Genomic DNA, 72,089 nt, shown 5'->3' on the forward strand with positions numbered 1-72,089 from the left:
CAGGAGCCCCTATAGTCTTATATTTTTATAAATACATTATCTTAGTATAATTTCTCATATCTACTATTTGAGTGGCTAATAATGTCCCATTCCTAGTTAATTTATGCAGGATTTCCAAATAAACTTAATTATACATAAGTATTTAAGGGCTATATATTTTTGTGAGACCTGGTTTCTCCACTCATAATGAATAATTCCACAGAAACATGTTTCTCCTTACTAACACTACTCATTACCTAAATCATTTAGATACCAGGGATTGTATTTCACTTACAAAACCAGTCTCCTGTATGTTTGTTTTTTGTTTTTTGTGTTTGTTTGTTTGTTTTTGGATTTTATTTTCAAGTAATCTCCACACCCAACGTGGGACTTGAACTCACAACTCCAAGATCAAGCTTCACATGGTCTACTAACTGGGTGAGCGAGGCACTCCCCAGTTTCCTGTATGTTGCATCTTGTTTTATCCAAGCCCCTCGGGAGACATGAATTGTCTGAGAGAATTCTAGCTAATTTAATAATATAAGTCTGCTATACCAACAAGAACGTACATTTATAAGCAGAAAGAAGTCCGAGTTCTTTAAGTTGGCTAAAAAAAAAAAAATTGGGGTGCCTGGGTGGCTCAGTCGTTAGGCATCTGCCTTCGGCTCAGGTCATGATCTCAGGGTCCTGGGATCGAGCCCCGCATCAGGCTCCCTGCTCCGCGGGAAGCCTGCTTCTCCCTCTCCCACTCCCCCTGCTGGTGTTCCCTCTCTCTCTGTGTATCTCTCTGTCAAATAAATAAATAAAATCTTTAAAAAAAAAAATTAATCAAAGCAAGTTAGAATCTTCAATAGTCTTAAGTTAAAAGCCCAGGTACAATCTAGATAGCTTCTAATTTTGTACTCTGTTACTCCAAAGAAATGTGAAGGCTAAATAAGAGGAAGAGGAAGGAGCAATGATATGTCATCATGTGTTCATTTGCATTTTCCCCCACAGATCAGCATCCCGCAATGGCGAACACTAAGGATTTTTGAATAGTGGGCTGATGCATTTCTTATCCTTCTACCACAAAATACATATATTCAGGAAATAGGGCCAACATAATGAAAAGTTTGATGTAACTTTTACAAATACTCAGGCAACCAAGTATGTAAATTCATTTAGACTTTAACCATGTAATTTTTCTTTATTGAGGAAGATGGTGACTGAGCAAGGGAGGATGGTCTTTTTGGTCACTTATAACCAAAGGACATGACTGAGAGACGGCTGTGATGGCCTCTTTGTTTTTCCCTTCGCTAAGCAAATAGTTTTTAAATCCTGGGTGCAGAACACTGGTATTCCAGGTGCTTTGGAAAATAAAATAATCTTTCTAAAGTATAAACCCTGTTGGCAAAGTATTTTGAAACTAGAATGTCCTAAAGAGTTAGAAATATCATCTGTTGCTGGGGCAAAGAGCCAAGCCAACCAGTCGCTAAGGGACAGGAATCCAACCAAATATCTTGGCTGGGGCACTGCTGTCCTCTGCCAGATGAACCAAGTGGTTTGTGTGGTGGCAGGAATGGTAACACATGGGTTATAACATAAGCAAAATAATCAAAGTGGATCTCTAGATAAAGGTAAAATATATGGTACCACAAAGTTAAGCAAGAAAGGAAACATAATCATACAAAACCCCAGGCTGTTTAGTGTGCAAAATACTACAAGCTATTTTCTTTTGCTTCAATTAAACAAGTAGCTCTTCCAAAAACAAAGGCCTCAGATTAAGGAAGACTTATCTGCCGTATATTGTATTGTTATTGTTTCTTACGTTAGGTTTTGTATTTATATACCTCTTCTAACTAGTTATTTCCAGGGTTGTTTTTTTTTTTTTTTTTTCCATTCAGCAGGCTAGAATGGTGATGATTTAAGGGTCTGTAAAACACTGCATTCCCGGGATGACATGTTTTTCCGCCGTGTTTATTTTACGTAGAAAAAAATTAATGTGCCAAGGGGAGGCAGAGAAGTTATTTTAACCGTGCTTTGTGAATCCCTTTGGGCACACCTCATGTACGTTCCTCTCATTCAGCGCCTGGGTGAACAGCAGGAGCCTCCTTTTCTTCTTCAGAAATGTCAAAAGGGGGAGGGGCAGGCTGGATATTGTGACACTATTTTACAATGATGTAATATTGAGTCCCTAAGCTTCATGTTTCTGGAAGCTCCATAACAATGTGGAATGTTATGCTGTGTTTGTCTCTGCCTGTAACTCTGAAGTCTGCGTGTGTGAGCACACGTGTTGTGTGGTGACACGGATCACTGTTTGGATAGGTCTTGAAGCTAAAACCCTCACTTTACATTCTCAGTATCACTAATCTGCAGCTACTTCTCTTCCTTGCGGAAGAAAATTGTGCTTTATGTAAAGACACCATCAAGACCGTGTAGTAGACCGCAGTTTACATCTTCTGACCAAAATGACAAGACTCAACACTAAGGCGGAATACGGGATTCGTGCCTTAAAAAATGCAGCAGGTGGGGCGCCCGGGTGGCTCAGTTGTTAAGCGTCTGCCTTCGGCTCAGGTCATGATCCCAGGGTCCTGGGATCGAGCCCCACATCGGGCTCCCTGCTCGGTGGGAAGCCTGCTTCTCCCTCTCCCACTCCCCCTGCTTGTGTTCCCTCTCTCGCTGTGTCTCTGTCAAATAAATAAATAAAATCTTTAAAAAAAAAAAAAATGCAGCAGGCAAGAGCCTGGTGTAACCTACCTCGAGGTAAAAGCCAAAACTGGGACAGTATATTTTTTAGTGTAGGAAGCTGATTGGAGATGTCTATATGTAATGTGGAATTCAGCATTGATCCCAGGACAGAGTAATAAATACCATAGCTCTGTTAAGGCCACAAAATGTCTTTTAGTAAAAGTCACTAAAGCCTTCACTAAGCCTCCCTTTCCTCCAAATCGTTAATAGGCAATGCTTCGTGGGAGCGCTTAGGCAAAACATTTGTCCTGAACACTTGTCCCCAGCCAGGCACAAAGCCCTTGGCGGCAATGATGTCATGATGTTGAAGCCACCTAGCACTTTCTTTTGGAGATCCCTACTTAGGCCTTAGGAAATGCTGTGCTTCAGGCCCTTCTTACCCAACCTCCAGGGACAAAAACCCTATACACGGGCGTCCATTTGCCTCTAATGCGCAAGAAGCAAATTCACGCCACCATAAGAATAACTATTATTACTATTCTAATAACCGCTGACACTATATAGCTGCTTATTACATGCCAGACACTGAATGCTTTACATGTATTAACTCACTGACGCCTCAGTGAGGATTATGAGATAGGCCCAATCGTTAAACGTTTTCTACAGGTACAAAAAATTGAGGCACAGAGAGGTTAAGTAAATTGCCACAAAGTCACCCAGTTGATAAATCAGAAAGCCAGAACTTGAATGAGATGGTCTGAGTCTGTCACCTTTAAGCTGTAACTGCTGAGAATTAATGCACCAATCCTTTCTGGGGTGTCTGCCCCTCCCCTTAGCAAAGTGTAATGAGGTTCGTTCTAAAGGTAAGAATTTTAGCTATTATATTAGATCAGGGTGGAGCTTTATAAGCCAGAAGAATTATAAGCAAATCTCCATCATTCTCTCATGAGTCAGACGGGGACCCATGCTGCCATGAACTAGCTAATTTCAAGAACTCCTCCTGAAGTTCATTTAAAAAGTGAATCTAGGTCATTTGAAATAAATGTTACAAACTTTGCAAGTAGTTAAGTCCCAGAACCCATATAATTGTAATAAGAGAGAAACAGGAAAATATCCAAGATGTTTTACGGGATTTGAAGGGGAAATCCGTATGGCAAATGTACTGATTCAAGGCAAGTGTTTAGGCAAGGGCTCTGTCAGTTTCAGTCTCCGTGACAAGGCACGGACAACTAGTAAAAGTAGTTAAAGTGTCAAATATGGTGCACAATGAAAATCAGAAAGGGGGAAATGTGAGAGTCAATGTTTGGACAATTTATATAAAAAAATATGGGTACAATATGGCAGAAGGTGAAAGAAGGTGGCCTCCCCTACAAATGCAATATGCTCAATGAAAGAATGTTTTATTTGGGCATGTCAACAGTCAGCCTAATCTGAAAACCCAACCATCAAGTGCCAGATGAGGAGTGCAAAAATGCCAAGAAACATATCAAGAGGTAAAGAGAGCCAATAAAAAAAACTTCCATCTTGTGGCAGTTTTATGAAAGGGATTTACATAGAAATCAAGGGCTAATAATGAGAGCACACAAATTACTGTGGAAAATGATGATTAGTGATAATAATTGTTCGAGAAAACATGTGTGTCACCTGCCTCTAGATGGTAATTTACGTCTGACTGATGAATAATTCAAGTTCCTAGGCTTAGGACAGGCCCTGCTGCTGTTACTAACTAGTTTCCTAGTCAGGCCAAGGGGACAGGGCTGCAACTGAATAGCCCCCCAGAATTACCTATCCCTCAAAGCAATTTCCTCATTGTCTCTAACTGCCCGGTCCCGCCTGCTGAGGCCCAAACATCTTTCTCTCTCTCCCTCTCCAGCCCCCTCCCACCCTGCTTTGTTCATCTTGTTCGTCTTTGAAGTCTGAATAAACAAAGAGCTTATAACCCCCAAGTTTCCAGACACTTAAAAGGTTTTGTGTATATCGCATGTAAGACTTTGAAAGAAAACATGCAAAGGGATAATCTGCTTGGTCACTTAGAGGAAGAAATTGTCTGAATATTGACCCCAGTGCTCAGAAAGAAGTTTCATTCTGTTTCTCTGCAAACTTATGTTCTGAAAAATAAAATGTATCAGGAGTGCTGTTACAGATACTATTTTAAGATCGACGAAGACACTAATGGAACAGAGAAGTTACTATCACCAATCTTCCCAAATGAGAGGTGTCATGATATCACCCTCAAAGGCAAAGAGCTATTATTTAAAGAAAAAGGGAATAGGCCTGCTATGGTCTTAATCTTTGCTCCTCCCCCCGACCCAGAATTCAGACGTTGAAACCTAATCCTCAGTGTGATGGGATTTGGAAGTGGGCTTTTAGGAGGTAATAAGATCATAAGGCAGAACTCTCATGGACGAAGTTAGTGCCCATATGAAAGAGACCCCAGAGACATCCCTCTCCTCTTCTGCATTATAGCAAAAAGTCCACCTAGTCTATGGCACTTTGCTATAGCAGCCTAAAGGGACTAAGACAAGGCTCAAAGTTATCATTTTAAATATATTTGAGTGGTGTTTCCAAACCTCTTATTGTCCTCAATCAAGGGTCTCTATGAAATTTTTAATTACATGTTTGCAAATTAATTTAGTAAAAATTAGCTATTAATTGCCTATAATATATCTTGGGTGCTCAAGGTATAGAAGTATTTAGACAGCATTTCTCTTTGTTTATTTGTCTGTTTTTGCAGTGGGGTTGTTTTAGCAGAAGCAACTGTTTTTTCAAAGATTCATTTATTTATTGAGGGGTGTGGAGGGGCAGAGGGAGAGAGAGAGAATCTCAAGCGAACTCCACACTGAGCATGGAGCCTGATGAGGGGCTCGATCCCACGACCCTAAGATCATGACCTGAGCTGAAATCAAGAGTCAGTCGCTCAACCAACTGAGCCACCCGGGCGCCCTTCGCAGAAGAAACTTGTTACAACATTTCCTGTATCTTCCAGATTTCTAGGGGTGAGAGATCGAGAATGAAGGAGAAAGAGAAGGAGAAGTGGGAGGAGAAGGAGCAGGAAGAGAATGGCAAGAAGAAAGGAGGAAGGGAGGAAGAAAAGGAGGAAAAGGGAAGAAAAAGATGGGAACATACTAAAAATATCCTCACTCCAAATGTTAAAAGCATTGAGGAAAGTTTTACTTGGTTTTAGAAATATCCATGCAGGGGCGCCTGGGTGGCTCAGTCGTTAAGCGTCTGCCTTCGTCTCAGGTCATGATCCCAGGGTTCTGGGATCAAGCCCCGCATCGGGCTCCCTGCTCGGTGGGAAGCCTGCTTCTCCCTCTCCCACTCCCCCTGCTTGTGTTCCCTCTCTCGCTGTCTTTCTCTGTCAAATAAATAAATAAAATCTTTAGAAAAAAAAAAAAAGAAAGGAATATCCATGCAGTCTTACCTGTTAGATCTTAGAGACAAATCCCTTTGTTGTTCAATATTAAGTTCTCAAAATTTACAAATAAGCAAAGTAAGCAGTATCCTAGGTAGCGTGATTTCAAAGACACTGGCTTTAAAAATAATTCTCTCTCCTTTCTGGTTTGGAAAGTCTGTAATTAGAGAGTTTTTTTGTTTTTTTGTTTTTGTTTTTTACTTTCTAATAGATACAATGTAAATATCTCTAGGAGATAGCCAATGTAAATCTTTTACACTTTAGTATGAAACTTTATCAGATACTTTTCTACAAATGATTGAAGAACAGGGAGAGCCTGATACAAAGGGTGCTTGAAGAAGTGGGAGGGGGGAGTGAAAGCAAATGGAGAAAGGTCTAGATACAGGGCAGCTAGTTTTCCTTGACTTTGCAGTTTTGCCTAAAAGGATGGTGACTACCACCATGCTGCTGTAACCCATCAGGAAGGAACCATGTCAATTGTCTTTGTATGCAGAACACCAACCATAGAGTAGCCATTCTATGGATATTTACTGAAATAATGAACAAATGAATGCAAGTATTTAATGGTTAATATATTCTTTTTTTTTTTTTTTTAAGATTTTATTTATTTATTTGACAGAGAGAGACACAGCAAGAGAGGGAACATAAGCAGGGGGAGTGGGAAAGGGAGAAGCAGACTTCCCGCTGGGTGGAGAGCCTGATGCGGGGCTCGATCCCAGGACCCTGGGATCATGACCTGAGCCGAAGGCAGACGCTTAACGACTGAGCCACCCAGGCGCCCCTGTGGTTAATATATTCTTGATATTTTCTGTAATCTATACACATGATCACTAGCCCCTACAAAATTGCTTCTGGAGACATGGCCTACATAACAAGTATTCTTTCCAAGTAGCTACTCCTCTGCTTTAATTTCTAAACCAGGCTCTGCCTTCCCTCCCACCCCATTTTAGTTTCTGGTGAGGAAATCTCTTGTGTTTTTCGATAAGCAAAGCAGAGCAGGCACTTTTTTGGTGGATATTATAGTGAAAGAGGAATAATAATAGAGACATGCAAAAGATGAACCATATTACAGATAAACATATTTCATAGTTTACTTAATATTTACTGAGGACCTGTCATGTGGTGAGTAAGGGGGAGCAAAATCTCTGACCTCTTGGAGTTTATATCCTAGGAATGGGAAGCAGACCAAAAAAGGTGTAAACAAATAAAGAACATATTTTTGTTCAGAATGTTATAGGTTCTATTTTAGAAGAGAAGATGGCAGAGAAAGACTGGTAAGGTAGTGGATTTGGCCCTGGAAATGCTTCTTGAGGAAGCAATGAGAAAGATGCAGCCATGTTAAATTCTGGGGGCCAGGTTCCAGGGCGGAGACCAGCAACTGCAAAGTGTTTGAGGAACGTGCTCTAGGGACAGAAAGGTGAATGTGGTTTTCATATAGGAGAAGAGAAGTCTAGTTTCTAACACAAGCCCAATAATTTAAATTTCACTGAATGCTCTTTAAAAATTAATGTGTAAGAGATAGAAACGGATCTTCTAAACCAGTTTCTAAATTCTAATTCCGTCTTTGCCATTTTTTTACTCAGCAGTCTTAGGTCCCAGAGAAGTATGTTCTTTCCCTATTGGGCTTTCTTCATATTTGCACTGATTAGTTTAAGCATGAAGACTGGCCAGAATTTAAAAAGTGAGTCTCTGTCGTGTGATTATGCAGCGATGACTTGAAGTTAGAAAAGAAAAAGCAAGTGTATTCCCTCCAAACACATTCATTAGAATTTACATCTGAACTGGGGAACATGAAGGGATGGTGGCCTATGATTTGGACATTAACACATTTCTAATCATCAATACATTAGCATGGATTCATTTTACCACGTGATCTAATCATTGCCTTGGAAAGCAAAAAGCAGGGCCCTAAAAGACTAGAAGAAAGGAGAGCTAAGTTTGGTTGATAAAGGAGAAAAGCAGGAAAAGCTCAACACAAGAAGACAAAGTTATTTTATGCTCCTAAATGGTGGTTCTAGAGTATTTTACATGAAAGTATAAATGTTTACTTATTTCAATAGGATATGGGACACAACAAATCAGACAAACATTTTTTCCTAGAGCTATGACAAATTGCATCATCTCTGTGCATGAGTGCTATGATTGTGCCCACAGCAGATTGTGTCTTACAAGACGTTGTGCTTTATCCTTAATTTTTAAAATGGTTGCAGTACTAAATACATTACGATGGTAGCTTTAAAATGTTAATTTTTAATATTATGGTATCATCTATTTTAATCTAATGTTACCCTAATAGTAAATCCATTGTAACTGTAAAGCAACATCTTAAAAAATAGGGACCATAGAAGACCTTCTTTGGAATTGCACATAATGTTCTGAATATTTGCAACAGTGAGGAATGGTATTCAAATGGGCATATCAGAAGATAATATTTCTTTTTTTCTTTTCAAAAATACCACTGGAAGAAAAAATAAAGAAGCTCATTTTCTCGTGTGTCTCAGAAGTCAATTCCAAGGACAAAAGGGGTGGGAAGAAGTGGAGGGGAAGAGAAAAGGAGGAGAAAAAAAGGATGAAAAAGAGATAGAAAAGGAGAAGAACAAGGAGGAAGAGGAGGAAAAGAAAAAGAATCTTGTAGGAAGTGACTTTATTGTAGGAAGTGACTTTATTCAAATATGTACATAATCTCCCCCAGATGAATACCCTGCATGCATATTTTGACACACTTATTTAAAATTTTTAAAATTTCCTTTATCACATGTCATAATGAATAGAGAATGAATCTCTTCATAGTTTTATCTCATTTGTCTTAAATGAGATACGTAAAAATACAGTTACATTAAATACCAAAAAAATCTTTGAATACAAAGATTCTCCCTATCAGAACTAATAAAATTAAAAGTAACTTTTTTAAAAAACATGGAATTTTATTAAGCTATCATTTAATTTCCTCTATGTGTTGGCATTATTACATCAAACTTGGAGGGACTATCTCCTTTATAATCTTTATTCCTGGTACTTGTTTTCCCTCTTTATATCGTTCCAATATATCTTCCACAATTCTAGCCTCAAATTCTAAAATTAAACCACCCAGGAAAATGGCAAAATGTTTGGGTTTTTTGCAAACATCTGTGAGAATGACCAAGAAGAGATCCAGGGTGCCAGAATGAACACCATATGAGATCTGACTCTGCCCTGAAGAGCACTGATTGAATGGGGTGGGAATATGAGCCTGTTTCAAGCTGTCTTCACTGGAAAGCAAACCATCTTAGCTATTCACTGCTTCTACTGCTTTTTAACCACAGCTTTCCCTTTTAATGGGCAACAAGAATGATAGGTTGGAGGGTATTGGAGAGTGCTGGGGGGGCATGGCCTCACCTGGAAACTTGGGTGATCTTTCCTAAGAGCTTCCACCTAGGGTCCAGGAGAGGGGTTCAAACTCTGCCCGTGCCACTTGGGAGCTCTGCACCTTTGTGAAAGTCCTGTACTGTCTCTGCACTGCAGTTTTCAGATTGGAAGAAAAGGAAGGGAGGAAGAGAGAGAAGCAAAGTTATTTTACATGGTTGCTGTGAGACTTCATGAGAGAAAAATATATAAAGCATTTAGCTCAATTCCTAGTGCTTTAAAATTATTAAATAAATGGTAACTGAATTACTTAACTCATAAGCCAAATACTTTCCAGATCTCCTTTTTAAAAATCAACAGAAATAAAAACACATTTTTTTCCATGAAAAGAAGTATATGAGCAGGTAAATTCTGTCTTGTGCATAGTTTTGTGGTTCTTTTAAATTAACCCTAAAAGAGAGAGGGAAAGAGAGATTTCCCATGTTTTGGACGGTGCGAGCGTCCAAGAGATAAAGGGGGTAGAGGGAATCACTTTAAAAAGAATAAGGCTCCTTAAAGGTCTTCTAAAACAGATGGGGAAACTGAGGCCAGGGGGAGATTATCACTCGGCCACGTCGCCAGTGGCGGTGGAACAGGGATCTCCAGGACAGCGCCTTTGCTGGAGAGCCGCCCCGCGCTTCTCTCTACCCTAGTGCCCGAGTCCGCAGGAGTGTTGATCCTCAGCTCCCCACCCAAGCTCGGCCGTCCTCGTCTACCCCGAGGCTCAGCCCACAGCTCAGCCTCCCCGTCGGCGCATCTTCGAACCGCGCAGTGGAGCTCCGCTCGGCACGTTCTCAGTCTTGAACTCCAGGGATGGGCTGAAAAACGCACGCAGAAGAAATGCAACGGGACCAAGTTGGAGGGTCAGTGCGGGAGGCAGCGCCAGGATGGGGGTGAAATGCTTTCTGGGTTTCTGAGACAGTTCACAGGGCTTCGGGCCATTCGCGAAGTCTGAGCGAGGCACTAGGTATCCTCCTGCCTCATTCAAAAGTTTCAGGACAGGAATCCAAGTTCATGCGGTTTGATTCCCAAGATTTCCCCAAACTGCAAGGAGGACCAGCAAAATAGACTTCTGTTATCGTTCAGATTATCATCATCGTGGAGGTCGTCGTTAAGGTGGAATGAGACATTGAGGGTAAAATAGGTAGTAAAAAATTCACTTGCAGACTTTGGGTCCCACACCTCAGTCTCCCGGCTGGTCTTCCTCCCTCTTCCCTACTCTTCACGAAGGCGCTAAAATTTTGCAGTTTGAGAAAAAGGAAAATAGGAAAAAGGAGAAAAAAGAGAACGAGGCTTTTCAGGTCCTTTAAAAAATATATAGAATGGCTGAAATAATTCAGATTTATTTTCTAAATTGCTTCACACAGAAAATCTAGAACTCCAGCCAAAAAAAAAAAAAAAAAAAAAAAAAAGGAATGTAATACCCGGGATCCGGGAGAAAGACCCAGCACCATCTTTGAGCAGAGCTCCCACGCGGCTGCGGGCTGGGGGCCACCGGTCGCCCACCCAGCCTGGCCCCAGAGCTTGCCAGGCCTTGGGCGCCCTGAGCTGGCGACACCGCCCTGAGCTGGCACGTCACCAATCATCTCGAACTCCAGATTTATTTTTATTTTTTGCAAATTTTCCAAATAAACTGGGAAATGTGGTCGCTCCGATTCTCAGCGGGACGGCGGGAAGACGCCCCCTGGGAATTGGGCAGGAGGGGATTGCCCGGCCTTTGAGTCTTTACAGCCCCCACAAGCGGCCGGAATGGGGTGTGGTGGGGAGGTGAGGAGGGAGATGCTGGCCGCTCGTGGGCCAAGTTCTCAGAAGTTCTAGGGGCCAACTCTTCAAGTTCAGGCTTTTCGAAATCTTACTGGGAAAAGGTCCTGAACATGACCCATTTGAGAAGGAGACCTCTTTAATAGTAATACCAGGTTGCGGGGTTTTGTCAACCGGGAAACCGGCCCTGTCGCCCGCTACCCTGGTGGAGATATGCCAGAGCTGGGATAGTGGCCTGGGGTGCCAGGGCCTGCCAAGCGACAGAAGCTCGCTATTTTGACTCTCCAAGACAAATGTGGGGCTATTCCTCATCGGCGCCCACTTTTAAGTTGGCTGAGGAAGGCTGCTGTGAGCGCCACCAACAAAGGTGAAGTTGGGACTCTCGGACCTGAGACTGGGTCCCTGGGGGCCTGTTGGCCTCGGGTTTGCCCTTGGTAAGTCCTAGCTTACAGGGAAAAGAGCGCTCATTTTGCCTTTGATGACAGGGCAAAAGGGGTGCTACGTGGCCAAAGGTAAGTCCTCAAGTTTCCAAGGGCCCCAAACGGGCAGGACTCAGGTTTGGAAACTGCTCGACCCTAGGCGCGGATTCCCCACCTCTGGCCCCAGGTGTGCAGTCGCCCCAAGTGGTGCCAAGAATGATTTGTGCCACTTCCTGGGGGCACGGAGTTTAAGCAAGGAGGGCAGGAACGCGAGTCGATCCTTGGTTGGGGCGCTACAAGTTTTTTTGTTTTGTTTTGTTTTTTATTCCTAAGTTGATGGGGTTTCCTATCCCTGGGTTACAGGGAGCTCCTTCTGCGCGGTGGAGGGGAGGTTAAGGAAAATGCCTACCACGAGATGCCCTGTTGCTATGCGGGTCACGTCTGGGCGTTTTAAAATTGAAAATTGTTTTGTTTCCTGGTTACTTTACTGGTGAGGGCATTTCTAAAACCATTACAACTCGCTTTTACCTATTAAAATCTATTATTTTATTATTGCATTTTTGTTATAACTTCTATTTTATATTTGGGACTTAAAACGCTCATACTTCACGTAAGCAGCTCTCAATCCTTCCTTTTTGGCTGCAGTGAAATACAGCTCTTCGAAACCTTCGGTCCCCGTGGGTTCATTTTCATCGCTCAGTCCTCGCCCTGCTGGGGTACAGTCCCCCCACCCCACTCCCCCGCACTGCAATCTGACAGCCTTGCTCCGAGTGTAGACACAGCCGCATCCTGTGGCTTACTTCCGACTCTGGACGGTCCCATTCACAGGGACCAATTCACAGGGAACCCTCAACGTCTCTTGCCCGAGAAAGGAGGGGATGGGAGCTCCCTCTCTCTCGGCGGAGCCGAGCCCCCCTTGCCCAGAGTCCACTCGGAAACCCGGCCACGGCCCTGGGGGCGAAGGGGACGAGGCCTTGCTCCTTCCGCAGCCTTCCGGCCTCTGCGCCTTACTTCCAGGACATTTCCGAACGCGCAAAGCGGAGGGAGGGGGAAACTCCGCGAAATAACACAGTCCTCCTCCCTCGCCCAGCGCCCAGTTCTGCTCTTCCTTCCGTCGCGGTCCAAACTTTATTCTGCCACCGGAGGAGACTGTCCCCCTGCCCCGCTGTCCCTCCCAGACGTTGCTGTCCGCTGACATAGGCCCCAGTAGCGCTTCCTGTGGTACGTGCCTGCGCACCCCGACTACTGCTCTCCAGGCACAGATCCTCAGTCCCGGGCGGTGTGCAACCAAGCCCAAGCCGGGTGTGCTCCCGGTGTGGGAAGAGGCAATGCCTCGGGTTCCCCGTATCCGCCCCCTAGCCCTTAACCACAGATTCGGGCACCTGCGAAACAGTCTGGCACAAAGCGAGGAGGGCCCGCGACCGGCTGGAGGAGACCCCCAGGGAGGGGGTCACCTCCACGTTCCTGTTCTGAGCAGCTCCTAATTCGAGCTTCGGCCCACGGCCCTCGAGGGGAATAGTGCCTGCGGGGAAGGGAGACTAAGAAATCCTTAAATGCCCTGAGGGCGGGACCCGAGAGACAGGGCCCAGGCCGTGCCGCACGTTTCGTCCACAAGGTTCCCTCAGTCACTCTCAGACGGCGGAGTCCTGAGCTCCGAAGTGGCGGGTCATGGGATTTTATAAGGGCTTCGCCAGCTTCCGCGTTCTGCTGAGGTGTGCGACGGGGGGAAAATAAAATGCAGAATTATATTTATTCTAAAAAATGAGCATTTGGTCTAAATTACTATGGTCCATGTTTTGCTTTTGACTCACATAGTGCTGGGACGATCTTTCCCAAAACTTCTGCACTACTTTAGCTAACTGATAAAATAAATGGAGGTGAGACAAAAACAGGTCATTTTATTCTCCTGGCCTTTCTCTTTATTTCTAATATGTAAAAAGGCTCTTTTGTGTTATGGTTCCTAGTATTTTGGTGGTGTTTGTCTTCTTATTTGCCTGAGGAGTGTGAACCTAAAGGCATCTGGACTGTTCAACACATCATTTGTTCTCTTGCTTTCCTCTTGTTAGCCAAATAAGCGTCTTCCTCTGTTTTTATTCTTTAAAACAAAAACAGGTCATGGGAGTACTGATGAACTTTGTTTACTGAAGCACATTCTGATTCCTTCCCCTGACTAGCTAAAGACCCCCGGAGCTTCGAAAGCTCTGCTTTCCTTTAGGTTCCGAAACCAAAGTCCTTGAAGCTCACTTCTCAAACCCTTTACACAGGCCCTCCTTATCTGAAAAGAACTGTTAAATAACGACTTGTGTTTAAAAAACAAAACCAAACCAAACCAAAAAAACGGGTTGGGTTTAGATTTCAGATACATCGGAAGAGGTAAAGCCCTTGATCGCCATCACTTGCTGAAGGTCTTTTTCCCCTTAAACCGGGGACTCGTGTTCCTCCTTGTCGCTGAGTTCAGAGGAGATGCCAGGCATCCGCGCACGCAGAAGTTTTCTCCGCTACCGAGCCCCGCGTGCAGACTTGCTCGAGCTGCATATCCCCTCGTGTCCACTAGAGGTCACTGGCCCCTCGCAGCTCGCGGCGCGGCCGGCCGCCCCCCGCTCCTTAAGCTCAAATTAGCCGCGCGTTAATTAACACCCGAGTCCATCAAGGCGCGTTCTTCGGTACAGTACTCCGGCAGGGCTTATATAGGCAACCCAAACCCAGCCAAAGCAAACCTCCCCAAACCCAACACTTCCAGCATGTCCAAAATGGGAGACAGGCGCCTGAGTAACCCGGGGCAAGGTATAGTGCCATCACGCTTTAACTTTTGTTCTGTGGGGCTTGCTAAATTGCTGTGAAGATAACATTCTCTGCTAGCGCAGGTTCGGCGGGGCCGGCTCTGCGCTCCAGCTTTCGGAGGCTGGGCAGCGCGCGTTTTGGCCCCTTTAGCACACTGGTCCCCCGGGCGGATTTTTCCAACTCGGTAGCCACGGGGGAGAGGGGCCCAGGTCCACACCGTCCTAGGCGCACACGAATATAAAAGAATATTTATTTAGAGTGCGGAGTACATAAAAATGCCCAGATAATTTGAAATTGGTAGAGCAAAGAAATAGAAACGATGCCGTTTCTCATGCCTATTGATGTGATCTGCGGAAGGGGTGGGGAGGGGTGGGGTGGTTGAGAGGGACACTAGGAAATCAAATCGACCCTGGTGATTGTAACCCGGGAGGAAGGGGGTGCCTGCAAATGTCCAGGGAAGGTCCTTACCTCTTGCTGAGTGTGCGTGGGTTTTTTGTTGTTGTTGTTTTGTTTTGTTTTAAAGATACACACAGAGCTTGACGTCTAGCTCCCCCCCCCAACTTAAGCCTCCAAATATTTTCCACTGCGGACTGAGGAGATTGAGTAATGTCTTCAGGGCCTCAACTAAATCCCTAAGAATTGCATGAAACGGAGCCCAGGTTTATTCCAATAGCGCTGCCCAAGTGTATGATATTTGTAACCTCCACAACAAGTTCCTTTGATACGGTGTTCTGGTGGGTGTGGAAGGGTCACCTGAGGAGCTCATAATTCTTTTGGAGAAAAATCTTGGAAATATTAATATGGGTTTTGATAGAGGAGTTACGCGGTCGGAGGTCTTTCGCCTTAGCGAGGGAGCAGGAGGTTTGGGGAGGAGGACTGTGGATATCCTAGCAGTTTGGGGGACCGACCTTATTTCACAGTCATTGGTGCAGACCCCAAATATCTGGACATTCAGGTCTTTGGGAGAGCGGGGTTCAGTGCATTAGCCATCGTTTATCCAAACTGCTCAGTTACAGGCAAAAGATACCTGACGTGCCCTCATTGTGCATCGGGCTTCTGTTGGGTTGGTTTAATGATGGCCGATTAATGAAGCCACTGGTACGCCTTCAGTGGGAAGGGGCATCCCATCAGGCCACGCCGTAGGTACCCTCCAAGGTCAGCATCAATAGCACCCAGTAGGCGGGTGCAGGCCGTTAGTGAGGGCTCCCGGAGGCCCCGCAGCAGGTGAGTAGCCCGCCCTTAATGAGGTCCGAGGGGGCGCCCTAGGGATCCCCCTCTAGCCTGGAGGTGCGAGGGACATCGGATGTCCCCCGAGAGGACTCTGGAACCGAGAAACTGCGGCTTTGATTTTTATGTCCGCGTGGTAATGGGGAGCCACCCTTGAAGTCTCCCCTCCGGAACACAGTTCCCACTCGCCCCCCCCCCCAACACACACACACCGAGGTGCCGCCCGCCAGCCCGAAATTCGTTCCTCTTCCCCTTGGCCTTTGGCCGGGCGCTGCCAAGCCACACCGTTCCAGGCCCGATCCGCCGCCAGAACCCGATCCAGCTCAGCACCCACACAGGTGTCAGCTTGAGCTGACATTATGTAATGGATTTGGCAGCCAGGGCTCTTACCAAACGGAATTAAGGAGGGTGGGGTTTTCTCTTTTCTTTTCCTTTTTCTTTTGACTACATCTGGTGTCAGGTGTACTTGATCCGCGGCAGCAGGTGTTTTTTTGCAGGAAAAGACCAAGCGGAATGGCGGCCCTGGTCAAAGCACTCCCAGAGAAGGGCCAGAGGCAGGCCTGGGGGCCCTGTGACGAGCCTCCAGCTCCCCTTCCGGAGCAGCTCACCTGAGGTCGTCCTCCGCAGCCTCCGCCGGGCTAACCTGAAGTCCTGGTGCGAAGGGCTTGCAGGAGGTTGCCCCCGCTCGCGCTCTGTTTTCTGGTAAAGCCCCTCTGGTAAAAACTGTGGGCTTCCAACCTATGACTATTTGCCTTTTATTAGCCTACAGATCCCCCTGCGAGTGTGGCTGCGTGTAAGATAGGACGGAAAATCAGGGGATTCTAAGTAAAATACCCTCGCAGGTGACAGGGAGCCCCGCCTTCATCTCAGTAGTTTCACCTGAAAGCCACCTCGGCGGACCCAGGTCTCTAAAAATCAACCAAAGCGAGCCAGTTCAGGACTCTTGATAAGATGCAAGACTACGGAACTCCCGCTCGATTAGAATTTTAAAAATATTTTACCAATTTTGGTACGCTGTAGAAGGGGATTGCATATAATGTCAGACTCCATTTTGCTAGGCAGAAACGAAAGAAAATTTAGGAATGGTGGCATCTCCCTCTCCAAACCTTCAGTTTACTTGTGGACACCAAATAGTTGTCTTCATGGAATTCAACGCCAAGGGCTGGTTTGAACTATTAAAGACCTTAGGAAGGGTTTGCCCCTTAAAGAGCCAAATGCTCGATTTGGGGTAGTGGGCTTCACTGGGAATGATAAAATAGCAAATAATGTTTAAGTGACCAACTCGAAGGTTAAATTTGAATCTCCGTGTTTAGTACCAAAAGGACTAATTCCTATCTTTAAAGGTGATGTGAAGGTTAAAACCAAAGACTGGGAGAGTTACGACAGTAACTGTGAAGACAGTGGCCAGGGGCTGGGTGTCCAAGTGGTTATTTACAGGAGATTTGGGCAAGTATCCCAACTCCTTAATTTGGACTGAGGAATTCAACTGAAAACTCACGAAGACTTGAGTGGCAAGCACACAAATAAAAATCTCTGTCTCTCTAGAGTAGCTCTCATATACAGAGGTAAAGCTGCCAGGTGAAGCAGGCAAACCCTTTACACTGATATTTACATGACCCCGGAGTTGCCCTGTGCCCATGTTAATTGTAGCACAACCTCAGCAGTGACTGACTATAAATGAGATTTTTAAAAAATCTTGTGAAAATAAGCAGGGAAAAGAGTAATATCTGTGGGGAAAATTTTAAAACAAAGTTTAAACTAGCTCCATTGAATATGCCATGGTCAAAAATGTTTAATAGGGAATTCTTGCTTTCCTTGGTGCTGCGGAAGCTACTGATTGCTATCACAGGAGCTCTTAGCAAAAAGAATCAGGAAGCAGCACCCCCACCCCCACTCTTTTTTGAAACGCACAGGAGTTTCTTCACGAATTCTGCTTGCTGGATCTCATCTGCCCGCTAAAGATCCTGTAGTGATCTGGGAAGGGACCAGCCCTGACATGCAGCCGTCTGTCCCTGGGAGGAACTTGGAGATGTAACTATGTTTTCATGCCAAAGGACAAAATGATTTTACCCAGAATCAGGTTGCGTTTTCAAGTTACCTTTCCGGTCTAATCACATGGTGCTTAAAAGACTGATAAACATAGAGCAAACTCATCACTGCAGTCACGAGTGAGCCAGTTTCCGTTTGGGGTTTTCCTTGAGTCCTCATAAAGGGTCCCAAACCTTCGAAAGGGGCAGGCCTTACATCGTTGGGGCATCAGTGGCTATTGGGTGTCAAATTGAGGCATTTGAGGGCATTTTGCTAGTAAGGAAGATGAAATCTCCAAGGTCATCAGAGATGATTTAGTAGGGGAAAAAAGGACTGTAATTTATAAAGTTGACTGTTTAAAATAAAGAAGAAAAGTTTTGCACAATGTTAAGCCCTATTTAAATATAACCAAAATTTCTTCTGTCATCTTCTAGCTAACAGATAATCCATTACTTTCTTTTACATTAATTGTTCTGTATCTCAGAGCTGTATTTGGCAAGCCCGCTCCCCCTCCTCCAGAGACCCTACTCCTGAAGCCTCAGGATTAGAAGCAAACAGTGGCTAATAATTTCAAAGAAAGAAGCAAATTCTCTAAAATTGTATTCAATAAGCAGAGCAGTTTAATTAGTAAGCAATTGTTAAATAATGCAAAAATGAGTCCTTTCCCCATCATTCCATTGTATTATAGCCTGAACGTTGCCCTTATACAAATACCCACTTCTAAATGTAGGCTGATCCACGGAGAGTGTACTCTCATCCTCAGAAAGCAAGCTCCAAACCGCGCGGATGCGCGACAACGGGGGTGCTGATGTATGCGGTGTGCGCTCGCAGCATAGCGACCCACTGGTGCAGGCTGGGCTGGGGTCTGCGTACTTCCTACTTCCTCTCCTATCACCGCTCTGCAAAAGAATTTTTAAAACTCAGACTGCACACCGGCTCCTTTTGATGAGGGGAAATATTTTCATTTGCCTACAACAAACAGTTTTTAAAGAACAACTTCCGTTTGTTCCATTTTCCTTCAAAACTATGGTGGGCACAAACGAGCAACATTTTATCATCCTTATTCTGGAACAAGATTTGGCAGGTAAATGGGCTCTAAAACATGCCAAATGTCGAGCAGTTTAACATTCAGAGATTTTTTAATGCCACAGGATAGATCTATAACTCTATAGCAATAATAATCCCTTAAATAAATATACAAATGCATTGTTCACCAAACCATCCAGTGGTTTCACTGCAGTGGGAGAAGGACATCATTGCTATTATTTAAATTAAACTGCTATGGTAGAATGTAATTGTTAATAAAAGCCTTCTTCTCCCCGCCCCTCAAGGTTCCCCCCCCCCGCATTTCATGACGTGCCATCCACGATAAATGTAAGCAGAATTATGTCGATCCTGGTAGCCTATTCTGTAACTGTAATGTCGCATCTACAGGTCAGCAAGAAAATGCAGAGGATAATTACCTTATTTAAAGAATACTTTGAGAAAATACACTTCTTTAATTAGTTGAGGGTGCTGGTGTTCAAACTTTTCTCTTTATAAATGTGTGTGTGTATATACAGAGAATTCTATAAACGCTTGTGCGCACCCTCTGTATTATTCCCATGTTTGTACATTAAAGACTGCCATGTAATCATTCCATTGGGCTGGCTTAATGCATTTAACAGAACTAATGGGTCCTCTGTGCCGAAAAGCATGCTCCTATTTTTTAATCCCGTCACGTAATAAAACGGTTTTGTACCAGTCTGAGACTTCCACCTTTATCCATTATAGATGCTCTTGTCCAAGAAAACCCTTTCAACAACTTTTGGTTCCTGACCATTGCTAAAATGTCCCCCTTCTTTCTATGCAACTATCCTTTATTTTTAAAACCTATTTTTCGTGTTTAATAATAATAACAAACAATCCTTGCTGTATAGAAATTCGGTTGAAATGACCCAGTAAGCTCCCGCCTTGGTCCTTGCTGCTGAATCTCAAATACTGGATATGATCGGACTCGGTCGTGGGCTCCAAGCTGCAGGAGACCGAAGCTACTTTTTCGTGCCGGGATTTCACCTTCTTTCTAGCCTGGAGTGTGCGCGCGCGCTACACACACACACACACACACACACACACACACACACACACCGCTCCGTAAAACAAGCTGAGGGGGTGCCCCAAATGTGAACAGAGGCGCGCGACTGAGGCTGAGCCTGGGCGGTGGGGAAGCAGCCCGTGTGAGCGTCGCCCGCCCCAGGGGCTATGGCTAAGGTGGGCGCCGGGGATCTGCGTGAGGACGCGCGGGGACTGCGCGGGCTTCCAGCTCTTGTCTGAGACGCAGGCGAAGAAGGCTAGGCGCCCGGCAATGAAATCAAAGTTCCGTGGAGCTTGGAATCCCTAGATAGGCACCCCTGTCCGAGCGGAGGAGAGCCCTCCGCAGTCCGAGCTGAAGCGTGGAGCGGCCTCCGGCGCTCAGTCGGCTTGGACAGAAGCCTGAGAAGGGGGTCCCGCGGCGCTTTTGTACTGCCCCGCCTTGGCCAGCCGCGATCTGACGCACCGGCTCCCCCGGGACGCTGGGGGCGTCGCACTGCAGCTGGGTGGGGAGCAATTTATTCCTCGCCGTCCCATCCCAGCCCATCTTCCGTTACTCCACCCTACCCCTCCCATCCCTCCACCTCCTCCTCTTCTTCCTTCTCCTCCTCCTCTACCTACTCCTTCACTACCTCTGATTCTCCACCTCCCCTTCGTCCTCCTTCCTATTTCTTTCTCCCCCTCTCCTCCCTCCCGCCTCCCTGGCCTCTCCCCCCTCCCTTTCTCTTCTGAATAAGCAAGCTTTTGCTTCTAAAAGTCACCAGTAATCCTCGTGTGTGACACAGAGAGAGAGAGAGTGAGGGAGAGAGAGAAAGAGACGAGCCTGCTGAGAGGAGCTGCAGGCAGGAGGGGAATCTGGCACAGCGGCTGGGAGAGGAAACTTGACGCTTCTGGGCCACCATTTGCCAGGGCCTCGCTCGAGGTAAGTACTCTGGGGACAGCGGAGTTCGATTCCTGGCAGGGTCCAGCCTTCGCCCGTACCGGAGGCCCGAGAGATGGGTACCATTACCTGGGGCTACTCAAATAATGATGCAAATGGGGGTGGGGTGAGAGCGGGCGGGCGGGGGGGGGGGCGGCGGGCAGGGTTCCAGCCCGAGGGCGGGGGCCAAGAGGATTCTGTGCGCCTGGGAGGTTGGACCCCGGGTTCTTGCCCTGGGGCACCCTGTGCGTCCTGCCAGGGTTCCGAGCGATTACGGGAGGCTGCCAGCTACCCGATTTCCCTCTCTGTGCTGCGCGTTCCCACAGCTCCCCTCTTTTACACATTCGCGTGCAAATGAGATCCTGCTCTGTCATGAAGTGACAATCTGCGCCTCGTTCAAACCTCGGAGAGGGAAAGTTTGGCTAGGCGGGGGCTGAGCAGCTCCGCGGTTCCCTGGAACCTAAATTGGGAACCAGAGATTTGCGCGAGAAATTGATAGTTTTCTTTTTTTCCTTTAAAAAAATTACCTTTAACGAAAAATTGTATGTATTCAAAAAGATTATTGGATTACTATGTCTGATCAGCTGCTGACTACTTACCAATAAGCGTTTTAAACACACAGGCACATTCGCGCGCGCACACATACACACAGACACACCAGGGGCTATGTGCAGTCGGGAAGGCCATCATAAGTAACCAAGAATTCAGAGTCGCGAGGGCTGTTAAACGTGTAAAGGCTGTGTACGTGTCTCCATGTGTACAGAGAGCAGAGGGAGGGGGCAGAAGGAGCGCGCGTTGGCTCGGCGTTTTCTCTGTGCCTGTGTGTTTCGTGTGTTGTCAGCTGGCTTTGGTTTCTAAGCGCGTTGCTGCCAGGGGCGGGGGCCGGCATCCACCATCCACCTCGGCACCCTAGTGGCGAAACAGGACTCATTTGTTTGGTGCAGAGCGGTGACGACCTAGAAGAGACTGAAGTGTGGTTAGGTCGGCACCCTGCCATCCATTACACCTGCGGCAGATGGCTCAAGTGGTAGAATGGTTTTGTTTGCAGGGATGAAGAAGGGAGGAGGGGGAGGCTCGCCCCACTCTGAGGAAGTACCATAAAGAAGCAAAGACATGAAAGAAGCCATATTCGTACCATCAAAAGCAATAATGTTGCCGCGGTCCATGAGTGAACCTGGGACATGTGTGACCTTGGTGCCTGACCCCAATTGATGACATGGCAGAATTTTAAGACCAATATATTTTCAGATGAATTTTTGATGAAGCACCTACTTCTTCACTACACACACACACACACACACCACCTGTCTCCAACCAGATGCACACAGGTGTCCTTGGAGCTCTACTCCCTGAAGCCAAACCTCATTGAACCCCTGCGGATTTCAGCGCAGCTGAAAGGGAGGCCACTCTGGAGGCAGGGAGCCTCTCCTTTCTCCCCAAACGATTTTTGCAATCAGCCTGCCAGCTACCACACACAAGCCTCCCCTCCCCCAGATAACCAACTAGATGGGATTTAGCCGGGTTTCTAATGTATCCATCTCTTTTTCACATACAATGATGTACCTTTCTGAGCAATATTCTCATCCTTGCATTCCTTTCTTCCTTCATGCTCCTCAACAAGCAGGGAAGGAAGTGCACACACACACACACACACACACACACACACCCTCCCAGGCGAGCCCTGAGGAGGGCAGGTGTGACAAAGGAACACAGATACAGTCTAATGATAGCTTAGCCTGTCTTCATTCCTTAATTTTCTAGCTAAGAAAGAGGGATTAAAAGAGAAATATATTAAGGAAGACCTAAATAGAATGACAAGCCTTGTCTCCACCTTTAGTTCACACACACATCACTGTAACAACCATGGATATATATATATATATATTTTTTTACATATATATTTATATTTATATATATAATATATATTACATATAATATAATGGTATGTATATATTCATGTTGTGGAATAAGAAACAATTTCACTGGCCTAATTTTCTGCTCTGAATTTAATTAGGGTTTAATATGCTAATGCTTTGAGGGGTGATTAGGTATATAGAGAATTTCCACCATTTTGACACTTAAGTTCTATTTTTCTATTTTCTTTAATGCTAAATCAACAATTTTTAGATTCAATAAAACCAAAAAATATCAAGCAACAATGAGAACTCATTCTAGCTAAGATTTTCAAGTCTCAAATAAAGCTACATTCTAGAAACCTAATGCTTCCCAAGAAAGGGAAAACATTTCAACCCCTGCATTTTTCAAGGTGCTTTCAGTACCCAAAGCCACCTCTGAACTGAGTTTGGTTGATGGGTGCTTGTCGTGTGCCCAGTGTAATTTAATTTTCCTGTGATCATTCTCTTTCTCTATGAAGATTTCCATTTTAGGAGAAGAAAGTTGACTTTGCTATGTGCAGTGGGATGCAGGATTCATTGAGAGAAATGCCATTAGGATATAGTTCTATTTTATTCATTATTAGTAATACAGGTTTGTTCATACATTATACAAACTGCTAAGGGCCTCTGCTCTAGGATGTGAATTCATATATTATCAGAACACATTCAGATACATTTGCAGGATAAAAAAGAAGAAGAAGAAAATATTGCAAACAGTTGAGGAGTGGCCTTCTTGAGCATTTTAGAGAGTTTTTCAAATAAAAAAAGAGGAAGAGATTGAATCTAAAACTCTTCACATTAGGGGTACTAAGAGATTCCAATCGTATTTAAACAAAACAGAATTAGTAAAACTTTGCAATTGTAGAGAATGCAGACAAAAATTTAGCCCTAACAAGACTCCTTCCCCCTTTTCCTCAAAACACTTTATTATTTTAAAATTTTTACCTTATTCAACTTTATTTATTTATTTATTTTTAAAGTAGGCTCCACACCCAACGAGGGGCTTGTACTTAGGATCCTGAGATCAAGAGTCACAGGCTCTACCAACTGAGCCAGCTAGGCACCCCTCAAAACACTTTAGACCCTAGTTTCAACCAGTATCCAAAGCTAAGTAAAATAATTTCCAAGATGAACTTTCTATGAAAGTTTTTTTTTTTTTTAAATTCTGGAATTTTAATGAGCGATATTTTAAATAGAAAATTTCCAGGATTCATATTGGTTCAAATACCCCAGTCTTTCTAGGAGAAGAAATATATATTTTAATACTTAAGTAAGTTAACACCCGAATCACACTAAATCATGTTTCTTAGGCCCAGGTGAGACTCAGAACCAAACGCGGGAAACAGGAGGTATTTAAGGGAGAAGAAGAGGCTAAGATCCCTCTTTCTTCCACCCACTGCTGGGACCACCTCCTTTTCATATGAAAAGCCTATTTGCTTGAGCAGGGAAGACTGATAAGAGAAAGTAAATCTGGAATACAGAAATTGGTTTCTTTCCATCCTCATACTTACTACGTTTTCCTCAGGCCTCGCCATCCCTTGGCACCCTCTCCCACCCTTCCCAACCAAAGCCAACAATCGAAGCATTTACATTTATATGTAGCAAGATCTATATATACCCTTAGGTCTCGAAAATATCTCCACCACCCCAAATTTGCTTTTACTTCCGGCGTAATTAAGAAGATCGTAATTCTTAAACAAAAACCACCCAATCTCAATCCCCGGGAGCGGTGAGGGCGCGCTCAAGGTGCATGAGGCTGGCGAGCTGGAAGGCTCGGCGGGTCCGCGTGCCGGGAGCCAGCCCCTGACTGTGAGTCTGTGTCCTGGACTCGCACATTTCCCCTCTTAAGGGAGGAAAAATGAACTCTCCTAGGTTCCTCATTTGCAAAGATAGCGTCTTTAGTCAGCACTGAAATAGGGGTGGTGCAGAAGAGGCCTGGGTCATGAACCCGAAGAGGTCAGGGCTCCAACCTCAGCCTGAGTCTCTTATAAAACCAGGAGACGGTGGCCAACTGCACTGCGGGTCCTTTCGGTATCCAGAAGAAAGAACCTCAGGCGGGGGAGCGTGTGTACCCGCATGAGTGTTCTGTCCCATCCTACAATCCACTTGAGTCTCTAGAAGCTCAGGCTTTGCCTTCCCGGAGGCACACGAGGCCTAGAGGGGCAGTCCGATCCTTGGGCGCAGATTCTTGTGGCCTCCCAAGTCCACGCAACCGGGCACCCCCAGCCCAGGGCCGCCCCGACGGCCCCGATGCGGTGCCCATGCAGCCAGTAGGTGTCGCTGTTCCCCTGCTGGCCGGAGCCAGGAGCCCCGCGCTGGCCCCCAGCGCCACTCAGTCTTCCGCGCCAGGCAGGTCCACAGACCTACCAGAGCTCCCGAGAGAGGGCCGCTACCCATCTGGGACTGTCCCCTCGCTCACCTGGCCACGATCGCAGCGACACTGGCCGGCCTAAGGGATCGCCTTCGGGGAGAGAAGGAAGAGAGGGGTCTGTTGGGGCGAAACACAGGGCCCCGACGGAAGCGGCTCGAAGCCACCAACTCTCCCTCCTTTCTCTTCTCTTCACGTGCTGTGGGCAGCGACCGGGCACAGGGAGAATCCTGGTAAAATCCCGAGCCGGGGAATTCAACTGGGGCTCCAACCCGGGCTCCTCAGTGGCTTTAAAAATCAGAGGTTGAAATCCCCAGCTTCGTGGGAGCTAGCCACACAAAGAGTGGATTGGTTTCAACTTCTTGCCTCAAAAAAAAAAAAAAAGAAGAAGAAGAAGAAGAAGAAGAAGAAGAAGAAGAAGAAGAAGAAGAAAAAGAAAGAAACCTGGGCCTGGCCACATGCGTGAGCTACATACCATCTTGTGCACACGTCTGCACGCAGAAATGCCGGGTAATCGCGACCGCCCCCCTCCCCTGGCCCAGGAAGGAGTCAGTATTTGGATGTGGTTGGCTTCTCCCAAAGCATTGCTTGACAAATATTATTCCCCTTCGGAAACCTAGCAGTTAGCACGTCTTTGGAATCTGTATTGAAATTCTAGGTATTGAGAATTCTGCGCCCTTCTCTGGCGTCCTGCGGCTCCCTGCCTTCGGCCTCGGTGTGCCGCCTAAGAGATTATTAATCAGAAGCGTTCTTTTTGTGTGTGTCTCAAAAGGAGGAGGTTTGGCTTATGAATACTGAGAGGGATATTTACAATGGGTGCATCCAGTAGGTAACTGGAGATTTTATTATGATTCTGATTGTTTTATACAGGGAAATCACTATTCTGATTCGAAGGTGGGGAGGAGGGGACCGCATTGAAAACGCTAAATTCAGAACTTCGAGTTATTGAGTTAGGATGCAAAATGGAACTAACGTTTAAAAGCCATATCTTCATTTAAAATGTGGGGACATTTTGCAGTAAAAAAATTTAAAACCCCACACTTGATCTATATTTTTTGGTAAACACCATCAGTTGGTGAAGAAGAAAAATGTATCAATCAAATATCAAAGAGAATGAAAGGAAATTTCTTACTTAAAGTCCAAAATATTTCGGAACACATCTTGTTCCTGACTCTGGGCCTTGGTCTCACTATCTTGGGGGACAAGGCTGGGCAAATGCCTGAGTATTCAAGGCAAGCCTTAATTTTTTACCATGAGGTGGCCAACATCATCTTTAAATGTCATGCCTTTTGCTATGTTTCACAAAATCGGCGACTTTACGTTAAATCCTGTTTCTGTTATACAATTCTAAATAATTATTTCTGATTGAGACAGCAAATTAATCATTCGTTGATGTGGGAGGGGGGAGAAACACGTGTCTAATTGGAGGTTGTGAAGTTCAGTGAGGTGGTATTTTTAGCTTTGAAAGTCCAAAATCAGGTATTTGGTTATCTCTCCCCCTCCAGACTTTTCCTCACTGCCTCCCCATTTTACCCCCTTTTCACCCAACCCTTTGGGCTCCCTTCTCCGCTCTTTCCCCCTTTCCTCAGTCTCTGTCTTCCTTTCCCTTGTTGCGCACCCCCCACCGCAGCGCCTTTCCTCTTTCCTTTCCCATCTCTTCACCCACCCCCCCATTCTGCTCCCCTTCCTCTGTGTGTGTATCTCTCTCTCCGTCTCCACCTCCCCCCCCCCCGCCATTTATTGTCTGATCCTATCAGTCAAGTTAATATAAAAGTAGCAAGTGGGAGGCCCAGAACCTCTCTCCCGCGCACCCAGGACACTTTGGGGAGGTGTCGGTCGCTGCCAGGTTACCGGCCGGAGTGGTGGCCCTTGATGCAGGGCACGCAGCTTGTTGAGGAGTTGGGGTCTGCCCGAGGTTGCGGGGCTTATTCAAATGCCGCCCGCTGCTGCTGTGATTCGCAGGGACTCGGCCTCCATATGGTAATGCGGGGCGGAGTGGGGGGAGGCGCAGAGGGTAGAGGAGGGGAGGATGGGGGTGAGGGCGGGGTGGGAGGGGGCTCCGGCACCGCGCGCTCCGCTGCCGGGCTGGGACAGAGCACCCGGACCCGCGGCGGCGGCGGCAGCGGCGCTACCCACCCTCCGCCACAACACCCACTGAACCAGCGAGCCACCGAGCCACCGGCCCCCAGGGTAAGCCACAGCGCGCACACGGCAGTGACGGTGACGGTTCAGATGCTTCAGGTTACTACCATGAGCCAATAAGGGAGATTAGAAACAGAAAAGGAGATTACTGAGAGATCAGAGATAAGAGGTGTACCTCTCTGTGTCCCTTGTCACACAGCGCGCGCGCGCACGCACACACGTCTGTACACACATGCATGCACAGACATCCGTACATGCACACATTCCTTGCTAGTACCATCTAAATATATGCACCGCCACTCTACGCCCTGAAACGTGGCGGGTGTGTTTGTCCTGATCCCTGCATAAAGGCAGGCAGGTATGTTCGAGAGTCTAGGCTGGAACAAACCGCCACGCACGATTGAATTGCAGCCAAACTCGAAGAGACATTTAACCTGCCCAATTGTTTCGCTCAGCCAGGTGCCCCCCCAGAAACTGGCAATTCTGCAACCAGTTGTGAAATCCTGCAAATATTCATAAAATGTGCTGAAAACGTACTTTAGGAAAGGTAATCTTGCTATGTATGGCAAGGTAAGGGCAAACGTAAAGGATGAGTGTGTTTCCGTTTTTTAATGTTTTACGTGTAGCCATCTGACCACTTTTTATTGGGTGACATATCATATGAGCACTTTGGTGTAGGCTTGGAAAAACTACAGTCAGAGGTAAGGCTGGAAATGCCATAAGACTTAAGGGTGCTAAAAATGGATGCTGGATAGTCCAGCATGAAAGATGGCATACAGCTGTAGGTTTAAAATGGGAGAAAATACATGTGAATATTTATACATGAAAGCCATTGGGGAGGGCTGAATCTTGCCCCGAGTATCTGTGCAGGTAAGTCATTCATAAGAAAACTAATTACCTGTGCATGTACTTGGACTTGTTTAATTGAATAAGCTGCATGTGTGCATACTTGCTGTTCTTTGTGGCTATGCAATTATGGGTTCAGTCTTTTAAAAATGATAGCTTTGGGAGAATTTTAAAAGTGGACTTCATACATACATATTCTCCAAAAGCCATTGTATTGAATAGATGTATTGCCAAAGGAAAATCTGACCCTATAAACAAGATTACTATTGCTTGATATCTAACTCAAGGCCTGTATAGTTTAGGGTAAGTCAAATGGCTTAATATAGTCAACTGTTTTGTTTATTTGTTTTCATTTCAAAGTCAGGAATTAAGGAGGCTTTTCAATCGAGATAATGTGCCTGTTTCCAGTCACATAAGATAAAAATGAAACTCAGTAAATTTTGAGTGCAGCAGATAAGGTACAACATACAACATGGTTGAAAATGTCTTCCTTGCAGAAGGCTGTCCGTTGCTGTGTCTACACATTTTAAAATAGATTTTTTTTTTTTTTGCAATAAGAAATGCTATAAGGCAATAGGGTAGTGAATGCCGCAACTCTCAGTTATTCAGCACAGAAATTATTTAGAAATCTTTGGAGTCACTTCCCTTTATACATACATTATCTCAAATGCACTGGCCCGAACTGTGTTTTTGCTAATATGAAGTTAATTAGATAATCAAACTTTGAGCCTTGAGCGATGGACATTACAGCCGACCAAGGGGGTATGTCGGGGGGCGGGGGGGAGTGTCTTTTCTTTTATGACCAAACCAGGAGGTTACACAGCTGGCATTACATACATGACAGATGTGCATATTTGGAGCCTTAAATACACAGAAGCAGGGAAGCAACTGTGCATATTATCTAGCAAGAGACAGCAGCATACACTCGCCAAAAAACACAGACAGAAAGGGACAAGAGAGACAGACATAACAAGATAGCAAAAAAAGGAAGGGGGGATCAATAAAACGATACAACCTGAACTTTTCGCGAATTAAAAAATGCAAATATATCTTTACATATGCATCAGTATTAAAAATAATACACGCTGGAACCAACAGGAGCGGGAGCAGGAGGAGGAGGAGGAGGAGAGGTGGAGGAGGAGGAAAGGAGGAGGAGGAGGAGGAGGAGGAAAGAATGGAGGCGCCGCGGAGCCCTGATTATGCATGGGCTGGAGCTGCCTCCTCTAACCTGTTCTTCTCCGAGCCCGGCAGCCGGCGGTCCTCAGCCGCCCACAGAACAGGAGCCGAAACAACCGTTCCCGAAGGCTACAGCGTTTATTTTTCTCTTTTGGGGGTTTTGGCGGTTGTTTCAGGGGCTCGCCAACTGGCCCCTTTAATTAAAAGCTTCAATAAAAGGCGATCGCGCCAGGAATGCACCGGCTCCTCTCCGCGCAGGATTTGCATATTTTTTTAATGCCCTAATTTCCTTGATGTATGTAAATGTAGCCGGACGTAGAGGGAGACAGGGAGCTGACGTCAATGGACGTGACCTCGCAGCTAAACCTTGAACGTGAAGCCGGGATGGGGGAAAACACGGAGCGGCAGCCGGCGGAGCCCGCTAATGCGGGCGGCGGCAGCGGCAGCGGCAGCGGCCAAGCCCAGGCCGGAGGAGGCCAAGGGGCCCGGTACCGACCCCGGGGGAGGACGAGCCGCTGTCTTCTTTCACCACCGCCTGGCTTCCAGCCTCGCCAGCCTTCCGGCCGTACACACAAGCTCTTGTCCTGCGCCTCCGGGCCCCACCAAATACACGTTCTTTTGCTTCCCTCAGAAAAACAACACACTCAACAACAAACCCAAATCAACAGATAACAAACCAAATCAGATCCCCAAATGTTGTAGACTAATATTCGGGTAGCTTATCAGAGAGAAGACTCTGACAATGGAACATGGTTTTTTGTTTGCTTTTTTGGCTTCTCTCCACAACAAGAAGAGGGGGAGACGGCAGACAACAGCAAATCATTCCTAAAACACGATATGCTACACGTGTTTCCAGTAGGGAGAGGTAAATCGCCCAGCCGACTGTGGGAGCTTCTCGTTTTGGTTTTGGTACCTATTTACCTGTGCACTCATTAAGCGCGTCGGCTTCATTAACTGCCGTGCTATTAGCCTGCGTTGTAATGTGATGGAAGTGTCGTGTGTGTGTGTGTGTGTGTGTGTGTGTGTGTGTGTTAAGGAGGCGCTGCGGACGAGATGAGAGCGAGATCCGTGTTTCTCCAAGGCCACCTCTGGGACTTATCTGCAGGGCCATCTAGACCAGAGCTCCTGGGCTGGAGTTCGAATTTCACCCATTTGGGAAGGCGGGGTGTGTCGATCACAGAAGGCTCTCTCTCTGAACAGCCAGGCCCTTCCTATTACACTGTGCGGGAGGAGGTCTTTTGAGGTGTGAGCCATTCCTTGGTCGCAGCCCGGGGCGCTGCCTGGCGGATTCAGCCTGGTGTGCTTTTATCCTGGAGCTCAGCAGCCTCAGCAAGGAGGTAGCTACTCTCCGCTACGCGGCAGGGAGGCCTTCAGACTATTCCCCAACCCCCCCCCCCCCCAGCCCCGCGCGCCGGCGTGTGCGTACCTGCGCACCCGGCGGGAGTCGCTGGCACCTCCCAGTGCACATCCGCCCCCGCTTCTGCTCGCCCACCCACTCCTAGGTAGCTAAGAAATGATCCTCGGCCTCTTCTGGGCCGGGGCGGTGCGGAGTCCGGGGCGGAGGGCAGAGTCGCGGGCTGCCAAGGAAGGGGCGCCGGAGGCCGCGGTGTCGGCTTCCCAGTCCTGCCCTTGGCCGCCAAGGCTGCCGTTTCTTCGTTCCACCTCGCAACCCTAGCTTTGTTTTCCTGACATGCTCGTGGCCACCGGGCCCCACGCCTGCGAAGGGAGTGTGTGCGTGTGCGCGGGGGGCGGGCGCGCGCGCGGGCGGGGGCCCTCCCGCCAAGGACACGCATGGCTGTCTGTCCTCCGGCTGCACTTGGCGGGAAAGCTGGGGGCCGCCGGCGGGCCGGCGGCTCTCATCACCACCTCCCCGCTCCCCCCGGGCCGCATTTACATACGGGCCACTCGCCTGAATTTTTATAGCCCCCGTTCCGCCCCGGTCGCACGCGCGCAGGCTCGGAACAAGCGCCCGCGCGCGCAGACACCCGCGCCCGGGCTGTGGCCGGCTGGGAGCGAGAGCAGGCCCAGGGGTGCAAGCCGCCCTCGGCGAGACGGGTTCTTGCACCCTCCCTCTCGCGCCTACACGCCTGACAGCCTCCCGGCTCGTGTTCCAGGAAGCCCACTTTCCCTCAAGGCCCCCACCCTTCTCTCCTTGCACACTCCCACCCACACCCTCCCACATCTCTCTGCCTCTTTCCCTGGAACACACACACACACACACACACAAACACACACACACGCTTTTTCTTCCCCCCCAAAAAGATAACCCTTATAGGGCGTCCCTGGTACCTTTTGAATAGCTCTGGAGTTTAAAGAATAAAAATCCTTATAACGTATTGTTTGTCTTTAGCCAAACACATTTGACGACCACAACAAAAAGAGGCGGAGGACTGAGGAAGGGGGACTTGAACCAAAAGACCTTTCTTTTTTTTAAAAAAAAGTCTGCAAGTCAAAAGGTCATTCTCCAAGTTTGTAAATAAAATTGCAAAGGGAGTTCTTAAAAAAAAAAAAAAGGAGAGGAAAGAAGGAAGGTAGAAAAGATCCACAAGTTACATAAAATGGTGCATTGGAAAAACAAGACAGGCCTATTCTTAAAAAAAAAAAAGAGAGAGAGTCTAAAGAAATCAAGAGAAAAAAAAAACTGAAGGAAAAGAGAAAAAGAGGATAGAGAAAATAAAAGGTAGAAAAGGCAAAAGAAGTTTCCAAAGAAATGTGTGCTTTACATCTTATAATAGGAAAATGTAGCCATTGCCTTCCTTCAGACGAGACATTTCTAATTTGTTCCGTCTGTCAGGAGGGGACTATGAGAGGTTTGGGTGCAAATTCATTATCTCTGGCAACGCAGAACGTAGTGTGGGGACTGAAAAAGACCGTGGCAATGGATGAACAATAGGGCTTCAGTTCATCAGTAACAAAAGCAGTGGGGAAATTGGTTGAGTTTCAGAGCACGTCCTCCTCGGCAGAGGGGGCTGGACTAGACCTTGGACAGCCCCCCCAAAAACTTGCCGAGCCTCGCACACACCACTTCACTCTCCACTCCGAGGCTCAGGGAGCAAGTGCCTGGCGTGGGGGGGGGGGGGAAAGTTGGCTTTTTTCCTCTTTCGTCTTTTGCGCCCTTCTCTCTCTCCCCAGAAGGGAAGATCCTTTTAAACTATTTTAGACGCAATCAAGCAAGAATCACCGTGTGGAATTGAGCGGCAGTTTTAAATGTGCTAAGGAGAGGAATGATCTGAAAAAATTTTTTTTCTTTTTTTGAGACGCCGAAAGGAGCCTGTTTGTGTACTGCGGCCGCCCTGTGACTCTGGATCTTGTCTTCTGGCCGGCGCCTTGATTCCTGCCCAGCTGGATTTGGGGGGGGCAACACTGCCTGGCTTAGGGAGGAGAGCAAGTGAGTATCGTGGCGGCCCGCAGGCGGCAACTCGGTGGGCGGCACGGGGCCAGCAGTGACCGCTGCAAACCCCGCGCCCGCGCTCCTCACCACGTCCTCGAGTCGGTGACCGCAGAGCCCCGCTGCGGGCCGCTCCGAGGGCCAGTCCGGGGCTTTGCTTCAGCTAATTGATTGTGAGTCTCGGATGCTAAACCTGTTGATCTCTTGAGTTGTCTGAGCCAGAACTGTTAATTATCCAGCGGTCTGACCCCCAGTTGCGGAGAGATGCCAGGAAAATTTCGCGTTGGAAAGGGGAATTTTGTATGTAATTTTGTGTTGTTGTTTAGTGGGACTTTTTTCTTATAAACCTAGAGCTAAATACAATTGTATTTTGCGTTCCTGGATCCAGAATTTGCATTTTGAATGATTCTTTTAACCACCTCAAAGTTGCAATCATCTGGCAACGAAGTGAGGATCTGACTGGATTCTGGTGGAAACTTAATGTACACTAGGTAACTAGACGTGGTGGATTTCCACTTCCCTTTTCTCTAGCCTTTTGGATTCTGGGAGGCGAGAGGCCGCTTTACAGGGTTATCCCAAGTTCAGATTCATCAAGATACAACCATCGCGGTTAGTTATTGGGACTTGGAACATTTCAGCTTCAGATGCTTCTGGTATCCGAGTGGAGCCCGGTCTCTGCAGTTTGCTTGGAGCCCAGACCCCGCTGAGGGAGGCAAGCCCTTCCTCCCGTGGCCTGGAATTGTCTGAGGGAACACGGGGAGGTGGGAACCCAGGCACTTTATTTGCATTAGGGTCTGCCGCGTTTTCTCTTGCAAATGTACCGGCGCTGCTTGAATGGGAGACTGTCTTGAGGGGTCAGGGCAGCAGTGGTATTGATCAGAAGTTAGACCGGAGGCCCTGTCAAGTCACGGCCATGGCCGGGGCTCTTTTGGGGCTGTGGCTGCCTTGGGCCCAGAATGACAGGGTCGGATCCAGTTTCCTCCCTCTCCTGGTGCCCAGCTCTTCCCAGCACCCTCCTTCCCCACCTTGCCACCAGTAATTAGGGCACTGTCTCAGAAACGAGCTCCCATAGTCAGCATAATTGAACCGGTGCAGTACTTTCATTTTGCAAAACCCAGTAGCCCCACCCCACTACTCCAAAATAACAATAAGCGTTTAAAAAATCATAAAAGAAAAGCAACCTATTTTCGGGAGAGTAAGACTCCTTGAATATTGAGTCATGGAGGAATGGGGGAAGGGAATAAAAAAATCCACCACTTTACAGCAATCAGGTTTTACATTATTCATTGATTTACTGAAGGAAATAGCCAATCAGGAGCCATAGATATGAATGCACATCTCACCGTGCTGTGGCGTTACAGTAAACTATTTGCATCTTTCTAATGGATTAGATATTTATCTAGGGATTCCCATTGTTTGAAAGGCCTGGAAATCCAGTTCCTGAAACATTTAGAAAATACGACTTTGTTCCAGTCTTGAAATTTTTACATGGAAGAACTCTCCCTCGTCTTTTGTATGGCAGGTTACAGTGTTCAAATCCCTAATGTCTTTTAAGGGTCCCTCTTCCTTCCAAGCTAAAAATAAAAGAAAAGAAGAAAGAAAAAAATTAATTTCCCAAACCCCTCCAGATTCTGCATATTTTGCATTCCCATTATCATGCATGTCTCCATTTAAATGCAAATTAGCATATTTAACCCTGTGGGTGCTGAAGCCCAGCATACATTGTACTGGGGTTTTCTGTAATCTCTTGGCATTTTAAGGGATCATGGTAATTGCAATACTTTAAAATGAAGCCAAATCTAAACATGATTATATACATATATGTATATATTAAAACTGTGATCATTTGTTTTCTTAACTATTTTTCAGGTAAGACTACAAAGAAGCCTAAAATGAATAGACAATACAACCAACCAAAGGTAATTTAAAATTTTACGTTTGATAAAATCAAAATGATATACAAAGTCAAAATAGAATATCATTTGCTGGGTGGTAGGCCTGCAGTGTATTGCATACGTCCCAGTTCATGCAATAGATACAATTCCAGAAAAATCTAAGTTTCCATATGTGCTGTTTTCTTTCCCTGTATGTAGCCTTTGTATACTATATATCAAGGTTGATGCAAACATAACCTGTAACTGCCTATAAAAATGAAATTCAGGATACAGAAGACATAATAGGACACTTTTATTAGAAAGTAAGCCAGTCAAGTACCTTGCCTGAACTATACAAATCGCTGTAAATTAAATGGCTTTTATGTAGAAAATGGTAGTCTTGACTGTATTAGTGGACTGTGGTTTACTTACATAAGAATCTACAAACTCAGTATTAAAAGGGATTTAGTAATAGGCCAATTCTTTATATACTCTGCAGTAGTCTGAATAGGATTCAGAGAGGTGTTCTAAATATGAGTGGCAAACCTGATTATTTGCATTTATGGAATAGCATAATTCTGATCCAAATATGTGGAAAATCATAACTTTTCACTTCTAACTTAAGCAGAGATTGTTTATTCCCAAGAAAACCAGGATGTTTCAATTCATGTTTCAGCCATCTGGAGACCTATAAAAAGATTAGAAAACAAGCATGACAATCACGTCCTAATCTACTGGCCATTAATGGGAATTTATTAGAGAATGATCAGGCAAGCCATTTGAATTCAGTATATCCTTCAATATGCAGATTTCAGAAAGGGTATTCTGTAGCTCAGATAAATAGCTTTCTGAAAAACAAAAATACCTGAAATAAATACCTGTAGGTGTTAATAGTTGCTCATAACAATGTATGGCAGGCATTGCTAGGAATCAGCCCAATTGTTTCAACTGGCTCACATCCTAAGTGATAATAAAGTCCTTGAAATGTATATGATAAACCATGACATGAACCTTGGCAATATTCAAAATAATCAGGTGTTCAGTGTGAAGCCTTGCTGTGTATCTTTTATTTCTCCATACCTTGAAAGAGGATGGAGAGGTAAAATATTTAATTGGCTATATGGCTAGTGAACAGACTGCCCATAACCTTTATGTTGGCTATTTTCACTTTGGGGGGCTCTCACAATGAATCTACAGTATATGTGGCATGCATGAGAGCCAGTCCTGGAGTCAGTTCATGTGACTATGTGGCATTGCTTTAGAAGATGCTATTTTAAGACAGTATTTTCCATAGCTTCTAATTGTAGAAGCATGTCAAATGTTCAGTGTCTTGGCTTTCGTGATAGTTACTTGGGTTCTAAAAATGGATTTAATTGTTAAATGTAGGAATATAACCACATTAATTTGTGAATTCACACAAATATGGGGTGACACACATACACAGACATACATGTATCACATCTCTCCACTTTCACCACCCCCCACCCAGATGTATATAAGGCAAAAAGATATTCTAAAAATATCTGGCATTTCTTAGGGTTTTGAACTTAAAGAATTGAATTCATCTGATCATATGCTTGCTTTATGTAGTACATGCCAAATCATTAATGATTCTGCTTCTAGGTCTTGGAAAGCAAGGCCAGAATACTCTCAATCTTTCAATGCAGCCAAGCTCATTATGGTTTTACATAATGTCAAAGTGGCATGTGCCTCAGCCATGTGCCCAATTCTGTCCATTAGTTAATGTTGTGACCTCATAGTTCAAGAAGGAACAGTAACTCTATGGGAGTGCGTGTCTCTGAATTAGTTTGTGGTTTGCACGTACATTTTATATGTAACCCAATGCAGCCATTTCTGATCATACTTCTTATACCAAGATTTGATAAGAAAAATAGATGAGCAATTTCCATAGCTGAGTCTTTTCTAAATAATCAGAACACAAATGCTCACCCAAAAAAGTGAATAAAAAACCTAAGGGAAAGTTGGCATCTGTGTTTCTAAACTGTGTCTTTGGGGTAATATAATTGTATGAACTGTAGATTGGGGGCTTTTCTTAGCAATTTTGGTTCTCTTTACTTGTCAGTCTTTTCCATAGGATTTACATATGTGTGCTCTGTATGTAACTTGGTAAGCATATTCACACTCATGTCTTACAACAATAAATTACTGAATTAATGAAAGAGTATATATTAATTCTGAAAGTGTTTAAGTCTTTGGGCAAAATAGTCAACCTAAAGAAATGAGAGTATTGTGATAAACTAGTGATGTGTGAAATGAATATGAAGATTTATGACATTCACATGTAGCATATATTTTAAAGAATAGTAACACCACCAAACATGACTCCCAATTTTGGAAAACAGTCCATAAAGTTCACCCATGGTGAATATGCATCTTATATGGACTGCACCTTAGATACTCTGTTGAGGGGCATCTGAGTATTAGAACTGTACATATCATAGATGCATTAGACATAGATTACCCATAAATGAAGGAGAAGAAGAAAAGAGCTCTTTGAAGTGACCATATTTACACTTTGAAAAGTCCTAAGAAAAGGAATGAGGCTAATTAATTAATAAAACAGTATTCTCCTCTAGATCGAAGAAAGGTGGGGGTGGGACAGGGAAAGGTGGGGTAGACTTATGCTCTTAACACCCAGGTATTTTGTCGTTTTCATGAGGTAACGATACTGTTTTCATAATTTCGTAAGGAAGACTAGTACATTTTGTCCTTCTGTATGAAAACTGATTTTTGAAATTACAAACAAAGGCTCAGCGTTTTTATTACAGGAGAGTTGTGCACAACAGTAGAAACTAATGCTGCAATGTTTACCTGTGCTACATTCTAAGGCACACACCCTATACAGAGTCATTTTTTCTAAAAACCAGGACGAAGTCAGCCTGCTTAGAGCATTCCGTTTGAACTTACAGAGCAAACAAAATACGCTATCGCCATGGCACATAGATACAAAACATGACTGAGCCGTGAAGCCATTAAAAACACACCACCAGAGCACATTGTCAATGTAATCACACATCGACTCACTGCGTAATACAGATCTGATTCCCAGTGCCAGAAAGCAAGGCCCTGCTTTAAGCAATAGCAAAGTGCCTTCCATCTGTCTGCCCATGCAATCTGCCAGAAGAGAAATGCAGGCAAAGACGCTCCCCAGATCTGAAATGCTTTTATCTGTCCTTAGAGAGAGATTTCTTCCAGTCTTTGGATATTAGAGAGATCTACACTAGCACGGAGGAGGTAAAAGGCCGCGGGTTGCTTATCCTGGAGCGGTCGGTAGTGCTAGCGGAAGAGATGTTGATTGAGAAAATAGGGCTTGTTGCAATGCTGCGGCCGCGGCCGCTGCTCGGGCAGGAGGCGTGGGGCAGTTGGCTGATCACTGATGCATATCAATAACCGTGTACTTGAGATTTCTCATGACATCATCATTACCTTGGTCTCCCGCGGTCTCGAACCTTTGACCTTGCCGGGCTGGTCCACATTTTGGCAGTGAAAGCCCCTCCAATGATGGCCCTTTTCTCCTTCTTTCAGACCGGGGGCAGCAGCACGCCAGCAAGACGGCTTCTTCTCCTCCCCAGCCTAGAAGCCCTGTGAAATCGAGGATCTTCCCCCTAAAACACACACACACGAGATACGTGCGATCAAGCTGCCACCGCTTGGTAAAAAGCTCACGGTGCCTAACCCAAAAGGATCAGGAGCAGATCCTTGAATCAGCTGTCACCTCTTCTATAGAATGGGATGTTTTTTTTTTCCTTCCTCCTTAACCTGCGCTGGAAATTGCCGTTGGCTTTATACATCTCTATAGAGGGAGGCTAAGGAGTCTTGCGTGAGAATGAAGCAATTTACAATGCAAATAGAGGCCTGTGGAGGGACGGATGCTGCTGCTCACTCGTAACCGCTTGCTGCACCTTAGTAGCTGGTTTTATTTTCTGATATTAATAGATGAATTGTTGGCTAACGCTGCCGGAGATTACTTGCTGAAAGGAAAAAAAAAAAAGTTCGGAATAAACTTTGAAAGCAACAGATCTCGTTTGGATGTTTTAGCTGCACACACAAACAGAAACCAGGTCATATTTACATGCAAGAAGGAATCTTATGCACGGCAAGTGTCCTGGAGGACTACTCTTCGGTACTGCCAGAGAGATCGGGATCTGGAATCTGGCCAGAGGAAGACAGAGGCGTGTGAGGGAAGCGAGTTGTTATCTTTGGTTATCTAGCTGTATGAGTGTATTGGTCTTCATAAAGCTAGATAACCGAAAGTAAAAACTCCTTCAAGATCGCCGGGGAGCATGTGAGAATGAAAGACTACAACCAAGAGACAGTAAAAACCAGAAAGGTCAGGAATACTTATTGAATCTAACTTTGTTTTTGTTTTTGCTTTTGTTCTTTTTCCTTATGATTAAAGGTGGGATTAGAGGAAATTAAGTGACACACAGATGCCAAAAAACAAAGGTGCCAGATACTTTGAGAGGGGTTGTTACAGCTGCAAAGGAGAGTTGTATAGTGCTAATAAGTAAAGATGCATGTGTAGTTTGTCCTACTTGAAGACAAAAGTTTATATGATGGTGTTTTTTTTTTTTTTTCCTTAGAAAGCTGTTGTAGAGATGTCTGGTATCTAGTTTGAAAATGATTTCATAATACGTAGACCTAGGCTATCTCCTTCTGAGGTTCCCCTCCCCTGAAAAATTTGAAGATTATGCTTGAGGACTACATGTATTGGGGTTGTATGTCAAATTATATTAAATTAGACTTTCAGAAAAGTTTATAATGGAAGGTTAATAATTTGTATCTCTGAGGACATACAGCTAGCAGAGAAACTGAAAAAAAAAAAAAAAGCAAAGGCTGATTTTTATTCTTCTATTCAAAATACAAGGACAGATGCTTCTCTGTTCCAAGAGGGTTTCCTTGAGGAAGCTACTGAAGCAGAAAGACATGATGGAGACGAGATCGCCTCCCCTCTTGTCAAAGTGTTAAAAAAATGTTCTGTCTTACTCTGCGCCTAGCATTGGAAATGAAAGTGACATTTACGCCACAACCCACGTGTGCGCCTCCTCTCTTTTTGTTTAAGGATGATCAGGTCTATCCAGGAAACAGCTCTGGCATCCCAAACTGAAATAATTAGGACGTATATAGACCTGACAAAAATGGAAAGGGGGTGGGGAATCTGAGGGTCTGTCTTGCCTAATTGATTCCGATAAACGGAATGCAGGAGATGTGAACGGCAGGACGCTCCGATTCCCACGCTCGGGGGCAAGTGGTAAAGCGGGCCCGGCAGCCTATGACAGACAGCCCTGTTGGGGGGTGGGGGTATGAAAAAAACATCAAGTGCACACACCATACTCATCTCCATCGCTTAAGAAAGTAGAGGCATTTCCCACCCACAGCCATCTGCAACCTCCCAAATGGTAGCATCAACTGGTCTGTAGCTGCTGCATACTGTCTGTTTCTGTTAATTTTATAACCGCTGTTTAATTTGGCCGTAATTAAGTTCAGCTTTCTTCTTTGGTTAAGATTTTCAATATTTAAGGAAAGCTAGTAGAAAGCAGTTCCAAAAAAGTCCCGTTTCTGCCTGCCCTTCACGTCAAATTCTCAGTCTGTACTTTTGGCCTTGTGAACACATTTTGGCTTTTGTTTTGGGTGGATTATATCTAAAAAACACATACTCTATAATGGACATTATTATCACTTCATCAGGCTGTTTACCCCTTAACATGATATATCTAGGAACTTGGCCTAATTGTGCTAGTAGACACACACTGGAAGTAAAACTGTAAAATCATCAGCCTACAGAAAGTTAATTACAATAGTAACATGATAAAAGATTGTTTTGGTATAGTCCCAGTGAGATGCAGTCTATTCAGCCATTTTTATTGAATCTAAAAATGACTATACTTAGCAGAAACTTTGGGGCTTTGGAGGTCCCCATTGCAATCTTTTCATAAAAGTTCTTACATTTTTCCACGTGTCAAAGCAAACATTTGTATAGGCATTAAACGTAAATACAAACATTGCAGTAAGAAAATGCCTAAAACGGCCGGTTATTTTCCATGTGGCCTGGATTACTGACAATTTCAAATCCCAAATCTACAATTTTTCTTCAAAAACATTACATTTTCCTTCGTAGCTTCAGCACCTTATACGATTCCAGACTGGAGAACCCTGTAAACCCACTGTTAGTTTCAGTTAGAAACTCTGAGAGACTTTATTAACGTAAATTCTCATTATGGCTGCTGAACACGTGCCAAAGTTTTACTACTGTAGTGACCGTTGAGAAGACCCTTGTTTATTTACATTTGAAGCACTGTTTGTGCAAACAACCTTTCATTGTTAAGTGCCTGTATTCCTTTCATTTGCTTCATGTCCAGGGGTGCTATTTACCTAGAACCATTGTCTACTACAATTAACATTTACATTACAAAGTGTGTGGTTTTCTTTCTCAAGGAGGTTCAATTAAGGCAATAAGATGTTTGCTAGGGAAACCTATTGTTTACTGAAAGCACTCAATGGAGTCAAATTACTGAAGCTTTTGCTTACATCTTGGTCTTTTATGTAAATGTGTTAAATATAGCATCTAAGGAAAATAAACAATATTATAATTATGTGTTTGCCATTGTCATATCAAACTTGCTTTGTACCATACTAATGTTACATGACTTATCGATCAATAAAAATACATTTCAATGTTATTATTTTCATTTTATTTTTTGCTGTTCCACTCTTCCTGCTGCAACATGTCCCAATTTTTCTTTTTTCTATTGCACATCAAACTTCTGACATTTTGTTTTATTTGTGTGTGTTGGAGAGAGGTACTATATCTGAGCATGGGTCTGAAGGATGTCCAAGGTAATCTCTACAGTGACCTTATAATAAGGTGATATTTCTTTGAAATCTGAAATATTCCAAAGGCATGTACATATAAGTCAAAAGAAGTGTAAATACTGGTTAAGTAGTTCTTTGAAAGCTAGTTTTAACATTGGCAGAAACCGGATCAAGTTTATTTAGCATACCGCTGCATTGTGAAACAGTCGGAGTGAAGTTGCAGGTTGCGTGAGGATGCATGTTAACTAGTGGGAACCAAGCGCAGTCTTTGTGAAAGCGGAGCAGCAGATTGCTGTGCAAGGCCAATGTTAAAAAGGCAGCTGAATTTAACACCATCTGGAAGAAAAGACCCCTTCACGACTTTCTCACACCGTCAGACAAAACTAGTGTCTCTTGTTCCGAGCCCTTGTCTATGCAACCATACAATACTGAGTCATTATACTTTTGCTGAGAGAAAATTTGAGAACACAATATGGGTAACCAGTGAATGACCAAGTTTCATTGTGCCCGCTTAAGTCGATTGAAATCTACGTCTAGAGCTATGAATGGTAGTATTGTTTTCCTCACCAGGGCTGTACTAAATGTCAGCACAGTGTAAAGAAAAACTTGAAGTCTGCAAATAACTTACCAGATCTCAATTATAATATTTTCCCACACTAGAACTAATATCATTGCGAGGGGCTACATTGCAGAAAATACAAAAAGAAACGAAAAGAAATAGAGAATTCATTTAGAAGTTGTTTTATCCAGACAAACATTTTAATTTTCTGATGGGAACTTCAATTCAGGCTGCAGGCAGGCTGGGTTGAGAAGCGGAATTCATTACTGGGAAGTTCAAGTTACAAAAATGCTTCTTGTGCAATTAAAATAGAATAAGACAAACAACTACTTCCACCTGAAACCCTCCCTTCTTAGATATAAAGATATTGACTCTACTTGGGTTTTATTGCTTTAGATCTTCTTAGAATTATTAGTATGAATCTAGCCCAAATTTTGCTTGGAATTTTGGCAGACACTGCTCTTTCAGAGTTTGCCACTATGATTGACATTGCAAAAGAACATCATAGATGTACATTTCAAAAAAATATGCAACATTCTGGCACCTCCCTAGGTGGATTCAGGTACCCTCAGGAATACACCTCCCTTTGTGTTATACCTCCTCCCCATTTTCTAACTTTCCTTTTCTCATGATGTGTGTGAATCAGTTATTATACTTAGATTTAACATTCACATAATTGATTTAACTGTAAACAGTCAGAAAAAGGAAACAAAACAGTTCAAAAAGAGTAAAAGGAGTTGGTTGTGTATGTTTTATTGGGATGTCTATTTTAAATATAATTGACTTTGCAATTTTGTTATTGTGTCACCAAGTGTCGCATAGTTCTTAACATGTAAGTGCAAAACAATGAGTAATTGCTGTTTTGCTGAATAATACATCTGAGTTGCCAACGTCAAAGGTATTATTTTGTGTATTTCTAAACAGGAACGTTAACTGCAGGTTTTGACATCTAGAATCTTTTCATGAAATACTTAAAAATTGGCCAATAAAATGACACCTGTGAAAGAAAATACAGGGATATAACCAACTAATTTTCCTTGTCCTACTTTCTACTAGAAAATTAAAAATGAAAAGTCACTCAATAATAGAATTATAGAGGATATAACATAAAAACACAGTCCTACAGAAAAATCCAAAACAACAACAAAAGTGGAAACTGGGTAGAGGTAAAAAAAGATACATAGGAAAACTCCTGCAATATCCTTGCAGGATGTGAGTGGATATATCCACCAGTCTCAGCCCCTTAGTGAAGTTACCATTAATGTGCATAGTAATGAGATAAAAGCATTATTTACATTCAAAATGAATTAGTTTCTCAAAGTGGCTTTTCTTTAAGTCTTAAACAGTACATTTCTACCAGTGCTCTGTTTAATTTTTTAAATTAAAATGATTTTCTTATTTGGAAAAATATGAATTCTAACTTGATTTTGTGTAGTCTTTGATGAAAATTAAGAAACCACTTGAATAAGAGATAAGGATAAGTATATTTCACGTTCCTAAAAGTTCTTCCTATTTATAGACTACATTTAAATGGTTCAAGACAGTTTAGCATTTTGAGAATTTTGAATTTTTAGAAATGGAGAGATAAAGCCAAAGGTTTTATTTTCTAATACAGCTAGAAAATGTATGAAAAAGTGTGTAACTGTATATCTAGTTGTGTTTTTTTTTCCTATGTGTCTGTACCTCTGGAAATGCCATTGTGGCTTAAGAATATTCATACCCTTTTCCCACTCTGTCTTGCTATGACTTAGCTTTTCCCTAATAAGTTAGGGTAAGTAAAACACACCTTATATATGATGTTGCATTTGGATGGATGCTGGGGGTGGAGGTGGTGAGATGGGCAACAGAGACAAGGTGTCCTTTAGAAGTTAATGAGGAAGAAGACATCTATAATACTGGCCCAATTGTTTTAATGTTAGTATTTCGAGACAGCTAAACAGTGACGGGGCATGTAAGGTAGTTCTTCAGTGTCTCCAGATTTTAATGGATGGCTTTGTTGTCCTGTTTCTGTGTTCATCGGTTTCTTAGCACAAGTTAACCTAGAACAGAAATCAGCAGAAGCCTTCATTCTCATCTGCTTAGAGAACCTATTTCACCCCTTTTGGGAATCGTTCGACTTTATAGTGGAATTAATTCTAAAGAAGGTGAATGGAAACGAAAAGTATATAGTTATGATTGCTCCTAAAGAATGTCTGCTTGCCCTCAATCAGGGCCGGGAGAGTTAGTGCACTTCCTTAGAAAGGTGATGACCATCTTTGAGGTGGGAGCATGTGGTTTTCCGCTTTGCAGCCAACTGCCAGACCACAGGGGGTAGGACTTTAAAAAGTGAAGATAATCGACTTTATTCAGGGAAATATGGAGTTCAGAGCCATATTTGTTCAAAGAGAAGCACATCACTGTGTTTGGTGGTTTGACTGAGGTTTAGCTGAGCTCCCGCACGACGCATTCTTTGAGATCTAAAAATAGCCAGGCTTAGCAGTCGCATTGCAAGGTGCTTGGCGTGGGCGGTGCACAGAGGAGACAGCCGACTCTGGTGACTGGCTGGGCTAGGCAGTGGCAGCGGCGAAGGCGGCCGGCTTGCCGCCGGGCAGCACGACGCCTCCCGGTGACCGCCAACAGCCAGAGTCCTCCTGCAGCTGTGGCTGCTGGCGGCACTTTCCTGAAGCGGGCGTCTGATTGGTGTTTCCCGGGAGACGGGCTGCCAGAGCTGCCAGAGCTGCTGGAGCTGGTGCGCCGGCGCGCGCGCTCCCGGGGCTGGCGCGCGCTCCTGGCTGGCGCGCGGCGGGGCCGCGGGGGGCGCGCTGCGGCCCAGGTAGCCGGCTGGGAGGCCTCCCAAGTTCGCGCGAGTTCAAGTTCCCGTGCCCGCCCTCCAAGGTTTGAGAACCGTAGAGGGGGGCTGGCAAGCTTCCTCTGCCGGGCATGCTGAGTTGCATCCGCTAGGGCTGTTCTGTTTTTTTTATTTGTCGGCCCTTCGGCCCCTCACCAGCGACCTCGGTCCTGCTCCTGCGCCAGCTCCGGATTGCGGTTGCTTAGGAATCTCTGAGCTGGGCTTGTGCATGGGGGTGGCGTCGGGGTTCAGTCAAGCCAGGACCTCGGCTGGAGCGAGGGATCTAGCTGCGGCCACCTCCTTCGCAGGGCCCCTTCCTCAAGCTAGCAGGCAACTTGTGTTTAAGGGGCTTTCTTTTGCTGACACTGTTTTTCTAGTTCTGCCCAGGAATCTTCCCTGGATATGATCAATATCATTGATAAAGATATAACGTGCTCCTCCCCACCATTTTTTAACCTAGTGAAAAGCTAACGGAAAGAGCACCCCCCCCCCCCCCACACACACCCTGGGAAGCTCTCGGAGAAGGAAGTTTTCTGTATCAGGAACCAGGATTGGTGAGCACACTCCGCTCTGGGCCCTTCCCTGGGTCAACTTCCACTTCTGCCCAATTGCCCATTCGGGACTCAGCGCGCATCTTTTCCCTATCAGATTTGCAGGAAATATTAATCTCCCTGTTGGGTGGATACAGTAGAACTTGTTCAGAGATTCCTTTAAAAAGAGATCTGGGTCTTAAGCACTTACTAAAGCCAGTTAATAACATCATGCATGGACATTTAAACTTGTTGTAAGTTGCAGAGAGGATTAGAGGGAAGTCACGCTGTGCGCAGCTAATGATACCATCTTAACTCTAACCGGGCTAAATCCACCTCGTCCCGGGCAGGTCCAGCTCTGCGGCCCTCGGGTGAGGTTGGGAAAGAGGAGGGTCTTGGAGCCGCGCAAGGAGGGCGGAAACAGGAGGAGCCACTCTGGTCCTCGCTTCAGGTGATGGTCACTCGTCCTGGGAGGTTGCGGGCGATCCTGCTGCTAGGTGGGCACGAGCACCGGGACGAGGGCACAGGCTTCTTGGTGTACGTGTATGCGCCACAGCCCACAGGCTGTGCTATAATGACACTAAAGGACACTTACCTACATGTTAAGCAGGTTTGATTTCATTCACCAAAGAGTGCACCAATGCTTGTAGCAAGCTCAGGTGAGGTTGTAGGATTCCCACGGTGGTCGCTTTTTGCTACTGATCGATTTGCATTACAAAGGCCGTTTACTTTCAGTTCTCTTACAAAAGTAGTCAAGCTCAGTATTTCACAGGTAAATTTCGAAGCATATTATTAACAACTTCCTGTCATAGGCTTGCTCGACTGGTTTCAAACTGATTACTGTTTTAAGGCAGTTTTCGACTACTTTATGACAGGGCCAATTAGAAATAATCTTGGGGAAATGCTTCGAAAATGCTGCGTTATTAAAACACTCACCTAACAATATTCATTTGGTTCTGTCACTAAGTAGCTGTCTGACGGATATCTTGTGTTCTCAGAGTTTCTTTTAATATTCACTGGCCCTGGGAAAACAAGCTATCAGGAGAATTTTAACTGCAACCTGGCTCTTGGAAATTTTTTTTTTAGTTTTGAATTCAAACTTGACAAGGTTAAAATGTTTATGTCTTATATAATTGCTAGTGGGAGACTGGAAATAACTACAGATGCTAATCACTATAATAATTGGTGAAAACTTGTAAATGAACCTCTTGGGAAAAGGAATGTGTGCAAATAATAATAAACACTTTCTCTGAATCAGTCCACAAAAATGATTTACAGAATATTATCCAGGATATCTCCCAAATCTTTGTCTTTTAGGGAAAAAATATAATCTACATATATAACCATACACACACATATATAAATATGAGTGAAATGTGCTGGAATTGAAGAATTTCTCACAAGTATGATTAGGAAATATTTTCCCTGAATAAATATTTCAAATATAATTAATTTATGCATTTATCGACCCTGGTCTAATGAAAAAAAAACTTACTATAATTTATTTGGAGGTAATGCCTTCATGAGGACAATAATAGATTTAATATCACTGAAATTCAGAATCTATGCACTTACTTCCTGTCAGGACTAGATCTCTTGTATAGTAATAATAAAAGTGTTTAGTCCTTATTTTTAATTCAGTGAGCATTATGAAGGTACCTGAAACTGTCGCATGAATTTAACAGTCTTTGAGAGAAGCTCAAATAATGGATTTTAGGCCTTATTTTTAGAAAGCACATAGTTTGTACATAGAAAGTGCTCAGTATATATCATTTTAATGTATTGAATTATCCTTGAAATATATGATCTATATACAAAGTTAAATTAGTAGTGGCTGATGGGAATCTAAAGTTGAGGATGTTGAACAGTCTGGAATAGTTTGAAAACTGTTTAGGAGCTTTAAATATAAAGTTATCACCATGACAAATTCATGACAAGTGGCTTTGAAAAGAATGCAAGAAAATAATTTGATAGGTCTTCATCTTTAGGGTCTGCAGTACATGCCTCTTGAGTGATACTGGTAGTGAAAATATCTAGACAGCAAGGAAATAGGGATTAATTGATGAATTCATATTTGCATTGTTTTATAAAGTAACTCTTATGACAGTTTGTAGGTACTCAGATTAATATAAAAAATAACAAGTTTAGCTGTCCCCAAATAAGGTTAGAAATTGCTGAGTAGCTTAGATTTTCACACTCAAGTCTCATGCTCAGTTATAGTCTAAAATCTGAGTTTGCAGATATGACATGGGACTCTAGTGATTCAAACAGCATAGTACAAATACTGCATATATTTCTGCCAAATTTGTCTCAGATGGACTAGCTGCTAAGGAAGAATCCATAGAATGACCGAGCTAACAGAAAGTGTGTTACCTTTACAATAGGTAATCCCTCCATTTGCATGCGGTGCTCATTGACGAGAGAGGACGTGAATTTCTGTCATTTTTCTGGACTTCAGCCTTAAGGTCTATATTGTCAATTCAAAATGAACAGTAATTTATGCTAACCAATAATTATTATTAAGACAAAATTATTTTCTTGGCCAATAGAAATTTGGTTTTATTTAAGTTCAACTTAACTAGATCCATTTTATTAGAGATTGTCTAATTCAATTTTGATTTTTCAAATTGCTTTTTATACTATGAAGAACCTTCTATATAAAATGTAGTTTGAAAAGAGAAAAATATTTATGCTTTTATCATTTTAAGTGGTCAAATACTGCAGTGTTAGATATTAGAATATCATGTGCATCAATACATTATTAACTTAATCTAATGCTCAGAGTCATTACCACATTCATGGGTGTCTGATATCTCTCCAGTCCACTGGATTTTGAAGTGTGATTATGTAAATTTTCTACTGATAAATAAATGACTATAATTGTACTTGAAATACCACTCAAATTCTTAAGACCATGGCATCTAAATAATATATTATGCATTCCTTAATTATTTATCAAGACTAATTCAAAATAACTGTAGGGTAAAGCATACATTTATTTTTAAATAGCCATCCCCTTCCCCAATTTTTTTTCTGCACCAGGTTAAAAAATATTCCAGATGGTGAAAATATGGAGAGATGAGAAAAAGGTTGATAAGTAGAGTAAACAAGTTTATTCCTCAAGGAAACATCTCTGGTCTGGCCAATAATACTATCACCATGATGCAATTTTGTGGCATGTGATCTTAATACCAGTTCAGTAAGGGTATTTTGGTGACAGAGGAAATCATGTTTAAATGTTAAACATCAGGGTAGAAAATTCCTCCCTATTACTTGACAAAGAAAAAGGGAAAAGTTAGCAGAAAAAAAAAATTCACCGATGGATATTTTTTAAGGTTCTTTTATAATCATAGTAGGGAAATTATAATCTTGAGTTATAAAATTTAAGTAAGGGTTGTATAATCAAATGACACTACATGTAAAGTATGCCTTCCCTTCATTTAATTATAGCTATAGAAAATCACAATAATCGAATGGTACCTTTTCATTGTTTAACATTGCAAGGCTGTATTCAGAACTCTTGTACTGTGCCTTTAAAAGAAGGGTGTGCGTGTGTGCGCGCACGTGTGTGTGTGTGTGTGTGTTTTACCTACATAAATTCTAATTGCAGAATCCACTCTAATCACCATGTAGAAATCATCTGAAGCCTCATAAGTTCATGAGCTACACACTTTTCTTTTTTATTCTGCAGACCACACCTTATCTGGTTGCTAATGAAATACAGGAGATTGATTGCAGAAAATCTTCAAGGGAATATTTGCTGTACCACATATAGTAAGCTCCATTTGGTGCATTAGCATTTAGCCATTTTATGCAAATTTAGAGAAAATGACTCATGTATATGATTTAATATGCATCAGCGATAACTCATACCACCCTTATAAGAAAAAAGAAATTAAAAATTCATTAGAAAACTAGACTAGTGTCACTACATGGTTAAAACATTATTAAAGCATATTTCAATGTTTTGCTTACACTAGTGTTCTCATCATGGTGCCACCATTTCATGACAAAGGCCGTAGAGGAGAAAACATTCAACTTAAAATGTCTGCTGGCACACATCGCTGGATTTGTGTGTCACTAAACAATGAACGAGCATAGCCTTGAATACCAACTATTTAATTAGCACTTTTGGAAACCATGCATAGAAAATAGCTCATTTACATGCATCTGCTTAGCGATTAGTCCCATAAAAAGCTACCATTTTTTTGTTGTTGTTGTTTAATATAGCGAGCATTTTACCATCGGCCATGAAAAAAATCAAAACATATGTTATTATTTTCAAATCCTGAAATTCAGAGATTTAATTAAAACAGGCAAAAGTCTTCATATTTCTCTTCAAGGTATATTTAAATTATTTAATTTAACCTTAAGTGTACCATAAAAGGCTGGATACAAGTAATAATTAAGAACTTCAAAGGGCAACGGAAACCCTCTAACAGTCCTTGGTTTAATTAAAGGCTATTATTAGAAAGCTCTTGAATATACAGTTACATTTAATGACAAGTGATGGCTAGTAAAAGCTGTGTTTGAAAGTTATGAGTATCTTATTCTAAATACAATTGATAGGCTGTAGAAAGTATTGCTATCATTTCATTTTGAAAATAAATGACATGTATTTCTTGAAAAATCAAATTGATAACATTAAAAACCTGTTAGTTTAAGATGCTTTGCTTTTCATTAATTCTCTAGTCTACACATACCTGTCATGATCACATATTAATTGTATGCTTCTTAAAAAGCATTTCTGCCAATTTAAATGTCTTTAAGAGGATATTTTTTTGAATACAGTAGTATATTTATGAAGCCATGTATACAAATGTGTATGGATGAATTAAAAATAAAAGTGGACTTTACTGGTGTATTTTGAAATGTAACATTCTTTTTTGGAATGTGGATTGATATTTAATACAACAGTAATAAATTATTTTTTAGAAGTTTATATTATCTACCACATTTGTGTGAGTAGACAATTGGCCGAAAAACAGGTGACTTTAGATACATTTTAGGAAGTGTATAAACCATATAGAAAATAGGAATCGGTCATTTATGTAAAATTTGCTGTTTATCATGAGTAATTATGCTCATTGTACTATTTTGCTGTGTATGTATTTATACAGGGAATTTAGTTGGAATTTGCATGAAATTCAGGGCAGATGAGTGAGTAGAGTGTGTATATATATATATATATTCTGAAGTGAAATTGAACAAATATTTTGAGAGTTTATTTAGAACATTTTACTGATTCTGTTTGTTAAATTATCTTTAGTCATTGGCTTATAAAGCATTTATAGTAAAAAATTGCTCACTTATTAAGCATATAAAATTTTAATTTTATGAGAAATCTATTATTTTGAAAATGTGATACTCTTTCCTTTGTTCACTGTGGACCAGTGAACTACGCCATGAAATGTTTGGTCTAAGAAAGATTGTGTAGATTAAATATGTAGCTATGAATCTGTATCTGTGTAGCTTATCTGTCTAGTTACATAATGTAGTGAATGTATATAATCCACTATGTAAGAAAAGTGTGCTCCTGATGTGCCTTTCCTATGGCATGTTTCTTTAATTAGAAATTTTTTTTTACTTCAATTTCTTATTTTATTTTCCTCACAACCAGTATTATTCTTTCTTTATTTATTATACTCACCCTACTTCCCTCCTGCATAGACACTCAGAATTTAAGGTTTGTAAACAGAAAACTTACTAGTCTTGTTCACTGCTGAATATCCTGCACCTAGAACAGTGTTGGACAGATAGTAGATGCTCAATGATTATTTGTTAATCAAAGAATGAATACATTTAAATATGAGATTGATCTTTCTGAGATAGCTGTTGCCCTATGGATCTAAGGAATTGGTTTAGATAGACTGGTTCTCCCAGCATGGGAGCCCTCTTGAAGCTGCCCAGCTTTGATGAGATTATCCTTCCTGGATAGAGTAAAATCACTGGTTTTGGGGTTAGTGAGGACTGCAAAGAAACTTGTAATCTAGATTTCAAAGTTCAGTTGAGGAGAATTACATATATATTTGAGGTTGTATCTTTTTTTAAAAGATATTATTTATTTATTTGACAGAGAGAGACAGCAAGAGAGGGAACACAAGCAAGGTGAGTGTGAGAGGAAGAAGTAGGCTTCCCGCTGAGCAGGCGGGGCTCAATCCCAGGACCCTGGGATCATGACCTGAGTTGAAGGCAGACCTTAATGATCAAGCCACCCAGGCGCCCCAAGATTTTATCTTTGATACAGGGAATATCAAACGCTCATAGAATAGGGCCAAGTTAACTGGACACATGGAAAATGAATCCTAGAACACAATTATTAAAAACATATTCCAAAGAAATATTTTACAAGGAATTTTAATATTTTTATTTTACTTTGATTAAAATATCTAATTCATAAGAGCATGCTATTTGTAAATGGCCTGAAATGCTTACAATTTTAATGATAGAAGAAACAGATGTGAGTCAGAGTCTCCCTGGGGCCTGACCTTCTTCTTGACTATGTTAGGACCATTTTTGAAATCTCCATTAGTTTCCTTAGAACACTAGGAAATTATGAATAAAGATATGGTTATGTTACTAAACAGTGCTCCTATGACTTAAAAATTAACCTGTCTAACCTGCAATCCAATGTTACATGGAGAATTTAAATCATTGATTATAATTTCGAGCAGAAATTGGAATATATCATTTGGTATAATCAGTGAAAATTTGTCTTTTCACGTTTTCACACAACATGGGTTCAAAGTAACAAATGTAAGATGGGAAACTCAAATCAATGAAATGTTTATTGGGGCTCTTATGTTCCCACCAAAAAGGTTCTAAGGTTCTCAGAAAATAACCAGCAGTAGGTTGTTGAGTTCATAAAGCAACAAGTAAACATATTCATAAGACCAGGTAGTTAGAAAAGCGAGTCATCAAAAAAGCCCAGCCCTTTTCTATTTCTGTACCATTGAGAAAGAATGTTCTTCCCCCCTCCCCCCCTGCAAAAAGCTTTTTTGTTTCCGTTTGGTCCACAGCTTGGGCAAGGGTTCCGAGGTGGTTAAAAAGCTGCCTAGTGGCTGCAGGGAGAGGCTCAGGCCGAAGCCCGGGCATCAGGGGTTTGCCAGAGGGGCCCCTCAAAGGCTGCTGGGCTCCGGACGCTCCTAACCATGCTTGACGGTGGGCCTTTCGAAGACATACTGGCCCAGCGCAGCCTGCAGGCCAGCCTATCTACGAGGTTAGCCAGGTGGTCCCATGTTCTTGATGAGGTTCACCTCCCGACCTAGGAAGTGGTTCTTTAGCAAGTCACAGAGAAGGGCATCTGCGCAGGTAGAACCAAGGGCACGCAGATCCCAAAGAACCTGCTTCAGGTTCTTCTCCAGAACCACCGCGGCTTCCACGGTGTACAGGGTTTCACCCCGCTCATCTTCGGAAGGCTCCTGCACTCCCGGGAAGAGGACGCAGCAGCCGCGCCAAGCACGCTGGTTTTACGTCTTCAGGAGACTCTTGGGCCCGCACGCTTCTCCTCAGCCAACCCGGCAGAAGTGGCCTATGCCCTCGGGAGCCACATCGTCGTGGTCGAGAGAGAAGCCCAGAGAAAGGTAGGTGTAGGAGGCCTGCAGATGCATGTTGACCAGGCAGTTAACGGCAGCCTTGGAATAATTCTGTCACATCTGGAAGCTGCTCCCGGCTGACTGGCAATAAGGAGCAAAGTTTGAAAAAATTGTGTTGGTTGATTTTGGGGGCAGGGGATGGCTGAGAAGGTGGCTACCAAAGTTTTCCAGTTTCCCAACTGGAAAAGAAGTTGAAGGGTGCGGCCGGAGGCTGTAGTAAATGGCGTCCGAAACACCGTTGAAATAAGAGCTAGATCTGCAGGCGGCAGGGTGCACTGCCAAGAAAAAATGTTGTTAGGATGTGGGAGTTGGGTTAAGCATTTGATTAAGCCCATTAACTCTTTCATATTATTAAGGTATTATTTTAGTCTGTGAATGCATTTTTGGAAGCTACAGTGGCTCTTATGTTGGTGCAAAAAGGCGCCAAATGATTCCCTGGGCGATAAAATAGACTTAGCAAGTCTTGTGTCTTGAACATCGTGACTGACTGGAATCTGGGTCCAGACTGATGCCGTCGACAGATTTCATCATAAAGCAAAGCAGAGAATTCAGATTATATATTTTATCTAGGTCATTTTCATGCTTCTGACTTTTAATTAGAAAACAACTCTCCACTGTGTAAGTGGGCATACTATTTACTACACTAAAGGTAGAGCTAAAAATGAGGAAATCAATGAAGAATTTCCGGGCTAATAGAAAATCTATTAACCAGAAAGTATTTATTGAGTACTTTATCAGAGTATACAGTGCGAAGGGCTAATTATATGTTTGGGAGTGTAGGGTCGGGAGATATAGAGATGGAAAGCTTTGGAAGAGGACTTAGAAAAAATGTAAGAAATGATGCCAACTTTAAGAAACCTAACATCTGATAGAAGAGACTAGATTAATAAATATGGAAAATTAGTGAATAATGTAAGACTGTGGAATTCTGGGATACTCATTAATAATATTTTAGGAATGTAAAGATAAATCATTATGAATACCTAAGGAAAGATTAGTAAAGAAAGTAATATTTGCAGCTTTGTATTTGAGCTTTGAAAGAGTTGTAGAATTAAGACAGAAGGGAGAGCATTGTGGCGCAGAAAACCAAAATGATTTATGATGACCTGAATGCGTCAATGAACAAAGCATGTTTTTGAGAGTGAGAAAGAAGAAATTTATACTCAGTAATGGTGATTAATATTTGTGGATAGGTAGAATAAGGCCAGATTACTTATATTCTTGAAACTTGGCCATTAGAGAGAGACATGATGATGAAAATTATGGAGTTATTCCGGATTTCTTCTTTGATATATTCAACAAATATTTATTGAGTATCTACTATGTGCAAAGTACTGTGCCAAGCACTGGGAGAACAGTGGTGAACCAAAACCAATTCTTGCCCAACGTCATGAAATTGTATTCTAGCAGGAAGGCTAGACTTTGAACAACTAACTATGCAATTGACTAATTATGGCTATAATTAGTTCTACAAAGAGGGTAATACAGAGTATCATGAGAGAGTGTAACTAGTCTGGAACAGGGGATGGTGTTAGGGAAGCTTGCCTTAAGAAGTGATGTTGGAGTTGAATTAAAGGAGGAATAGAGATGGCTGAACAAAGGGGAAGGAGGGTAGTAAGCGGAACTTGATAGTCAGCGGAGACAGTACATGTCAAGGTCAATAGACAGGAGGAAGCCTACTATGTTTGAAGAACTTCAAGATCAGTGTGACTAGACTACAGAAATACACAGAAAACAATATAGAATGGTCTAAGATGAGGTTAGAGAGAAAGGAGGACAAGATCATGCAGACTTTGTAGGGTTTTGGTCTTTGAATGAAATGTGGTGAAAAGCTTCTGAAGAATTTTTAAGCAAGAGAGTGGCATGTTTGGATTTACATTTTTGAAAGGTGATTCTGCCTATAGTATGGATTGGAGGAAGGCAAGGGTAGGTGAGGGAAACTAGTAATGAAGCTGAGGTAATAGTTGAGTTAAGAGATGTTGATGGTTTGGACTAGGGTGGTTGTAGTGAAAATGGAGGGAGGCAAATAGATTAGAGAGGTGTTTATGAGGCAAACAAAATGAGGAAAGTAGTCTTCATTTATTTAGTTAGTTATTTTTAAAGTAGGCTCCATGCTCAACATGGGACTTGAACTCACAACCCTGAGATTAAGAGTGCTCTAACAACTAAGCCAGTGAGGTGCCCCAGAGGAAAGTAATATTTAGAGAAAGGTTCACTGTCATCAATTTTCAAGTGGGCCAAAGTGGATATAGGGAGGCCTAGTATGGATATAGGGAAGCCACTTGGAGACTGTTGCAGTAATCTGAGAAGGCGATGAGAACTGAAACTGGGAATGGAGAAGAGAAGACCTATTTAGAGACATTCTAACAGAGCAACTCAGAGATTTTTTTGACTCAAAAATTTTAAGTCTTAATGATTTTAGTGGTCTTGGTGATTAGAAGAAGGAATTAAGACAGGGAGGAAAGTGTTCAGTTTGTGGTGTTAGATAGTTATATAGGCAGATATAGGAGTATGATTCTATTTGGGAAGCCATCAGTAGAGATTTGTGATTGAATTAAAGTCTTAAAATATGTGGAGTTTGCCAGGGACACAGGATAGAGAGTAGGGAACAGCAAGCCAAGGCACTGATTCTGACATTGGTGGAAGTAAGCAGGTGTCACCCATGAGTTAGCTTACATCTGGAAACAGTTGTGCTCAGTAATTCCCTTTTGAAGGCAACTTAGATTTTACTGTTTAGTGTGTGTTCAATTATTGAAAAAATGAGAATCCTCCCCAAAATGTCTGCAATTTGCCACATTTAAAAATACGTTACACTGAAATAAGGAGAGAAAGAAAGAGAGGAGAAACTAGTTGGAAAGTGTTCATATAATTTTAGAAGTACTTGGAATTTAAATAATGCTTCATAAACATTTAATTAAAAATGATTACCAAGTAATCCAGTATATGCTCAAGTTCATAGATATTTCTTTTAGAAAAATGTTAGCTTATTCTTTCTGAAATATTTATTGAGAGCTTACATGCTTGGTACTGTTCTTGCTCCTACTGACTGTACTTTTGGTTTTGGAAGCTACATTTTATTTATATTTTATTTTATTTCAATTTTTTAAGTAAGCTCTGTGCCCAACGTGGGGCTTGAGCTCATGACCCTGAGACCAAGGGTCTCATGCTCTACCAACTGAGCCAGCCAAGTGCCCCTGGAATCTATATTTTAAAGGGATGAGATAGTCAATAAACAAGTAAATAAAAGAAAATATCAGATACCTATAAGTGCTATGATAAATAAAACAGGGTAATGGAGCTTACTTTAGTTTGGGTGGTCAGTCAGGGGTTACTTGAGTAAGTGATGTTCAAAATGGCACATGAAAGCATACTTATGCCGTCTAAGTCTATGAAGAGGTGCATATACTTGTCTCTTTGTTTACATAAGATTAATGATCCTATTTGGGTTTAATAGCAACAAAAACTTTGACATAATCTCTTTTGAGATCAAGAAAAAGGTTAAGATTGGGGCACCTGGGTGGCTCAGTCAGTTAAGCGTCTGACTCTTGGTTTCTACTCAGGTCATGATCTCATGGGTCATGATGTCATGGGTGTGAGATTGAGCCCTGAGTTAGGCTCCAAGATCAGAGGAGAGTCTGCTTGAAGATTCTCTCCCTCTGCACAACCCCACCCCCCACCCCGCCCCGGTTGCGTGCGTTCTCTCTCTCAAATAAATAAATCTTAAAAAAAAGAAAAAGATTAAAATCTTTTTCTATATGAATGTATTATGAATTTTTTAACTTGCTGAAGTTATCAAGTTAATTTTTCTTTTCAAGACATTTCTTAATTGCCTACATCATAGTTTTGAGAAATATTGTTTTCTAATTATGTGTACTTAATGTAGTTTTGGGAATCCACACTCAGAGTTGAGTCTGTTGTTTAACAGTTCCAATCAATTTTTACAAATAGGCGTGCATACACATGCTTTTAAAAAGTTAAAAGTTCTAGCCATTTTGACAGGTGTAAGGTGACACCTCATTGTGTTTTGGATTTGCATTTCTCTGATGATTAGTGACATTGAACATCTTTTCATGTGTCTGTTGGCCATCAGGATGTCTTAGGAAAAATATCTATTCAGGTCCTCTGCCTCAAAAAATAAAAATAGAAAAAATAGAAATACCATATGATCCAGTAATTCCACTACTGGGCGTTTGCCCAAAGAAAATGAAAACACTAATTTGAAAAGATACATGCACCCCTTATTGCAGCATTGTTTACAATAGCTAAGATATGAGAGCAACCCAAAAGTCCATCAATAGATGAATGAATAAAGATGATTTATGAGTGGAATATTACTCAGCCATAAAAAAGATGAGAGCTTGCCTTTTGCAACAACATGGATGGACTTTGAAGGTATTATGCGAAGTGAAATAAGTTAGAGAAAGATAAATACCATATGATGTCATTTATACGTGGAGTCTAACAAAACAAAACAAATGAATAAACAAAGAAATAAAGAAAAAAAACCAGATTCTTAAATGCAAAGAAGGGAGGAATGGGTGAAATAGGTAAAGGGGATTAAGAAGTACAAATTTCCAGTTACAAAATACGTCACAGAGATGAAAAGTAGAGCATAGGGAATATAGTCAATAGTGTTGTAATAATGTTGTTCAGAGACAGGTGGCGACTATACTTGTGGGAAGCACTGAGTAATGTAGAGAATTGTTGAATCACTAATTTGTACACCTGAAACTGATATAACACTGTATGTTATACTTCAAATAAATATATATTAAGAAAATAAAAAAGTTAAAAGTTACACAGAGATATATGGTAAAAACTAGGCTCCCAGTTCCCTGAGTTTCACTACCCAGACATAACTAGCAGTTTCTTGAGGTTTGGAAACTGTTTTAAAATTAAAATTGAAATTACTTTGCTTATAAGAAAGTTCCTCAAATTATAGTTAGGAACATTTTTCTACTGTTTCACAACTTTCTCTCAAATACAATGTCAAATGTATGCAAAGACTGGATTTAAACATAAATCATTGGGGCGCCTGGGTGGCTCAGTCGTTAAGCGTCTGCCTTCGGCTCAGGTTATGATCCCAGAGTCCTGGGATCGAGCCCCACATCGGGCTCCCTGCTCAGCGGGAAGCCTGCTTCTCCCTCTCCCGCTCCCCCTGCTTGTGTTCCCTCTCTTGCTGTGCCTCTCTCTGTCAATATATAAATAAAATCTTAAAAAAAAAAAAAGTTCACTGGAACTTGAAATTTATATAAAGACTAGAGGAAATTTTATAAACATAAACAAATACTTTAAATGATGCATCATGTTCCACTATGTTGTCAGATCCTATGGATTTAAAGAATGTTATAGCAATTTTAATACAAATCTTTACATCTAGTTCTTCATTTTACTGATCACTAAAATAACACTGTAAGAATTAATTTTGAGGGGCACCTGGGTGGCTCAGCTGTTAAGCGTCTGCCTTCGGCTCAGGTCCTGGGTTCCTGGGATCGAGCCCCACATTGGGCTCCCTGCTCAGCGGGGAAGTCTGCTTCTCCCTCTCCCACTCCCCCTGCTTGTGTTCCTGCTCTCGCTGTGTCTTTCTCTGTCAAATAAATAAATAAAATCTTTAAAAAAAAAAACAAACATAAATCATTAAGGGTCTCAATTGTTGAGGTTATCTTTGGTAAAAAGCTAGGCTTTAGTGAGTTCATATTGTTTATTCTTTTTGAAATTCATATTTCAGAGACTTAAAGGAAATTTATGGACAGCTTCCTCCAAAAGGTATTTATTTATGCCTCAAGGGATCTCATGAACATTGTTGTGAACACAGGGAGTTCACAATTATGGCTTAATTTGTAAACAGGTTCGCTCACAACCTCATGTACTTGACCAACTTTTGAAAACACCAAGATAGCTAGTGATTCTCTACTGACTTCAAATTAGCTAATCTCAACTTTAGCTTAAACCCTCATCAGTAACCTTTCTGTCAACTTCCAAACACTTATGAATCATTTAAAAATTTCAGGACAGGGTCCTCACGGAATCAGAAGAAGATGCTGCTTGATCCCTCACCTCTGTCCAGTGGACTCCTGCCGCCACAGGAGCTGCAACAGCAGTGGCCTGATGTCCAGTCAGTCACTTCTTCCATTAGCAGATTAGTGGTTGATGTATCTGTTCTGCCGACATCTCCCGAATTGTTTGTCCTTAATCACTTCATCAGTTTTTCTTTAATTTTTTTTTTTAGATTTTATTTATTTATTTGAGAGAGAGAGACAGAGATAGTGAGAGAGAGCACAAGTCGGGAGGCGAGGGAGAAGCAGGCTCCCTGCAGAGCAGGGAGCCCGATGCGGGGCTCGATCCCAGGACTCCAGGATCATGACCTGAGCCGAAGGCAGATGCTTAACCGACTGAGCCACCCAGGCGCCCACTTCATCAGAGTTTAAGTTATATTCAGATATTCTGTGAAGCTGTCAACTTCTTCTCTGTAGTCCTAAAGCTAGCCTTTCAGTTCAGATCATTCATCTTGGAGCAACTGTGGCTGCCAAAGGGAAATTTTACAGCAGCCCTAGCACGAAGCATTCCCTGGCAGAATGGAGATGGAACATTATGCAGTTAGGTGAATAAATAAATGTCTTTGGTTTTCTCGATAGTATATTATAAAGAAAACTTTGAACATCAAATATATTGTTAACCAGTGCCTAAATTGGGGAACAAACCAAGGATGTAAGCAAACATTTCTTTCTCATCCATTACAATTACTCTGACTCTTCTAGAACTGACAAGGAAAGAGAGGTGAGAAGAAAAGAAACCTTATTGTGTTAGACACTGTGCTGGGTGCTTTACATACATTGTCTTATTTAATCTTCAGGAAAACTTTGTAGTTTATATTAGCCTCATTTTTCAGAGCCAGAAACTGAGGCTTGGGAGATTACTTGTGAAGCAAGTAAAGAAAGGAAGGTACAAAAGGAAGAATGAATAGCTATAAAATCAGGGCCAGGATATTACTTATATTTAAACAAACAAAAACTTGTTAGAGAATTTTATTATTTATTTCTCTGTCCTAATAAGTTAAGAAAAGCTTCATGTTAGTAAAACCTTAGTGCTTTCAATTCATGAATTATCAGGTCATTTAAGGGGAAAAAAACAGTGTATTTGATGGAAAAAAAATAACTAATATCTTCCAAATGAATTGAATATTTCATTTTGCATTCAGTTGCTATGGTATCATGTAGGTATAATTTATAAGTTATACAAATTTTACATTATTTGGAAATTAAATCTATATGATAATTTTAGCACTTGTATTTCTTAATAGAAATTACCCATTTTTATGTGTGAAAATTTTTTCCAGCTTTATTGAGATATAATTGACAAATAAAAATTGTGTACGTTTAATGTGTACATGATTTAATATACATATATACTGTGAAGTAATTACCACAATCAAGTTAATTAACACATCCATAACCTTACATAGTTATTTTTTTTTTTTTTGCATCTGTGTGGTGAGAACAGTTAAGATCTACTCTCTTAACAAACTTCCAAGTATATGATACAGTGTTACTAACTATACTCACCAGGGTATATGTTAGATTCCCAGAACTTACCTTAAACTGAAGGTTTCTACCCTTTGACCAACATCCTGATTTTCCTGACTCCAAGCCCCTGGCAACCACTGTTCAACCCTTTGGTTCAATGAGTTTGACTTTTTTAGATTCCAAGTTATAAGTGAGCTCATATTACTATTTGTCTTGCTGTGTCTGGCTTACTTCATTTAGCATAACGCCCTCAAGGTTCGTCCAAGTTGTCACAATTGGTAGGATTTCCTTCTTTTTTTTTATGCTGAATAATATTCCATTGGATACATATATCACATTTTCTTTATCCATTTATCTGTCACCAGACACTGAGGTTGTTTCATACCTTGGTTATTGTTAATAATGCTGCAGTGAACATGGGAGTACCGATGTCTCTTCAAGATCCTGATTTCATTTCCTTTGGATATATACCCAGAAGTGGAATTGCTGGATCATATCCTGTTTTTTAATTTTTTGAGGAACCTCCATACTGTTTTCCATAGCAGCTGTACCAATGAACATTCCCACCAACAGTGTACAAGGATTCCCTTTTCTCCACATCTGTGCCCAAACTGATTTCTTGTGTTTATGACAATAGTCATCCTAATAGGTGTGAGGTGGTAGCTTATTGTAGTTTTTTTTTTTTTTTTTAAGATTTTTTAATTTGGGGCGCCTGGGTGGCTCAGTCGTTAAGCGTCTGCCTTCGGCTCAGGTCATGATCCCAGGGTCCTGGGATCGAGCCCCGCATCGGGCTCCCTGCTCAGCGGGGAGCCTGCTTCTCCCTCTCCCACTCCCCCTGCTTGTGTTCCCTCTCTAGCTGTCTCTCTCTCTCTCTCTCTCTGTCAAGTGAATAAATAAAATCTTTTAAAAAAAAAGATTTTTTAATTTATTTGACAGAGAGAGACACAGCGAGAGAGGGAACACAAGCAGCGGGAGTGGGAGAGGGTGAGGCAGTCTTCCCGCCAAGCAGGGAGCCCAATGCGGGGCTTGATCCCCACTCTGGGATCATGACCTGAGCCGAAGGCGGACGCTTAACGGCTGAGCCACCCAGGCGCCCCTTATTGTAGTTTTGATTTGCATTTCCCTGATAATTAGTGGTACTGAAAACCTTTCCATGTATCCATTGGCAGTTTGTATGTCTTCTTTAGAAAAGTGTCTATTTAGGACCTTTGCCTTTTTGAAAATTGTGTTATTAGTTTTTTGCTATCGAGTTGTAGGAGTTCCTTATATAGTTTGGATATTAGCCCCTTATCAGATATATGGTTTGCAAATATTTTCTCCCATTGTGTAGGTTACCTTTCATTTTGTTGGTTATTACCTTTCCTCTACAGACGCTTTCTGGTTTGATGTAGTCCCTCTTGTTTATTTTTGCTTTTGTTGCCTCTATATGTGTGAGATTTTTATCTTTAATTTCATGGAAAGAAAATGGGCATTGGAATTATATTTATCATGTATGATATTATGACTGTACAAACATATTAACCATAACGTTAAATGAGTGACAATTTTGCTTTGCTTTATGTCTAAGTGTGCGAGGAGAGGTGGCTTTGATGATCAGAAGAAAGTTAAAATTAGCATAACCCACATTTGTCACTCAAGCATTGCTTGACTCAGATATACACTAACATTTTTTTTTACCCCTCTAAGCCTCTGAATTTAAACACACAGATGAATTCATGCTTCTGCATGCTCTGCAGGAGAGGTGAGCAGGCTAGATGGCTGCAGGTTGACATTGCCTCACTGCATGGAAGGCAGGTTGATACTGGGCAAAATTGTGAAATTAAGGCACGTTTGTAACTTGTGTTTTAGTAACAGATCCTCTTTATTCTGAGCCTTTTCTCTTTACAGTTGTTTTCTCTTTCCACACCCTTATTCCTCCTTAAAGAAAGATGTCCAGTTCTTTCTTGTCTTCTCCAATTTTATCCTATTAATTTTGCTCTGGGCACAGGATTGAAAGAAACTAATTCCTGAGATGAAAATGACTGATATGGGTTTAATATTTCTTAAAACACAGTGTAGATCAAAGGCATAAAAATTGTTTTATTTAACAAACATTAATTCACTGTTCTCTGTGTTTTATAAATGTTAACTCATTTAATTCTCACAATAACCTACTAGGTAGGTTTTTAATTGTGGAATGTCAGGTGATCAGTAACGGAGAGCTTGGGAAGCAATTGATCCTTTTACCTTTGAAATCATTTCATGAAATGAAATTCTATTTGTATGGCCGGCCTCGTTTGTTACTCCCATGATAGTAATCAGGAACCAAGGCAAATCAAGCACAAAATCTTATGGTCAGTCTTGTTCTCTGTGGGGCAGTGATGATAGAGCCAATGATTAGATTAAATTGGACCCTCATGACAGGGGTTTTATGGGCTCATACTACAAGTAGAAATGTTCACATCTAAGTTTAAAAAGTTTTGCAGAGGGGCACCTGGGTGGCTCAGTCATTAAGCGTCTGCCTTCGGCTCGGGTCATGGTCCCAGGGTCCTGGGATCGAGCCCCGCGTCGGGCTTCTTGCTCAGTGGGAAGCCTGCTTCTCCCTCTCCCACTCCCCCTGCTTGTGTTCCCTCTCTCGCTGTGTCTCTCTCTGTCAAATAAATGAAATCTTAAAAAAAAAAAAAAAGTTTTGCAGAGATTTGCTAATTGAAATTTTACTATTGTTGTAATTGAGATGTAAGTTAATTTTTTGTTATGTGTAATGTCACTGATCTTTTATGTCTATTATTTTAAAATGTTAAGAAGTTTATTTTTTGACTTTTGGACTGTCTTATTATAATTCCAATTTTAAAATGAATTATCCATAAACAGTGGTTGCTTTCAGTTTTTAAAAACACATCTTCTGATGAGCACTGAGTGCTCTATGCAACTGATGAATTACTGAGCTCTCCCATCTGAAACTAATGTTCTATATGTTGGCTAATTGAATTTAAATAAAAAATAAAAACACATCTTCTTAGAGAAGCCCTTCTTTATAAGAATGAGAATGAATTGTATTTTTTTTTTGCAATAGTGCTATGCAGAGGTATAAACACATTTTAAGGATATCATAAATTGTTTCTTATTTTAGTTATTTAACCCTGTTTAATGTGTGACAGTATTTAAATGTGAAATAGATTGTTATTTTAACTACTGAATGATGGTAATCTATCAGGAATCTCTACAAACCCCTTCTAAATATGGGAAAGAAAGGATTATAATTCACACAATGTTCATTTTAATTGAATTTCTGTCTAACTTTTTAGAGTATATGGAAGAATCACCAAGGTATATTTTGTAAACAGTGAAAGCAACAAAGAGGAAAAAGTACTAACAATAGTAGATTGATTTTAAGAAGTATCAAATTTCAATTTTAATTAGTCATTGTTTAATTTTCTCAAATCTTACATGTTGAATTAACTGATAGCAAATTTGTCCACTCTGAAACTTACTATTTATGTAGTAATTCCAGTTGTCATTTGATTTCTCAACTGGTAATTTTTCAAAGAAGTCTTTGAAGAAGGATACCTTGGTGGTGCATCTGACACTTGATTTCAGCTCAGGTCATGATCTCAGGGTCGTGAGATCCAACCCCATACCGGGCTCTGTGCTCAGCATGGAGTCTGCTTAAGAGTCTCTCTCCCTCTGCCCCTGTCCCACCTACCCCTGCCCCCACCCCCCCGCCGCACACGCTCTCTCTCTAAAATAAATAAATCTTTAAAAAAAAAAAAAGTCTTTGAAGAAATAGTACAACATTTTGATTAAGGTCAAAACAGGCCTATAATAGTAATTACCAACCTGTACTATATTATGGTAGAATTAAGTCAGACCAAAAAAACAGTGCAACTCAATTTATCATTACTCATTTAAATGGTTAAGTCATAGTCTGAAACGTTTTGTTGCTACTGTGACATTTATAACCCTTAGGCAACTGGACTTCCCCAATATATAGGTCCAGGATAAACTGTACACATAGGAAAGAGTTCATCCTTCCTTATGAACGTTGTTTAAATTCAGAAAGTCACTTATCTGTCTTGAAACCTCATTTGGTGCTCAAGAGACGTAATTCTAGAACTAGTTTTTGCTGTATTGATGCTTGAGAACTTATTATTTAATAAAAATGGAATTCTAGATAATTCCTTTTCTTTTCCCCACCCACAGGGAGGATTTATGGTAAAGGAAAATAAAAATAAAACTAGTTGCTGTAATGTGATAAGTAGGGAAAAGATTATAGGCCCTTTTATTTTCTCACAAATAGCTATACACTTAGGGCATTCAAAAAGAATTCATGCAAAATCACAGTTGAAATGAAAACATTCCCTTTTTGCTAGGGAGTTTAGTGCAGTGTCTATAATGTCCCTTAATATGTCTAAAGTCAGAACTAACTCAGTCTGTAGCTTTGCTACATACAAATTCCTTGAGATGTATCATACAATTGTTGGTCTGCAGTAAGCATTAGATTTATTACCCAGATGTTCTCAATCACTATGATAGATGTTATTACAATGTAAGAAAGACAATTCTTAAGTGAGTCGTAAGAGTCTATCATATTTCAAAATATTTTTGCAATTTATTATTGGTCATTTTTTCCTACACAATTATTGGTATCTATTACATTTTATGAACTAGGAAATAGTTTGGTAGGATACCAACAGGTACAGTTATCCCTTAGAGGTAGTATGTGTGTGTGTGTTTGCATACGTTCACAAGAAAGGAAGGAAATGTGCGGAGCTGACACTGTTTTAATTTCTATAACTGGTCATAAGACCAGTTATATTTATAAATTCCTTCTTCCAGTACCTAGTTCCTGTTTCCTTTGCCTTCCCTCAGCTGGCAAAAGTCCCTTAGCTGGGCAAAAGTCCCTTATCTGTCAGGGTGACCCAAACTTTCATCAGTGATGGTCTGAATCCTATTTTTGTTGTTGTTGTTGTTTTGTTTTAGTTGTTGTAGTTTTTCATTAACTTTTACCATTGGACATGGAAGTCCTAAGAAGTGCCCAGGGAATACCCTGAATTCAGGTATGGCCTTCTAACCATGTTGGATAGTGTCAATGTTATTACAGTCAAGAAACTGAACATATCCAATACCCAAACATTTTCTGTATATCCCATTATAATTTCTCCCCCTTGGCCCTCTCTGTCTCTCCTCACCCTCACATAGCCAAGTAAACTTTGAATTTTTAACAAATTTGATCACAAAGTATATACTCTTTTGTGGGTGGGGCCTGGCTTCTTTCACTCAGCATGATCATCTTGGAATTCATTCATGTTGAGTACATCAATACATCAGTCCTTTTTATTCCTAAGTAGTATTACAGTATATGGATATATCACAATTTGTTCATTCACTTATTGATGGATATTTGGATTATTTCCACTTTGACAATTAAAATAAAGCCACTTTGAACATTTGTATTGATTCTTTGTGTGGATATATGCTTTCATTTCTCTTGGGTAAATGTGTAAGAGCGGAATGTCTAGATTCATCGTAGTTGTGTGTTTAACTTCTTAAGAAACCTCCATGCCTTAAAAAAAAAAAAGGTGTATTGTTATTTCCAGAGGTGTATGAGAGTTCTGGGTCCACATCCTCAGCAACACTTAGTATGGCCAGTCCTTTAAATTTTAGACTTTGTAATAAGTGCGTAATAGTATCATTGTGGTTTTAATTTGCATTTTCCTAATGATTGGTGGATTCATCATCACAATCAACATAATGAACACATCCATCACCTAAGCATGTGCTTGTTTGCCATTCAGCTATCTTCTCTGGTAAAGGTGATTATTCAAATTGTTTGCCCATTTGTTTTATTAGACTGTTGGCTTTTATTATTAATGAATTTTGATTTTTGACGTGTATAGTCTGGATACAAGTCCTTTATCAGATATATAATTTGCAAATATATCTCCTACTTTGTGGCTTTTATTTGCATTCTCTTAATGTATCTTTTGAAGACTAAAAGTCCAACTTGAATGAGATCTAGTTTATCACTTTTTTCTCTCATGGATCATGTTTTTGTATCTGAGAAATCTTTGTCTAACCCAGTGTCACAGATATTTTCTCCTGTGTTATTTTCTAGAATTTTTAGTTTTATATTTAGATCTATGATCCATTTTGTTTTAATATTTATATATAGTATAAGGCAAGAATCAAAATTTATTTTTTTGCATATAGATACCTAATAGTATTAGGACCATGTGTTGAAAGTTAACAGTTTTTCATATTAAATTTTCTCTTTTTATATAACTCGTGTTTCCTGACTGGACTCTGACACAACCTGGCTAACTCTTGAATTGTGATCTGGGTTTCTAAAGAATTTTAACTAATATTTTTGTCCAGATTGTTATAGCCATTAGCATAAATAGTGCCCAAAGGAATCTTCAAGACAGACATGTAGGTAATAATATTCATTTTGTTGTAAGTAAGTTAAAAGTTCTGGTTACCAATATGTAGTGATATAATATTTTAGAAGACAATGAGCATTTTCTCAGTCCGTACTCCCAGAGTAAAACAGTAGATTCTGAGTGCATCCAAGAGTTTGGATTGGGGTGGGTGTTAAGTGTTAATACAGCACTTAAGTCAAATATTGAAAATAAATGACTATCAATTTGTTTTTCTTAGAAATATCTCCGGACATTTGGGCTGAATGGATGGGCAATTTGCATTGGATGAAATTAACCAACCAACTAACCATCAAATAAATACACCCCAAATCAAAACAATGAAATCAGTGAAGCAAGTCATGTCCAAAATGAAATGTTTTGTACTTTCGTGGTGACTTTATCACTCATTTTTTAAAAATGTAATTTAATTTTATTATGTTATGTTGGTCACCATACAATACGTCATTAGTTTTTGATGTAGTGATCCACGATTCATTGTTTTCGTATAACACCCAGTGCTCCATGCAGTACGTGCCCTCCTTAATACCCATCACTGGGCTAACCCATCCCTCCACACTCCTCCCCTCTAAAAGCCTCAGTTTGTTTCTCGGAGTCCGTAGTATCTCATGGTTCGTCTCCCCCTCCGATTTCCCCCCCTTCATTTTTCCCTTCCTTCTCCGAATGTCCTCCATGCTATTCCTTATGTTCCACAAATAAGTGAAACCATATGATAATTGACTTTCTCTCATTTTATCATTTTTTCCTTTCAACTGTTTTTAGGCCATAATATAGATAGAATAGTGATAAAAGTGAAGACTTAACAATTTGGACTCATGTAAGGGTATGAAGTTCCTTGTCATTAGAATCTTGATCCTTGAACCAGATTTTATTTTGGATCCTGGTAGGAAACAGAATGTGGAGATCATAAAGCATAAAGTTTGTATTTTTAAGCCGCCTGCAGCCTGTGCATTTTCTTTTACAACAATCCCAGGTTTAGAGTGTATTGTGAATTAATGAGTATCTATATAGTTATGACAAAGCCTTTTATTTAATGAGAAAGACTGCTCTTTAAGCTAGCGGTTTGAAAATGTACATTACCCTAAAAATTATTCTTAAATTTTAAACATATATAAAATAGCCAATTGTGCTGTTTCTTCTGCAACTTGACTAAGTGTTCATTTGTTGTTGTACAATGAGTAGAAAAAAAAGGCAGTAATATTGACAGACTTTCTAACAAGGCCCACAGTGCCAGAATACATTTAAAAAAAAAAATATTGGGAGAGAATCCCATACTAGTTTTTAGACCAAGGAATAAAGGAGGGGTTGGTTGACAAACTACCCAGAAATAGAAATCATGTTAAAGGTGATGTTTTGATTGTGAGGCTTTCTTCAGGCCATAATATATAAAACTAACATTTTTATATTTCTTCTTTTGCCCAAGGAAGCCCTCAAAGACAGAATGCTGCCTTTAACCTTATTTTATATTCCACACAGTATTTTAAAGACTAGAAAAATATTGCTGGGGCAAAAATGATTGGGGCTCTGAAAGATCAAAAAAAATCTATCATTTTTTTTTTAAATAAGCAGACACTGAGAACTTCATCCACAAAGTTATTCCAAATTCAGTGTTCTAGCTAGGGACTTTTGTAGTAAATAAATAAGATTGACCTAGAGTTCACTATATTTTTGGATCTGAGTGTTACTTTCTTTTAGATTGGTTTACTTGAAACTTTACCTACATTTCTGTAATAGTTTTATTTATATTTGAATTTTAAGTCAAATATTGAATTCTAAAATGATTTTAATTTAGACTACTAAGTTTTTCAATACATTTTACTTCTTCATAACAGTCTGAAAATATTAAATTACATGAAGATATTTCTAGAAATTATTAAAATCACAATATTTTATTTTTCTCATTGAATTTTGTTTATAGAATTTTTAAAAATGAATTAAAGGTTTGTAAAAAATTAAAATGACAGAAATCAAAGCATTAATTCCAAAAACTACTAGCAAGTAGATGTTCATAACTTTGTATTTGTCTGGTGAGCAGATATACATGCTCTGAAGAAAAATCTTTATCTTGGATAGATATGGCCAGGTGTATGCATGGATTGTGATATTCAATGAGGAATTTAGTACAGTGTTCTAAAAACTAGGTGGCTGCCAAAATCACCAACTATGTTGGTCAGTTGTGAATATCTAAAAAATGGAACAAATACCTATTACAGTTTAAGGAAAGGGAATTGCCAAAAAGAGAGGCACTATTGATTACTAAAAGCTGATTCTGAACTATGTGTTTTGCACATATTATCTCATTTATTCCTCACAGCCTTATAGGAATAAAACAGATGACCTGTTATTATGCAGCTAGAAAGTGTCACATCCAGCACTGAGGTGTTTACTCTCAATGCCTGCTTTCTCTCCACTACACATAGGTACCTCATAAATATATACCAGGTAATATTCATTCATTAATTTGATGGGAGCAACAACTTTATAACCAAATAGTATGTCATTTAATACTGTGGAATGTATTAAATTCTCGTGAAAAGTAAAAACATGCAGATTTCATGCTATGTTTTTAAATACGGTTGTAGATTTTTTTAAAATTTAAATTTCTGGGCGCCTGGGTGGCTCAGTTGGTTAAGCAACTGCCTTCAGCTCAGGTCATGATCCTGGAGTCCTGGGATCGAGTCCCACGTCGGGCTCCCTGCTCAGCGGGGGGTCTGCTTCTCCCTCTGACCCTCTTCCCTCTCGTGCTCTCTGTCTCTCATTCTCTCTCTCTCAAATAAATAAATAAAATCTTTAAAAATAAATAAATAAAATAAAATTTAAGTTTCTGTCTTAAAGTTTATTTTGGGCTTCATTTTTATGATTTTCAGTGCTGATATTTCATAATATTGATGAACTTCAATTTGTCATATATTTTTCTGGGATAAAATGGTTAAATGTAGCCCAAATGACTAAGTAAAATTATAAGTTCTTGTGCAATAAAGAAACCATTCAGAAACTGGATGGTCTGTTAAAACTTGCATATTTTGATGGTGGTAATTTTAGTCTCTGGTTATTTAACTTTTTATTCTCTTTCGTATTTAGTGAAGTTCTTTTGAAAATGCCAAAGAATTCGGCATATTTTATTTTATTTTAATTTTTTAAAAGATTTTATTTATTTATTTATCTGTTTATTTAGAGCAGAGGTAGGGGGAGTGGCAGAGGGAGAGGAAGAGAGAATCTCCAGCTGACTCCATGATAAGTGTTGAGCCCCATGTGGGGCTTGATTCCACGACCCTGAGATCATGACCTGAGCCAAGATCAAGACTTGGACCCTCAGGGCACCTGGGTGGCTCAGTTGGTTAAGCGACTGCCTTCGGTTCAGGTCATGATCCTGGAATCCCAGGATCGAGTCCCACATTGGGCTCCCTGCTCAGCAGGGAGTCTGCTGCTCCCTCTGACCCTCCCCCCTCTCGTGCTCTCTCTCTCATTCTCTCTCTCTCTCAAATAAATAAATAAAATCTTAAAAAAAAAGAGTTAGACCCTCAACCAACTGAGCCACCCAGGCACCCCTCGACATACTTTATATTTCATTCACTAATAATAATAAACCAAGTCAGTTGATGGACTTAAAATCAAGTAAGATTTTCAAATGAATTACAATGATTCGTAAGACTGGGAATCTTTTATTTTTCACTGTCATTGTTTCTAAAGAACACAAAGTTCATGTCAGGCATGTATGTCTTAGTAGTTTACTCTTTATATCATCTAAAGGTGATTTACTGATCAGACCCACCAGGGGATAGAAAATGGTTTCCCACTGCTTGGGTTTAAAGCACTTGCTGAGATACACTATTTCCACCCAGCTGCAGGACACTCTACTAAGAATGGGTGGTATATAAAAAAAGTTTCCTTAATTTCTGAGAATGATTGCATAATGGACATCTTGGAGGATAGATTAGTTTACTTTAACTGTGTTTTAATGATGGAACCAATGTGGAGAGGCATTTTCATTTTCAGTGATGTTTGATGAACAGATCATTAGATGTGTTTTCAGTTCTTTGGGTCAAAGCTAAATGACCAATACAGGATGGACATTCAGAACTCATCATCTGTCTTGTGTTGGAAATAGTGCAAACAATACTTTGAATAGTTGTATTCTATCTGCTTAGAGTTACGACATTCTATCTTTGTGGTCACAGTCCATGACTAAATGCGCCATGATATGTTTGTTTTTTCTTAAAATGAACTAAAAATTTTGCTTTGAAATTGTAAGGAATTTTTGTAATACAATCTACCTGGGACATTTTAAAGAATTCAAAAATAAGAGATTGGAATAAGTAGCTTAGGGTCACACTGACAAGAAAAAGTATGATGAATTGTTTCCTAGTGATAAGTTCTAAATATGACAATCCTGACTGTTTCTGTTTGTGATTCAATAGATCCGAAGTCTATGTAAGTCATAACTAAAGGATGATTGTGAGCCAACTTTGTAAACACCTTTTTAAATGGTTTTTCTTTTTTCTTTTTTTTAAAGATTTTATTTATTCATTTGAGACACAGAGATACAGAGAGAGAGAGAGAGCATGAGCCGGGGCTGGCAGGGAGGGGGATGGCAGAGGGAGAGGGAGAAGCAGGCTCCCCGCTGAGCTAGGAGCCCGATGTGGGGCTTGATCCCAGGACCCTGGAATCATGACCTGAGCCAAAGGGAGACGCTTAACCATCTGAGCCACCCAGATGCCCCTTAAATAGTTTTTCTTATGGCTAATACTAGAGCAAGTGTAGTTGTACTTGCAGGAAAAGACAAAAATGTATTTGTTAGTATGCACAAATACTTTTTTTAATTAGAAGAAAATTATTAAATTGATACTATTTAAAAATATTTCAGTATTGCTTTTAGGAAATTAATTTTTTGATGAATGCTTGTCTTCAATCATTCCTTTCACTGTGGATAGTTTGATAACTTGGTAAAAGAAGGGAAATATAGCATACTGTGTGTACTAAACCACCTGTCAGATTTATTTCCAAAATATCTGTTTTCCTCCCTAGGAGGACTTCAGTTCATGATTATTGAACAAATACTGAAGAATTATCTAATAAATATGGACTTCTAGGGTCCTATTAGATTATTATCTGAATTGACCTCATGATTGAGTCCAAACTGAGTTGCTGATTTTCCAACCCATATTTCAATTTTCTTTTCCGGCAAAGACAGTCTGAGCCCTTTATATTTGTACCTTGACATTTTCATTGCATTTTTAAAAATAGAGAATTCCCCATTTTCTTTATTTCACTAAGCAAAATAAAATTCAAATTAAAGCCAAATGTGGCATGGCTAAAAAAAGTGCTTATTTTCCAAAAATGAAACAGAAATGAGCGAAAGACCCCAACAGTTTGGTAACTATTTACAGTACTGAGACATCGTGACAAATATCTGTTACTCAAGATATGCTCCCAGACCCCCCAACCCAATCTTCAGTGACTGTGTGAACC

General features: G+C 41.6%; 1 long non-coding RNA gene across 6 annotated transcripts; it reads left to right on the forward strand.

Moving 5' to 3' along the window:
* The first annotated feature begins 14,224 nt into the window (after nt 1-14,224).
* On the forward strand, nt 14,225-39,186 carry LOC116632255. 6 transcript variants are annotated; one of them, XR_004299381.1, is made up of 4 exons: nt 14,225-14,406; nt 32,332-32,462; nt 34,332-34,381; nt 37,883-39,186. It is a non-coding gene; the product is annotated as an uncharacterized LOC116632255 (long non-coding RNA). The 6 variants fall into 6 exon arrangements; XR_004299382.1 differs by lacking the exon at nt 14,225-14,406 and adding an exon at nt 20,393-20,650; XR_004299384.1 differs by lacking the exon at nt 14,225-14,406 and adding an exon at nt 23,534-25,420.
* Nucleotides 39,187-72,089: the final 32,903 nt, after the last annotated feature.

Source organism: Phoca vitulina, unplaced genomic scaffold (genome assembly GCF_004348235.1).
Source record: "Phoca vitulina isolate PV1807 unplaced genomic scaffold, GSC_HSeal_1.0 scaffold6, whole genome shotgun sequence".
NCBI lineage: Eukaryota > Metazoa > Chordata > Mammalia > Carnivora > Phocidae > Phoca > Phoca vitulina.